The sequence below is a fragment of the Castanea sativa genome, chromosome 4 (genome assembly GCF_040712315.1).
Source record: "Castanea sativa cultivar Marrone di Chiusa Pesio chromosome 4, ASM4071231v1".
Classification (NCBI taxonomy): Eukaryota; Viridiplantae; Streptophyta; class Magnoliopsida; order Fagales; family Fagaceae; genus Castanea; species Castanea sativa.
The window spans coordinates 48,785,115-48,856,494 of NC_134016.1; the positions used below are offsets into that span (position 1 = coordinate 48,785,115).

General features: G+C 32.9%; 5 protein-coding genes, 1 long non-coding RNA gene and 1 pseudogene across 9 annotated transcripts; 5 read left to right on the forward strand and 2 right to left on the reverse strand.

Moving 5' to 3' along the window:
• The first annotated feature begins 6,026 nt into the window (after positions 1-6,026).
• On the forward strand, positions 6,027-16,807 carry LOC142631958 (uncharacterized). Of its 3 annotated transcripts, none has more exons than XM_075806337.1 (8): positions 6,027-6,618; positions 7,106-7,390; positions 8,206-8,370; positions 9,223-9,387; positions 10,244-10,408; positions 11,267-11,422; positions 12,289-12,480; positions 16,618-16,807. In XM_075806337.1, the coding sequence occupies exons 1-8, from the start codon at positions 6,484-6,486 to the stop codon at positions 16,645-16,647; spliced, it is 1,293 nt and encodes a 430-aa protein (XP_075662452.1). In that variant the 5' UTR covers positions 6,027-6,483; the 3' UTR covers positions 16,648-16,807. The 3 variants fall into 3 exon arrangements, with proteins under 3 accessions (XP_075662452.1, XP_075662451.1, XP_075662453.1); XM_075806336.1 differs by lacking the exon at positions 16,618-16,807 and adding an exon at positions 13,315-13,856; XM_075806338.1 differs by lacking the exons at positions 9,223-9,387; positions 16,618-16,807 and adding an exon at positions 13,315-13,856.
• Positions 16,808-19,972: 3,165 nt separating this feature from the next.
• Positions 19,973-29,137, reverse strand: LOC142633063 (uncharacterized; annotated as a pseudogene).
• Positions 29,138-29,147: 10 nt separating this feature from the next.
• LOC142633064 (uncharacterized) lies at positions 29,148-30,331 on the forward strand. Its single transcript, XM_075807340.1, has 3 exons — positions 29,148-29,249; positions 29,364-29,857; positions 29,959-30,331. Exons 1-3 carry the CDS (start codon positions 29,148-29,150, stop codon positions 30,329-30,331), a joined length of 969 nt encoding a protein of 322 aa, XP_075663455.1.
• Positions 30,332-31,323: 992 nt separating this feature from the next.
• LOC142630952 (uncharacterized) lies at positions 31,324-33,164 on the forward strand. The gene is made up of 3 exons (XR_012843472.1): positions 31,324-31,405; positions 32,011-32,065; positions 32,972-33,164. It is a non-coding gene; the product is annotated as an uncharacterized LOC142630952 (long non-coding RNA).
• Positions 33,165-33,550: 386 nt separating this feature from the next.
• Positions 33,551-34,655, forward strand: LOC142633065 (uncharacterized). Its single transcript, XM_075807341.1, has 4 exons — positions 33,551-33,576; positions 33,632-33,717; positions 34,030-34,494; positions 34,585-34,655. Exons 1-4 carry the CDS (start codon positions 33,551-33,553, stop codon positions 34,653-34,655), a joined length of 648 nt encoding a protein of 215 aa, XP_075663456.1.
• Positions 34,656-41,379: 6,724 nt separating this feature from the next.
• Positions 41,380-46,834, forward strand: LOC142631604 (uncharacterized). Its single transcript, XM_075805808.1, has 7 exons — positions 41,380-41,823; positions 41,927-42,113; positions 42,934-43,184; positions 43,952-44,066; positions 45,276-45,368; positions 45,626-45,769; positions 46,281-46,834. The coding sequence occupies exons 1-4, from the start codon at positions 41,489-41,491 to the stop codon at positions 44,046-44,048; spliced, it is 870 nt and encodes a 289-aa protein (XP_075661923.1). The 5' UTR covers positions 41,380-41,488; the 3' UTR covers positions 44,049-44,066; positions 45,276-45,368; positions 45,626-45,769; positions 46,281-46,834.
• A 299-nt stretch (positions 46,835-47,133) lies between these two features.
• On the reverse strand, positions 47,134-54,189 carry LOC142631605 (putative inactive purple acid phosphatase 27). Of its 2 annotated transcripts, none has more exons than XM_075805809.1 (12): positions 53,884-54,189; positions 52,892-52,983; positions 52,452-52,518; positions 52,234-52,353; positions 51,938-52,030; positions 51,606-51,732; positions 50,849-50,930; positions 50,631-50,763; positions 49,321-49,526; positions 49,094-49,219; positions 48,012-48,321; positions 47,134-47,595 (listed from the first exon to the last, which is right to left on the reverse strand). In XM_075805809.1, exons 1-12 carry the CDS (start codon positions 54,079-54,081, stop codon positions 47,290-47,292), a joined length of 1,860 nt encoding a protein of 619 aa, XP_075661924.1. In that variant the 5' UTR covers positions 54,082-54,189; the 3' UTR covers positions 47,134-47,289. The 2 variants fall into 2 exon arrangements, with proteins under 2 accessions (XP_075661924.1, XP_075661925.1); XM_075805810.1 differs by having other exon boundaries at positions 52,452-52,540; positions 53,884-54,025.
• Positions 54,190-71,380: the final 17,191 nt, after the last annotated feature.

Here is a 71,380-nt window from a genome sequence, read left to right on the forward strand (position 1 = left end):
CATTAGCCCCCCGAGCACACATAGCGCTTACGGCATGCGTATGAGTAGTTGACGTTTCTCATTGCTTGTAGATGTTGTAGTTTGGGAATTAGTATACCCAAATGATTTTTTTTTTTGAGAAGATACGGGTCAATGAAGCCCATTTGTAGAGATGTCGTGGTCACAAGTCCAAGAAAGTCGAGTTGTAACTAAGTGATAGGTCCAACCCAAAATGCTCCTTGATTTTTATGTCCACACGTAGCTTTAGAATTTTTTTTTTCATCATTAGTCTTTACTTTCATACGTGCAATGGTAACGTTAGCATTTACCATAGGAACCTTCACTTCCTTGACACCTTGGTGACTTTGGCTTTCCTCCTTTGTAGCCTTTGACTTTCATACTACATAGGTGGCTTTTGCATTACTTCTTTTAAAAGCTTGGACTTTCACACCACTTTTGCCATTTCACTTCCTTGCTTTAGTTTTGCATCAGGTTACTTTTCTTTCATTTGGGATTTAGCCAACACATCATACCATATGCTTCTTCGATGTCTCTTTTCTTCTCCTTTAGTGGCCTTCACGCCACTTTCTTCAATAGGCCCCCCTTTTTTTTATTCATGCCACTTTGTCTCCTTTGCAATATAGCTTTCATATTTTCTTCTATTCTTTGTTATTTTCTTCAAGAGTTGTGAATATTTGCTTTAACTCCATAGGAATCCCATGCCACTCTTATTTCTCATTTCAGTTATGGGATTGCTTCATCAGATCTGCCAAGGCTCCTCTCTTCTTCTTCTTCTTCTTCTTTTTTTTTTTTTTTTTTTTTTTTTTTTTTTTTTTTTTTTTTTTGGTGCTTTCACAAGCCCACCTCCAAGCCTTCATCACTCATGCTACCCAAACCCAAATAGGGATGGCAGTGTGGGGTGTGGAAGGTTTTGAAATAAATGCCCCGCCCCTCTCCGCTTTGCCCCACGCGAGTTTTCCCCACCCCGCAAAGGTGGTGGGGCGAGGATGAGTTTATACTATTTAGACCCCACTCGCCCCACCCCATCCCCGCCCCGCCCCGCCCCGCCCCATCCCCACAGGAATCCCATGCCACTCTTATTTCTCATTTCAGTTATGGGATTGCTTCATCAGATCTGCCAAGGCTCCTCTTTTTTTTCTTTTTTTTTTTGCTTTCACAAGCCCACCTCTAAGCCTTCATCACTCATGCTACCCAAACCCAAATAGGGATGGCAATTTTGCCCCACCCCTCTCCGCTTTGCCCCACGCGGGTTTTCCCCACCCTGCAAAGGTGGTGAGGCGATGATGAGTTTATACTATTTAGACCCGCCTCGCCCCATCCCCGCCCCGCCCCATCCCCGCCCCGCCTAGCATTGATAAGGGTTAAATTGTTAATTTTTCATACCCTAAAACCCTACTATTTAAACAAACATATCATTATCTTGTTTTATTCTACCCAACAAGGCTTTCTGCCTTTTTTTTTTTTTTTTTTTTTTTTTTTTTCTAGCAAGTTTGGAAATAAGGTACAAATTTTAGCATTTTCATTTGTCTTTATTATAAACAAATTTATATACTATTGAATCATTGATTTGGTATTATGAGATTTTGGTTTTTATTGTGATATTGTTTTGTTAAACACTTTAATAATATTATTCAATTTTTGCTAAAAGTTAGTTTGATTTGATAGGATAAATTTATTTGTGATTTCAAACATATTTTTATTAACAAAACAGGTTTTATTAAAAACAATTGTAATAGTTGTGGGCAAATTAACAAGAAGTAGAGTTTTACGGGGTGGGACGGGGCTTCGCGGGGACCCAAGGGGCGGGGATGGGGTAAGAAAAAAATTTTTGTCATGTGGAGCTGGGTGAGGATGGGGTAAGACAAAACCATATGGGGCAGGTGCAAAACTCCATCCTTCGGACCCGCCCCGCCCTGTTGCCATCTCTAAACCCAAGGAGGGAGATGAGATAGTGGTGGAAAAAAAGATGAGATCTCCATTGGTGAAAGGCATAAATTTGAAGAGCTCAACACCATCATCCGTTCAAAATGTCGAGTGTTAGGGGGACCAAGTGCCCTTGCTAAAAAAAAAGGAAACCCGTCGACAAGGAGTATAACCCCTCGACAATTATTTTATTTTTAAATAAATCCCTTAACTATAATATTTTTTACATTGTTCGACCGTATCTATCTATTGGTTTGTTCAATTAATACTGTAGCTACAGTTTTCTTTTTCTTTTTTTTTTTAGTCATCGGTTTGTACTTTTTTTCCTTTTAAATATTTATATGAGTTGGCATATATATTGTTGTACTGACACAACAAATTTTACAATATTTTCACAATTATTGAGATATCAATTTCTTATAGATCGAAATAAAATATGAGATTGTAACCAATCATGACTAAAAATAATTTTTTTTGAAAATGTTATAACACTTGTTGTATGAATGGGTAAAAGTTAAAGTATTTTTTAGTTTGCTCAATATGTACTGTTCATCACTTGATTTTTTTTTTTTTTTTTTCAGTCATCGGTTTGTGCCCTTTTTTTTATATATATATATATATAAAGTGCCAATGCGCGCAACTACAGTAGCTACAGTGTTTTTTGGTTTGCTCAATTAACACTGTAGCTACAGTAGCTATAGTTTTTTTTTTTTTTTCTTTCTTTTTAGTCATCAGTTTGTACTTTTTTTTCTTTTAAATATTTATATCAGTTGTTATGTATATTGTTATATTGACACAACAAATTTTAGAATATTTTCACAATTATTAAGGTATCAATTTCTTGTATGTCGAAATAAAATAATAAAATATGAGACTGTGACTAATCACGACTAAAAATAAATGTTTTGTGAAAATGTTATAACACTTGTTGTGTGAATGGATAAAAGCCACAGAATTGTTTAGTTTGCTCAACATGTACTGTTCATCACTTCATTTTTTTTTCTAGTCATTGGTTTGTGCTGTTTTTTTTTTTTTTAAGATTTATATGAGTTGGCATATATATTGTTATGTTGACATAAAATTTCATAATATTTTTACAATTATTGAGGTATCAATTTTTTATAGGTCGAAATAAAATAATAAAATATGAGATTGTGACCAACCACAACTGAAAATTTATATTTTGTAAAAATGTTGTAACACTTGTTGTTATCACAATGTTTTTACAATTGTTAACATCTTAGTTTCTTATAGATTAAATAAAAAAAATGCAAAGTCCACAACATTTTCACATTAATTTCACAACAAATCATAGGTAAGCTACTATTGATGGATGAAAAAAATGATATCAGTCGTGGGTCCATTTTAAAATCAATAACAACTTGTTATCTAGAATTTGTTATGAAAATATTATGAAGAAGACATTTTTATAAAATAAATAATAATATATTAGACCAAAACTTACCACGGTTGAAAATAAAGATATTGTGAAAATATTGTAACATTTTGTTGTGTTCCTAGATTTCTTTTTTGGTTTAGTCAAATTTGATGAGCAAAAATTCAATGTTTCACGCTTAATTTTCTTTTGTTGGTTTTCTTTGTTTGTTGTTTCCTTTAATGTCTAGTTTAAAGTGGTTGTTCCAATTGAAAATCAATAACAATTTATCACCTAAAGTTTGTTGTGAAAATGTTGTAGATGTAGCATTACTCTAAAATAAAATTATAAAAGATCATATACCAGAGCTCACCATAGGTAAAATAAAGGTATTGAAAAAATATCGTAACATTTATTGTGTTCCTAACTTTTTTTTTTTTTTTTAGCCAATTTGTTGAGCCAAAATTCATAGTTTTATGGACAATTTCTATGGTCAACTTTATTTTTATTTTTATTTTTTATTTTTAACACATTGATTAAAGTAGAAAACACATAGTTTTACTCACAAAAAAAGAATTATGGAAAAAATTAATTTCTCCCATTATATTTGAGGTAGTTTCATCCCCCAACTTTAAAGTTGAATAATTCCCTCTTTTATATTTTGTAGACAAGTATATAGTCCATATTGTTACGCTCTTAGTTAAACCTTAACAAAATCTTATGATTCCTAGAATATTTTATTGTGCAATATCTAAAATGCCTCATGAAATTTTAATGTCTCAAAAATCTTCTTTGTGTATTTTGAGTTGTATGGGTTAGTCATACTTAGAAAGTAAAAATTATGGTATTATATCTGTTATCTAGAGAATACTAATTTATTAGTGGTTTAAATCTTCTAAATTTATAATTTTATTTAATAGAAACTTTAATGACATATGTTTTTTGTTATTTTGTTCTTTTCTTATTTGTTTTCTTCCTTAAAAATGTGTTCATTAAAAATTAAGTAAGCTAAGCATCATAATTAGGCTCATAAAAATAAAATGATAAAGAATGAAATATGAATAACAAAATATTCATTACAAATTGTTGTAGATACTTAATTTGATAGAAAGTATCAATTGTAGCATATGTCATCATTTATTGCGAAAATTTAAATATTGTGACAATGTTTTTATCAAAGCTTAGTAGTTTATTATTGGAAGATGACGACATTTGTTATCATTTTTAATATAATTTTTTTTGTAAGTAGATATATATTGTCTTTAGTAAATAGATTCTATGAAATAAAGAAGTAATTTATATCAAATGATATCACGTTATTCGTATCAAAATCTAATAAACGAGAGACATGTGTGCAAAAATAACTACCCACTAACACATGTTTTTCAATTGTTAGTAGATTAGTTATTTTTTGCTAACATATATTACATTTATTTGATTTTGATACCATTGACATGGTATCATTTGATACCAAATGCCTTTTCTTAAGAAATCATCATACTAAATAGACGGTCATATGTTAAATGACTATCCTAAATTAAAATATATGGTTTGATACTATGTCAAAAAAAAAATTATCTTGAATCTTCTCACTCAAGGGGCAGTACGTGCAACCCTTGCTAGTTTTCTTAACAAATCTCGGAGAGTACTTGTGACAATGATACACTAAGTTATTGACTAATTGTATCACATAATTTTAATTTTAATGCTTATATTATTTTTTATAAGACAAAATTTAGCTGCAAAATTGGTTGTAACTTAAGGTTACAACTTTACTCAATATATTTCTATTTAAGGTAAAATTTGACAAATCCACCATTGGATTACGTTTTTTCTTCATATGTTTCGTGCTTGCAAAATTTATAACAAATTAAAAAATCAATAGACATGTCATCAATAAATTATTTAAATTGTAAGTTTTGTAATTTAAAATTATGCATAAAATATAAGCTTATAGATCATATAATCAATAATATACGATTGACACAAAATTTGACATGTGTATTAAAAGCGTAAATAATATTATTTTATTGAATAAAACCAATTTTGTAGCTAAACTTTACTCTTTTTTTATATTTGACTTTATGATAATTTGAAATTTATCAAATTTCCTTAGTGTCTGTTTGGAAATAGCTTATTTAGTTGAAATAGAATTTTTTTTGAAAGCTAAAAAGTAGCTGAAATAATACAGTAGGATTCATGAATAGTATCAAAAAGTGTGAAGAGACCTATTAATAGTAATAAAAGTAAACTAAATAGTAAAAAAAAACTAGCTTTTTAAGCCAATACCAAACACACACTTCAGTGATGTTTGGTAGAGTAGTTTGAGATGAAATTTTTATAATTTTTTGAAATACGTGAAAGTGAAAAAGTGTGTAAAAATATATGTAATGTTGTTTAAAATGTAAAAATATGAGTTTAAAATGTTAAACCAAATAGGCCTTTAATCATTTACAAGTTTTTTAAAAATTCTATATAATTGAAATTCATCTAATTTATTTTAATCTTAAAATTTATCAAAATCTTTATGATTTGTAATGAATTTAGCCCAACCCAAAAGCTTTTTTTTTTTTTTTTCCTCCCCCATACACGTACCCACTCTTCTCCTCTCTATATCTTTATTTTCTATTTTCTTTTTTCCTTCTTGGTTTTTTCTCCACCACACACGTACCCCCTCTTCTCCTCTGTATCTTCACCGTATAACCACACACATACACGCCACTCTTTCATACTTTTGTTTTTGTTGTTTTGCTTCTACCTCTTCGCCCACCAGTAAATTAAAGTCATCTCTAGTTCAGAGAGTGAGAGAGATCGCCGGCGGAGATCAATGGCTGTCGAAGAGAGTCGTTCGAAGGATGAGCCACCTACTTTCAGATTAGCGTTCTTTCTTATTTATTTGATTAGTTTTATGAGAAAGATTGGGGTTTGTCTTTGTCTTGACTGTTCATTAGCTAAATTTTTTTTTGAGTTTTAGAGAGGCCGATACTGTTGGATACTTTTTGAGTCAAGCTTTTAAAAAATGAAGTCAATTCAAATCCCATTGGATACTTTATCCTCATGGAAAATAAAACAAAGGAGGAGTCTTGTACAATCACAATTCACAACAACTCGCGGTTTTCCGGTGCCGGAAATTCCACTCATTTTTACATCAAAATCTCAGTTTTGCCACTACCGGTCGGTGACGGATGGGTGTCCTTCTCAGCGTTCTGTGGAAGAAAAAGACTCCTGGGACTGGGAGACCCGCCCAACGCCGCCCTGGAAAACGGATCCGGTTTCCGAAATTGGAACCTTGCTTTGCGCAAGCGCATTCTTCAGGCCAGGTATAAACCAATAACCCCTCAAAAAACAATCTTAGTACTATCTGTAACAACGTTTTTATTTTTTAAATCTTGAATCAAAAAAGTTTAATACAATTAAGCTTTGCGTTTTGTTCTATTCTTAATCTAAAAAAGAAAAAAGAAATTACAATTAATTTTATAATTTAATTTTCGTTGTTACACCTTTATTTCTCAACATTGCAATCTGCTCGAATAGTTGAATCATAGTTGACACTTGAGTCTCATATAATCATCCCATACTGAGTGAACCACACCCTCACAGCCTTCATCTTTGTTCATCGTCAGAGCAAAGCCATATAGGCTTGTGATCAGCTGAGGAACCTCGATAGAGCAGTCACTACCTTCACAAGTGAATGGGTCTCATCTACAATATGAAATTTTACTTTTAGAGTCACTCGTGTTTGTTCTTTTATCTTTAATTTTCTTTTTAATTGAGTCGATGCATTAGTAACTTGTAATTTGTCTTCAGGACATGAGGCCAATGCAGCCTGATGAGCAGAAGGTGCAAAAACTTGTGAAGATGGGCTTTGCTGAAGTTGATGTGAGAAGTGCTCTGCATCGTAGTGGAGGTGATGAAATCTTGGCTATTATAGAGCTTCACCTAGGGCAGCGGGTGCAAAAACTTGTGAAGATGGGCTTTGCTGAAGTTGATGTGAGAAGTGCTCTGCAAGATAGTAGAGGTGATGAAATCTTGGCTATTAAAATGCTTCGCCTTGCAGAGTGTGCATGGGGTGGAAATGTTACAAATACAAAGGTTTAGTCTAAATCTTTAAGTTACTCATCTAGCCTAGGCCTGTCTTTAAATTCTATGCGGGCTATGTTTTTGCAAGCGTATCTATCTTCTGATGTAGCTTTATCTATGTGACACTAGCTTATTATCAAGCAACTTTTTCCGTGAGGTGGAGTTGCCATAACTATCAATGCCATTGAAGTTTTCAAAATTAAGGAAGAAAGTTTTATGTTCAGCACCTTGTTTTAATCAACTAATGATTTGATAAGAAGCTAGATAACTGCTATACTGTGGGAGTTTGCCCTTAGGAGGAAAAGTTGTCTCATTCATCACGTTTATGCATCCTTTCTTTGTGTGTCGGTTCCACATATGACTGGAGCTTACGTAATAAGAGGGATGATGTTTGTAGCCGATGCATTGCAACCTTGATTGATAAAGCTAGACTCAATTACTAAGTACCATATAAGTAACCTAATAAGTTGACTTGTATTCTATGATTTGAATTCAAAATGAATGTAATTATTCCTTTCATGAGCATCACTTTAAGCCTTTCCCCATCAACGGCGAAAAGGCAAAATCAAGCAGTGGACTTTTTTTTTTTTTTTAAGAAACATTTAGATGTTTTACTTATAACTAAAGAAAAGCCATAAAGGCTTGTGATCAAAAGAGGAACCTCGGTAGAGCAGTCAGATACTTGCATATCTATCACTATCTTCACTATTGAAAAGGTCTTGTCTTCGATATGGAATTTTACTATTGGTGTCACAAGTGTTTGTACTTAATCTGTAATTTTCTTTTTAGTTGAGTCTATGCATTTGTAACTTGCAATTTGTCTTCAGCTATGGCAGCATGGTGAGCAGCAGGTGCAAAAACTTGTGGAGATGGGCTTTGCTGAAGCTGCTGTGGAAAGTGCCCTGGAAGCTGTTAATGGGGATGAAATCTTGGCTATTAAAATGCTTTGCTTTGTAGAGTTTGGACCAGCTGGAATTGATACATATAGAAAGGTTTGGTTTGAATATCTAAGTTCCTCATCTAGCCTAGGCCTGTCTTTTAATTCCTTGCGTGCTATGTTTTTGCAATCATATCTTCTAATGTAGCTTTATCCGTGTGACACTAGCTTATTATCAAGCAACTTTTTCCATGAGATGGAGTTGCCGTAACTATCAGTGCCATTGAAGTTTTTAAAATCAAAGAAGAAAGTTTTATGTTTAGCACCTTGTCTTAATCAACTAATGATTTGATAAGAAGCTAGATAATAGCTAAACTATGGGAGTTTGCCCTTAGGAGGAAAAGTTGTCTCATTCATCACATATATGCATCCTTTTCTCTGTGTCTCGGTCCAACATATGACTGGGGCTTTCATAATATAAGAGGGATGATGTTGTAGCCGATATATTGCAACCTTGATTGATAAAGTTGGACTCAATTACTAAGTAACATACAAGTAACCTAATAAGTTTACTTGTATTTTATGATTTGAATTGAAAATGAATGTAATTATTCCTTTCATGAGCATCACTTTAAGCCTTGCCCCATCAACAGCGTAAAAACAAAATCATGCAGTAGACTTTTTTTTTTTTTTGCATCTGTCATTTAGTTCTGTTTTTTTTTTTTTTTTTTGGAGAAACATTCAGATGTTTTGCTTATAACTAAATAAAAGCCATAAAGGCTTGTGATCAATAGAGGAACCTTGATAGAGTAGTCATATACTTGCATATCGGTCACTATCTTCACTATTGAAAAGGTCTTGTCTTCGATATGGAATTCTACTATTAGTGTCACATGTTTTTGTACTTTTATCTATAATTTTCTTTTTAATTGAGTCTATGCATTTGTAACTTGGAATTTGTGTTCAGCTATGGCAGCCTGATGAGCAGCAGGTGCAAAAACTCGTGGAGATAGGCTTTGCTGAAGCAGTTGTGAGAAGTGCTTTGGAAGCTGTTAATGGGGATGAAATCTTGGCTATTAAAATGCTTCGCTTTGCAAACTGTGGACCAGCTAGAATTGAAGCATATAGAATGGTTTAGTTTGAACCTCTAAGTTTGTCATCTAGCATAGGCCTGTCTTTTAATTCCTTGCATGCTATGTTTTTACAAGCATATCTATCTTCTGATGTAGCTTCATTTGTGTGACAGTAGCTGATTTTCGAGCAACTTTTTCCATGAGGTGGAGTTGCCATAACTATCAGTGCCATTGAAGTTTTCAAAATTAAAGAAGAAAGTTTTGTTTAATGCCTTGTTTTACTCGACTAATGATTTGATAAGAAGCTAGATAACTGCTAAACTGTGCGAGTTTGCCCTTAGGAGGAAAAGTTGTCTCATTCATCACATATATGCATCATTTTCTCTGTGTCTCGGTCCAACATATGATTGGGGCTTTCATAATATAAGAGGGATGATGTTGTAGCCGATATATTGCAACCTTGATTGATAAAGTTGGACTCAATTACTAAGTAACATACAAGTAACCTAATAAGTTTACTTGTATTTTATGATTTGAATTGAAAATGAATGTAATTATTCCTTTCATGAGCATCACTTTAAGCCTTGCACCATCAACGGAGTAAAAACAAAATCATGCTGTAGACTTTTTTTTTTTTTTTTTTTTTTGCATCTGTCATTTAGTTCTGTTTTTTTTTTTTGGAGAAACATTCAGATGTTTTGCTTATAACTAAATAAAAGCCATAAAGGCTTGTGATCAATAGAGGAACCTTGATAGAGTAGTCATATACTTGCATATCGGTCACTATCTTCACTATTGAAAAGGTCTTGTCTTCGATATGGAATTCTACTATTAGTGTCACATGTTTTTGTACTTTTATCTATAATTTTCTTTTTAATTGAGTCTATGCATTTGTAACTTGGAATTTGTGTTCAGCTATGGCAGCCTGATGAGCAGAAGGTGCAAAAACTTGTGGAGATGGGCTTTGCTGAAGCAGCTGTGAGAAGTGCTTTAAAAGCTGTTAATTGGGAAGAAATCTTGGCTGTTAAAATGATTCGCTTTGCAGACTGTGGACCAGCTAGAATTGAAGCATATAGAAAGGTTTAGTTTGAATGTCTAAGTTCGTCATCTAGCATAGGCTTGTCTTTTAATTCCTTGCATGCTATGTTTTTACAAGCATATCTATCTTCTAATGTAGCTTCATTTGTGTGACAGTAGCTTATTATCGAGCAACTTTTTCCATGAGGTGGAGTTGCCATAACTATTAGTGCCATTGAAGTTTTCAAAATTAAAGAAGAAAGTTTTGTTTAATGCCTTGTTTTACTCGACTAATGATTTGATAAGAAGCTAGATAACTGCTAAACTATGGGAGTTTGCCCTTAGGAGGAAAAGTTCTCATTCATCACATATATGCATCCTTTCTCTGTGTGTTGGTCCCACATATGACTGGGGCTTACATAATATAACAGGGATGATGTTTGTAGCTAATGCATTGCAACCTTGATTGATAAAGTTGGACTTAATTACTAAGTACCATACAACTAACCTAATAAGTTGACTTGTATTTTATGATTTGAATTGAAAATGAATGTAATTATTCCTTTCATGTGCATCACTTTAAGCCTTGCCCCATCAACAGTTAAAAAACAAAATCATGCAGTGGACTATTTTTTTTGCATCTATCATTCAGGAGTTTTGTTTTGTTTTTCTTTTTGAGAAACATTCAGATGTTTTGCTTACAACTAGAGAAAAGCCATAAAGGCTTGTGATCAAAAGAGGAATCTTGGTAGAGCAGTCATATACTTGCCATATCTGTCACTATCTTCAATATTGAAAAGGTCTTGTCTTCAATATGGAATTTTACTATTAGTGTCACATGTGTTTGTACTTTTATCTGTAATTTTCTTTTTAATTGAGTCTATGCATTTGTAACTTGCAATTTGTCTTCTGCCATGGCAGCCTGATGAGCAGCGGGTGCAAAAACTTGTGGAGATGGGCTTTGCTGAAGCTGCTGTGAGAAGTGCTTTGGAAGCTGTTAATGGTGTTGAAATCTGGGCTATTAAAATGCTTCGCTTTGCAGAGTGTGCACGGGCTGGAAATGTTACAAATACAAAGGTTTAGTTTGAATCTCTAAGTTCCTCACCTAGCCTAGGCCTGTCTTTTAACTCCTTGCATGCTATGTTTTTGCAAGCATATCTATCTTCTGATGTAGCTTTATCCATGTGACCCTAGCTTATTATTGAGCTACTTTTTCCATGAGGTGGAGTTGTCATAACTATTTGTGCCATTGAAGTTTTCAAAATTAAAGAAGAAAGTTTTATGTTCAGCGCCTTGTTTTAATGAACTAATGAGTTGATAAGAAGCTAGATAACTGCTAAACTGTGGGAGATTGCCCTCTAGAGGAAAAGTTGTCTCATTCATCACATATATGCATCCTTTCTTTGTGTGTTGGTCCGACATATGACTGGGGCTTACATAATATAAAAGGGATGGTGTTTGTAGCCAATGCATTGCAACCTTGATTGATAAAGCTGAACTCAATTTTTAAGTACCATAAAAGTAACCTAATAAGTTGACTTGTATTTTATGATTTGAAGAAATGAATGTAATTATTCCTTTCTTGAGCATCACTTTAAGCCCTGCCCCATCAATGGCGAAAAAACAAAATCATGCAGTGCACTTTTTTTTTTTTAGTTTTTTTTGTTTGCATCAGTCATTCAGGAGTTTTGTTTTTTTTTTTTTTTTTTTTGAGAAACATTCAGATATTTTGCTTATAACTAAAGAAAAGCCTTAAGGCTTGTGATCAAAAGAGGAACCTCGATAGAGCAATCATATACTTGCATATATGTCATTATCTTCACTATTGAAAAGGTCTCGTCTTCGATATGAAATTTTACTATTAGTGTCACGTGTTTTTACTTTTATCTGTAATTTTCTTTTTAATTGAGTCTATGCATTTATAACATGCAATTTGTCTTCAGTTATGGCAACCTGATGAGCCCAAAGTTCAAAAACTTGTGGAGATGTGCTGTGATGATGATTATGTTGGGAGAAGTGTTGTGGAAGCTCTTGTGAGAAGTGCTCTGGAAGTTGTTAATGGTGATGAAATCTTGGCTATTACAATGTTTCGTTTTGTAGCGTATGCACAGGCTTTGAACGATGAAAAGACAAAGGTTTAGTTTGAATCTCTTGAGTTCCTCATCTAGCCTAGGCCTGTCTTTTAATTCCTTGCATGCTTTGTTTTTTTAAGCATATCTATCTCCTAATGTAGCTTTATCTATGCGACTCTAGCTTATTATCGAGCAACCTTTTCCATGAGGTGGAGTTGCCATAACTATCACTGCCATTGAAGTTTTCAAAATTAAAGAAGAAAGCTTATGTTCAGCGTCTTGTTTTAATCAACTAATGATTTGATAAGAAGTTAGATAACTGCTAAACTGTGGGAGTTTACCCTTAGGAGGAAAAGTTGTTTCATTCATCACATATATGCATCCTTTCTCTGTATGTCGGTCCCATTGGTGCTTACATAATATAAGAGGGATGATGTTTATAGCCGATGCATTGCAACCTTGATTGATGAAGCTAGACTCAATTACTAAGTACCATACAAGAAGCCTAGTAAGTTGACTTGTATTTTCTGATTTGAATTCAAAATGATTGTAATTATTCTTTTCATGAGCATCACTTTAAGCCTTGCCCCATCAACGGCGAAAAAATAAAATCCTGCAGTGGACTTTTTTTTTTTCCTTCTGAGAAACATTCAGATGTTTTGCTTATAACTAAAGAAAAGCCGTAATGGTTTGTGATCAAAATAGGAACCTGGATAGAGCAGTCATATACTTGCATATCCATCACTATCTTCTCTATTGAAAATGTTTCATCTTCGATATGGAATTTTACTATTAGTGTCACATGTGTTTGTACTTTTATCTGTAATTTTCTTTTTGATTGAGTCTATGCATTTGTAACTTGCAATTTGTCTTTTGCTATGGTTGCTTAATGAGCAGGAGATGCAAAATCTTGTTGCTGAAGCTGCTGTGGAAGTGCTCTTGATGCTGTTTATTATTTGTTTATTTTTGGTTTGTTTGCTGAACTCTGAAGCTGTAGAAGCAGGTTTATTATTTCTTTTCTTAAAAGGAGTAGGAGAAATTCTATTCCTATAAATACTCTTTATAGAGAGGTTTATTTATGTTATGTGTGTTTTTTTAATAAAAGTTTGTTAGAGAGGTTTTTCCTATTATTTTGCCTACCGGCCTAGTGTTCTTGTAGAACTTAGGTTTCGTGGAAGAGTTGTAGTGATTTTGTGTTATAGATTCTGCTTCTACACGTCTACGCTGTATCAAGTTGTTAATAGAGATGAAATCTTGGCTTTCAAATTGATGAAGTGAATAATCCTCCTATGCAATAACATGAGCATGCAAATGGATATATGGCATTCATCCAAAGTCATGAACGCATTAGAGACCAAGAAATTCATTCTCAACTCCAATCGGATCTTATCAATCATTTATGGCAATTTCATGGCAAGTCGTAGGAACTTGAGTGTGAGTTGTGGCATGTGAGTTTTTATTGTAATTTCATATGCGTTATGTGAACTTTTTGTGGACTACATTGCTAGTTTAGGGTTGCTTAAAACAATTTCAAGTGGAGAAGGTGAATTTTATGTTGCATTTATAATATGTTTGCCTTTTGATATGAGTTTTTTTTTTTTTTTTTTGTGCTGAATTTGATATGAGTTTTGATAGGTTCATAGTTTAGTATATGATTTATGTAAATAGTTTACAGTGTTTTGGCAGGTTGATAGTTTAGTTCAATTGGAGTAGATATGTGATCATTGATAAATTTTCAATTGCACCCAACGTGGGGCCCACATGTCAGTGAGAAAAATGTTTCATACAAATAAGATACATTCATAGTAGTTGAAGGAAAAAAAATTTATGAATCGCATACATGGTAGTCGAAGGAAAAAAAAAATCCAAATATGGTAGTCATTACAAACATGGATTTTCAAAAATATGATTGTTCGATTAAAAAACATTTCTCAATAAAAAAGTCAAGTTTTAAAAAATATGCTTGCTACGTTCAAATGATCAAATGAAAATACAGGGAAACAAAGAATAAAGAAAACATAAAAAAAGAATATTTAAATGAAGTAGTAAAAAAAAAAAAAAATTGATGTTGGATGTATTATAAAATGAGTTATTAAAATAGGTAAAGTAACTTTTTAAGATGCTAAGTGCTGTATTTTATAACATTTTTGATTTGAATGCTCTAAATGAATGATGAACAGATATTTCTAATAAATATTATCATTTAAATATATGTAAAAAATTTTGATTACTATTGTAGTTTTTTGGGCGAAAATCACATTTTCGTCCTTATATTTTCATGCGATTCCTACTTTGGTCAATATATTTTATTTTCATTGCTTTTACTTCCTATTTAAAAAAAAACGCTATCTATTTTAGTCTTTTCTGTCAGTGTCCTAATGGCAAAGTCTTAGGTGGCGGATGGAGTGTACCGTTGGCACACTAAATGCTGACATCAGCGTTAAAATAATAATATAATATTTTATTTAGCATTTTAAAAATGCCACGTCATCTTTTAAAAAAATATATAATTTATGAATTTTAACTAAATGAAAAAAAAGGAAAAAATAGAAATAAAAACAAAAAATAGTATAAATTGAGATCTAGTTTTATTTTGAGTAAGAACATACAAGAACACAAACCCAGTCATTGTTTAGTTGGCAACCAAAAACAATATCACTTGAAAACCTAGTCATTGTTATTTATTTACTTATTTTCCCATATCTTTGTGTCTCTTCTCTCGAACTCTCTCATATCTCAAACTCACTCAAGCTGAAGACCTAAAACCTTTCTCTCTCTCAGATAAGTGTCTCTCCAAGATCAGTAGTTCTCTCTCTTAGATTGGTGGGTCTTTGCCTCAAATCAGTGGGTGCTCCGGATTAGTGGGTTGTTTTTGTCTCAAATTGGTGAGACTCCCTCTCTCTCTCTCTCTCTCTCTCTCTCTCTCTCTCTCTCTCTCTCTCTCTCTCTCTCTCTCTCTCTCTCTCAAAGGTGGAGATTTCAGTGGAGATAGGTGGTGGCACATTCTGATGGTGGGTTTGTGGCTTATGATTTTTGTTGATCTGGGTTTTCACCTTGTTCAAATCTGGGTTGGTGAGGAGGGCTTAAGGTTCGATTAAGGGGATTTTCTAATAGAAAGAGTTTGAGGTGTGTTGGGTTAATGGTTTTGTGGGTATTTTGTTAAAATTTCGGTGGGAGTTGTGTTTGATTTTTTTGGGTTTGTGCTCGTGTGTTCTAGGTTTGATTTTCTTGTGTTCTTGTGTTTGATTTTCTGGGTTTGTGCTTGAAATTTCTGGGTTTGTGTTAGTTTTCTGGGTTTGTATTCTTTGGGTTTTGAAAATTTTGGGTGCTCAATCTGGGTTTTTTCTCTCATCTCACATTAGATTTTTTAAAAATTCTTTTTTTAAACCAATCTATGGTAATTCTGGGTTTTGGCTAATTGTGTGTGTTTCTAGGACTTTTCAAGAGTGATTTGGCGCTTGTGGGTGTTCTTCTTGTTTTGCTTTGGGGCTCAACGAGAGAAGACATGGAAGTGAGAGTCAGTGGTGGTGGTGGTTTTGGGAGAGAAGAGTGAGATTAGTTCAAGATTGTTGTTTTGGATTGCTAGGGTTTAATCATTAGATGGGTTATGGGTCTTCAATCTTGTGTTCTTATTTTTTGAGTTATTTGTGATTTTTGGTTTTAATTTTGAGTTCTTAAATCTGGGTTGATATTCTTGTTCAAGATACTTTTATATCCTAATTCATGTGAATTTTGATTTTTAATTTTGTTTTGATTTTTTTTAGTTAAAATTAATAAATTAATTTTTTAAATTTATATGTTGATGTGGCATTTTTTAATGCCAAAATAAAATTTATTATTATTATTTTAATAGTTTTGTCTACCACTTAGGACTTTGCTATTAAGACACTGAGAGAAATGACTAAAATGGATGGCATTTTTTTAAATTGGGAGTAAGAGCAGTGAAATTAAAAGATATGGACCAAAATATGAATTGCGTGAAAATGTAGGGACGAAAATGTAATTTTTGCCTAGTTTTTTATTATTATTTATCTTTGTATTCATAAATATAACGTGAAAGAAGGAGATGGTAGTTTCTGTACCCATCTTTGAATGACTGTTGGTTGTAAAAATAGATAATGAAGTTTGCATAAGTATTTCTCTTGCTGTGTACGTCAGCATCAACTTATGAACTTGATTTTCTTTTGACTATTATTGCAGGATGGTGCATTGAAAATTCAAAAGCCATGAACACTATTTAGCTATTTGCTTCCTGGCATGGAAGCAAGAAGTTTCGGCTTAGGGACGCTCACTGAGAACGGTTCCAAAGTTTCAGCTTTCTTAAATCGATGAAGGAATTTGACAAAAATAAATCCCCCACAATAATACCGATATATATATATATGTGTGTGTGTGTTTTTTTTTTTTTTTAGAAGAATAATACTAATATATTTGATTCGAGATGTAAGTCAGCATCAGCATCTAACACACTACAAAACTTAGAAATTCCAAACTCCAATTCATGCTATATACATATAAGAATTGCATCGTGGTTGTCTATCATTCTTCAGGCCCTTGGAAATATGAAATGACCGTAAAGAGAGAGCCTTTCAATATGTTGTAATTTATAAATACTACTTGAAAGATGTACCAAATGGTTTTCGAGGAGTAAGTTCTCAAGTCCAATGAGATTCGCAAATGACAAAAGCAACTCACAAATACCAGTGGAGTGTAGTGCTAACTAAAGTAAACATTCCATTTCTTGAGAAAATCCGGGGAACTTCTTGAGGCTTGAGCAGCTTGTAAGTGTTAAAGATGCAAGAGATTTCATCATTAGACAACTTGGAGGAACTTGAAGTTTAGTGCAATTGCTAAGTTCCCAAACTTCAAGCTTTTCAAGATGCTTGACAGAGTCATGAACAACCATTCTATGCATGTTTCATCAAAAAAAATAAAAAATAAAAAAATAATTCAACAACAAACAGCAAAATTCCAGTAAATTCAACCTAAAAACACTGAGAACCCAATGTTGGTGTGGGAATGTGTTCCAAACACTTTATACATTGCTGTGAATCCCACATTGGTTAGGAGAGAGCTCACTTATGTGTTTATATATCGTTGTAGGCCACCATTGACGTCCTCCGATGGTGGGCTTTATCATATCACACACATGCACACTGTCCCTCTCGATCGCACAGATCTAGATTAGTTTTGTTTCGAGCTGAGGTTTTTATTTTTCCTCTTCTCTGCCTCTTTGGTTTAATGGAAAACTAGGCTCTGGCTGGTTTGCTCTTCCCTTCTGCTCTGCTTTGCTCTACCCTCTCTGTTATGGTTTGCTCCTCCTCTCCCGCATATTTTACTAGTGCAAACCACACTTCAGTTTCAACCATATATATTCATGTTTAAGGCATAATTTCAGCCAAGAGAGTGAATTACACTGAGTTTTACTCCGGGTAGACTTTAAGGACAATGCTTTCACAAAGTGATTCTCTAACATTGTAAGATCGTTCTAATCGTCTCTCTAATTTTGTTCTTGCTAATTATTTGGGATCTTATTTGTTGAATCAAACTTGTTTTTCAGTGCTATATTTCCAACACCCAACAATGACCTAGTTTATGTACCAAAATTTTGGAATTGACTAAGGATCCTCAAGAGACTATGAAAAAAAAAGTGGATTGCAATTGATGTTAAGCACTGAATAACCCGAATTCAGATTGCTTCACACTACACAAATTGTATGGAGTACTCACATGGAACAAAACCATTTTTTTTAAAGCTTTTTTAGTAGGTACATTACAATTGTCAAACAAAAAAAAAAAAACTCAAATTAACCTTTCATTGAAAGTTGTAGATTTTAGTTAGCTTAATTAATAAAATATTTTGTCATTGAACATGAAATTTAGGGTTTGAATCCCAGCCTATACAAAAATCAATTGGTATCCATATGTTGAAATTTTATTGTATATGTCACAAAAAAAAAAAAACATTACCTGAAAATTTATGGATCATAGTTAACGAACTTGACTGAAAAATGGTGACAAAAAAGTATACTCTCAATTTTAAATGAATCAATTTCATAATTAAGATTAAATATTACAAATATAAACACTAAAATATTAATCGGAAAATGAACCAAGCTAAGATTACATTTACTATGATTATAACAAAAACATTTTTAAAAAACAAACAACTATTTTACTATAGTCCTCCCATGAACTACTGCTGCAATCAATATGTTTAAAAAAACTATTTTTAAGACAAGAAAGAGGACCAACTAGAACAATTCCATTAATTATTTAGTAGTTAATATATTTGACATCTAGTTTGGTTTAGTGAAATAACTATGGTTTCTCTCGTACGGTTTGGAATATAACATGTATACCTTTGCCTATAGCAGTGAGACTAATTTTTTTTTTTTTTCCAGAACTTTTCCAAACGCAGTAATGCTTAAAGAAGAAAATGCACTATTCTAAGCATTTTAACTATTGCCTCAGTAATTAAAAAAAAAAACTATTGCTTCAGGAACAAACATTTTACATTACAATTCCTAAGGTACATTTTGTGCATATGATATTCACACTAGGCGTCCACATTTTACACATGATGAGACAAAATGCGTATGAAGAGTGTATAAAAGGAGTATAAGACAATCAAAGCCCTTTACTTTTTCATCACTTCACAACCAACCAGGGTAATTATTGGGTACTTCGGAGTACCATAAATGCGTACTTTTCCCTCTCACATTACAATGGGTCTCACTAATTAAATTTATGGTGGGACCCACAATTCATGTGAAAGAAGGAAGTATGCATTTATAGTATTCCGGAAGTATTCAATAATTTTCCAACCATGAATACCACCACCATCATTAAAATAAAAAATGCGCCTGCACGTGATTTCTTTATGGTTTTCTTTTTCACTTTTCTTTTACTCTGGCAGTACAAGCAAAATGGCCAAACAAATAGTGCATGTCATCAACGGTTAATTCTTTTTTCTTCTTTCTCCATTTAGATGTCATAGATTACAACTTCTATGAGTGAGTTCTTAGTTTCCAATATAATGTACACATGCCAAGAGCTTGTAACTCAACTGACACTTTCGGATATTTCCAATAGAGACATCCAGGGTTCAAATCCTCCCTCCCCCAACCATCAAAATATATATATGTAGGAACAAGTTTTAGTCATGAGCTTTCTAGAAAGGTTTACTACGGTGTCAGCATAAATTTGTCAGAATTCATTATCTATTATATCAAAGGTTGACTATGTTGAACTAGTCAGTCACCAGATTAAACTTCATGTTCAATCTGTAGAAGGGGTGCTTTTGGTGAATTGATAATTTGATATCCCTTACTATGAAGCAAATTCTTGGGTCATGGTTGGGTGATTGAAACTCCCCAAGAACACACACACAAACAAAGTTCATTACTTTATGTCTTTCTCAAGTAAAGTAATTTGGCCACTTTCATTCATCACACAGCATATATACTGAAATCTTATAAAATAAAAACAGATTTTGAAATCAAATCATACCACAGTATCTCACGCATATCATAAACTACACCACATTGGTTTCTTAGGATAAATGCCTGGTTGAGGTCTCATCCTGAAAGGAAGATGATAGAGCATATTTAGATAACCACATTTGCACTTCGAAAAATATTTTGGAATGAATAAACAAAAAATCAAGGATAACACTAAACATGTTAGACAACTGGTCTCTTAGAGAGTACATGGAACTCAGCATCGTTTCTAGAGTGTCTTGAGCTAATTGGAACTTCACATCCAATTCTCCCGAGTGAGACTGTGCATCATTTTGAAGCTGCAAAATGAGTAGTAACAGTAAATAGTCGCATTAGCACACTGAAAATTGAACATATTTTTTGTCTTACACTTCCAGTAAGTGTCTATCTAATGTTTATTTCTCACACTCATTCTCAAATTACAAACTAAAGGACACTCATTCTAAGTTCATTCACCACTAAAAATTCAAATATAAGAGATATTCTTCAGATACCTTCAAAGTGATAACAGCCACAGGGTCTACTGATTCAGCATCCTGATTTGCCATATCTCATGTCATTGCCTTCAACTGGGGCAAAGTAACCTAGATATTGTATATCAGAAATAAAGTCAGATTCTTGTGTGTTACCTAGTAGATCAGTGAGGTTGTGTATACCATAATCATATTTCTAACCTGATCCTTGAGTAAATCATCTCGCCTTTCTAGTTGAAACTTTTGTAGCAGAAGCGCCAGTAGTCTTTGTAGTTCAGGCAATACTTCAGTGGGAAATAGTTTATGAATGTCATCCTTGCTGACATTCTCGTAAAAAAACCTACGGATCAATATGCGAAGACACACCAAAAGCTGCAATATAGAACATTAGAATTCTAACCCACACCAGGTGGGATTCGGTAAGAAAGCCTATACCACTTAGAAAACTTGATCACCTTTTAAGACCGTTTTAAGTAGATAGTGATAATATAACAAGTAATGTAGATGAACACTTTCAAAACAGCTTCTTTATACAAAGTAACCTTGTATCATTCTACGCATGTTTAGTCAAAAGATAATTTAGTTCAACAACTGTAAGAAATAGAGACTTGCAATGGAATATAAACAATCAGTTTTTCGGCATACCTCTCTGGCCTAAACCGACGATCACACAAGAGCTTTGAGATTGTTCTACGATGTCTAGCGCCAGCTTCCACGCAAACAAGCTATTCAAACACGTTCTAAATTCTAGTTTGTATAATCCATAAACCAAAAACGTTTCTCTGACGGTGTTGCACACTACTAGAGTGATGCAAACATAACCCACAACCTAAGAGCCTCACAACACTCTGTAAACACTATGAGAAATGCAGAATTCGTTCACTGTTCAATGGGTACCACTCTTGGTGTTTATATACACACCACTCCATTAATATTGAGTGGGATAGTGGACTTAGTGGGGTAGAGTAATGGTCCAAACCATTACTCCCTAAATCTTGGATGTTACAATTATCCTGAGGTATACAGAAGGATATGCCCACTTTGGGTGTCCATCCATATTCTTTTCAGTTTCTAACATCTCCTACTCATCCACTGTGGGCATGGCCCTATTGTTCATATCTCAATGTGTTTCTCAGTGCATTCATACTGGCAAATAGGTTGTGCGACCACCGAGCACACTTGAAAAATATATTTGGGAGCACTATACTAAATCTTATACCAAGACCAGCATAGCAACATCCCTAAAGTGTCTCGTTATGCCCTAGACATATATTAACACATCGAATCAAGCATCTCTAACCCCTCTTGAGTTAAATACTCAAACTTACGCTGGATCCATCATAACTATCTAGATGTACTCACAATTATTTTGCTACCATAAGTGCTATAACCTGTCGACAGTGAGTACAAATATAAGGATGTGTTAAAAAATAGTCTTCCCTTTGCACTCATGTCCTTTAACTTTGGTCCAATCACTTTCCTAGCAATGTCCCTTTAGACCGAATCCAACATGGTCATAGGTAACATGCCAAAGTAGCAGACATCAAAACCTCAGCTTCATGACAGAGTCAAAAGTAACAAGGGCATAAGTAGGATCTTAATGAAAGATCCATGGGACTCATATGGTGAAGAAGCAGGGATATATTCTCTCACCTCCGCTTTTGGTCGAGCAAGCACATGTAGTATGAAATACATGCTATGGTGGAGTTCTCTTAAGTAAGAGCATATGTGTTAACTCAATACACCATACAAATCTTGGTCTAGTCGCTACTCAAGCGCCTAACTCGAGTCCTTTAGTCACTTGCCACCTCAAGCAAAAAATAAGGTCTCGCATCTGGCTAACCACAAGCTACATGGATCATGGGCTATCCATGTACGGTCTAATTAAGATAAATATATTATAGACCTCATCTTAGTTCCAACTAAGGTGACATCTATTTGTGTCAACCATTTATATATGCTACATAAGCATTGAATGACACAATGTCTCATCTCTGCTCACTACTTAAGCGCCAGAGGCGATCACTCGTGTGAGTGAGCCTACCTAAGCCTGTTGACATACCTTTCATACCACGGAACTCATCATATGGTATATGTGTGTGTAAACATACATATTATTAACTGAATAACATCATATGCATTATAAAAAATCCCAAAAGAGTACAATAAATGGTAACTAAAAACAACATATCATTATATTCTACGTAGCCCTAAACTCCTAACATGAGCCTGAAAGGCATCCCTTCCTATAGGCTTTGTAAGAGGATCAACAATCATGAGGCTTGTAGAAATGTGTTTTAGAAACACTTCATTGTGAGCAACCATGTCTCGAATGTAGTGATATCGTATATCAATATGTTTGGTTCTCCCGTGATACTTAGAGTCTTTAGCATAGGCAAATGCTACCATGCTATCACAATGTACCGTAATGGGATCCGAGACACCCTTAACAACCTCAAGATTCTAAAAGAACCTCCTTAACCAAACTGCTTCCTGAATAGCTGCTGAACATGCTACATACTCTGCTTCCATAGTTGATAATGCTATACAGGGTTGTTTCTTTCTACTCCAAGTGATGGCACCATTATTTAGCAAGAAAGCATATCAAGATGTAGATTTGCATTCATTTAGGTCACTACCCTAATCAGCATCACTATAGCCAATCATACGGAAATCTGAACCCTGATAACAAAGGATGTGTTCCGCTGTCCCTTTAAGATACCTTAATATCCTCTTGACAGCTTTCCAATGAGCAAGTCCTGGATTTGACTGAAATCTACTGACTAATCCAACAGCATAACATATATCAAGCCGAGTACACATCATTGCATACATCTAGCTTCCAACTGCATTAGCATAAGGAACACGAGCCATCTTTTCTTTTTCATCTTGAGTCTTAGGACACATCTATGGGCTTGCAATTATGCATTTGGAAACGCTCAAGAACTTTCTTAATGTAGGTTTATTGTGATAAACCTAAAAGTTTCTTTGAGCGATCCCTGAGGATTTTAACCCCCAAAATATAATCTGCCTCACCCATGTCCTTCATCTCAAAGTTAGAGGATAACCACCCTTTTGTGGCGGTAATCATCTCCATATAATTACCGGCCAATAATATGTCATCGACATACAATGACAAAATAATGAAACTTCCCTTGGATCGTTTTACGTAGACACAGTGATCTTCTTCGATCATCTTAAACCCATTCGATAGAACGGCTCGATGATATCTCAAATGCCATTGTCTAGATGACTGCTTTAAACCATATATGGATAGCTTAAGTTTACACACTTTGTGCTCTTGACCTTTGGTCACAAAGCCAATCAGTTAATCCATATAGATTTCTTTATCTAGTTCTCCATTGAGAAAAGCTGTCTTAACGTCCGTTTGGTATTATTCTAAATTCAAGTTTTCAACAATGGCCAGAATGAGTCGAACAGAGGCAAACCTCACAATCGAAGAAAAGGTATCCTTGTAGTCAACACCCTCCTTTTGAGTGTGTCATTTTGCCACTAATCAAGCTTTATACCTTTCTATTGATCCATCTGCCTTGTGTTTGATTTTAAGAACCCATTTGTTCCCAATTGCTTTTCGCCCTGACGGTAGGTTTACCAGATCCCAGACTTGATTAGTCTGCATAGATTCCATTTCATCATTCATTGCTTTCATCCACTCATCACTAATAGAAGATGAAAGCGCCTATTGCACAGTTTTTGGCTCATCATCATCTTATGAAGCAATCATGAAAGCTTCCCCCTCAATCTCAAAACAACGACGAGGAAAATTATCACGGTTGCTTCTACGTGGCTGAGGTTGTTGTGGATCAACTTCTAGTGGTGTGCTCCCACTAGGTTGTGAGTCGCTCCCACTGTCTTTAGGAGTTTCTGGAATTTCTTCTTTGTCCTCTACTAGTCTACTTGGGGCACCTACCTCTTGATCCATCATTTCATAAAGAGTCAAGTTCTTTTCAACCTCACCTATGTTAGGGAATTCACTTTCAATGAAATCGACATCACGTGACTCCAATTCAGTCACACTTCCATCAGGTTGTTCACTTATCAACACATAGCCTTTGGAATGCTCAGAATATCTAATAAAGATACACTTCTTTCCTCTAGGCCTTAACTTCCCATATCTATGAGAAGTATTGTGAACATAACCTATTGAACCTCATGGCCGCAAGTTATTCAAGTCAAGTTTCTTGCCAGTCCATAGTTCATAAGCTGTGGAAGATATTGATTTAGAGGGCACTCGGTTAAGTATATAGGCTGCTGTCAAAAGTGAATCCCCCCAATACGAAATCGGTAAGTTTGCTTGTGCCATCATTGACCTAACCATCTCTAGCAGTGTTTGATTTCTCCTTTCCGCCACACCATTTTGTTGCGGTGTATAAGGCATCGTTAGCTACCTTTCAATTCCCTTTTCATCACAGAGCTCCTTAAATTTCTCAGATAGATACTCACGCCCACGATTAGTTCTAAGAGCCTTAATGCTCTTGTCTAATTGATTCTCAACCAATCTCATGTATCGTCTAAAGCAATCTATAACCTCAAACTTATGAGAAATCAAATAGACATGACCGTAACGTGTATAGTCATCTATAAATGTGATGAAGTAGAAACCTCCATGCCTTGCCCTCACATTCATTGGACCATATATATCAGAGTGGATTAGTTGCAATGGAAAAGATTCCCTTATGGCTTTTCCAAACGGTTTTCTTTTTTACTTTCCCATAAGACAACGTTCACATGTGGACAAAGTGACCTTAGCGAGATTGCCCATAAGGCCTTCTCTAGCTAACCTAGTCATCCTTTCTTGCCCTATATGGCCAAGCTTAGCATGCCATATAATTGAATTATCAGAAGCATTATCAAATGAAGTCAAAAAAACTGAACTATCATTTTTATAATATTCAATATCCAAAATTAAAAATTAAAAATTAAAAAACCATTTGAAATAAAACCACAGCCATAATAAATTGTTCCCAAATGCAATAAAACATAATTATTCTAAAAAATAAACTGGAAACCAAGTCTTAAAAAAGTAACTACGAAAAGTAAGTTCCTTCGGATCTCTGGAGCATACAATACGTCATGGAGTATCAGAGTGCGACCACCTCACAACTCTAGCTTGTAGGTACCAATTCCAAGTACCTCCACGCTAGCTCCGTTTCCCACCTTGATGTCTCTACTCCTAACAAGAATCTAGCGGTACTCCAAAAATCCCACTCTATCTCTCGCTACATGTTCTACTGCTGTTGAGTCTACAGTCCACATAGGAGCAGAATTAGCAACAAGGAAATGACTAGTTACAAAAACATGGTGAGATGTAGGATTAGGTGTTACCTTTTTTGGCTTAGTGCAATCACGAGCGAAATGTCCTTTCTTTTCGCAATTATAACAAGTCAACTTAGACTTGTCCTTCTTTGCGCGCTTTCCTTTAGTATCGCGCTTGACAAACTTAGCCTTCTTAGGAGGTGGCCCATTAGGTCTCTCTTGTCCAGGAGCGTAATTAGGTTACTTGCGTTTAGGCCTAGATGCCTTACGCAAGCTAGTCTTAGCCATGTGCACGGAACTAATCGGCTTGGCTACTTCAAGGCGCTTAGCTTCAAGTTCCAAGTGACGAGCCACATCATCAAATGTTTTGATGTTCTCATTATGTGTCAAGTTTTGACACATCGTCTCCTATGAAGTTGGTTGTGAACGAATCACTGCCTGGACTTGTTGTTCGTTAGTAAGATTGTTTCCAAAAGATTTGAGCTCTCAAATCATGGAGGACATCGCCCTAAGATGTTGCTTCATCGTATGTTCAAAGCGCATCTTATATGAATCAAATTTCATTATTAAGCCACGCAGTCTAGTGGCTGATATCCCTCCATATCTTAGCTTTAGAGCTTTCCACATGTCTTGTGCAGTTGCTGCTCAAATTCACCAATCAAGTCATTGTGCATATTGCTTAGCACTGTAAAGTGCGCACACAAATCCTTCTTGTGCCAATTTTCATAGGCAGAAAGATCACGTTGGTGTTGCTCAGTGCTTCCCTCATCGGGTTTACTCAACGAATGAGTTAGAGTCTTTAGGACTTCTTGCTCATTCAGCACATATTGGATTTTGCGATGCCAAATATTGTAATTTTCACCATCCAGTTTCTCTCCTTTATTGAGATCAACAACTATACCTTTGGAAGCCATTTCACTACAAAATTTCACAAATGGGACATTACACCCACATTTCAAAAAATTTTGATGTTTGATCTAAAATAAACTTAGATAATCAATACACGTCACAAGATCAAAACTTCGCTAAGCTTCTTAATCATCTCTTGCGCCACTAGTGTTTATTACTAAGCTTAATTTTAATCTATTCGTGCAAAATTATGTATAGGAGATAACGCAACTCAACCATTCTCCCACTATTCTATATCTCATATTTACAAAAAATATGTATTAAAAACAATTCACCAATCTTATCAATTAACTATTAAGCCAAACATGCTATCACAATTTAAAATCATGAGAATAATTCATATAAGCATCTCATTATTTCACTAAGAAATAATAATGGAATTAAAAAATTTACAAAATTAAATCAATTCCATATAATTGAAGCATATACCTTTTATGTTTCATGAGAAATAAATGCTAGGCTTGTATAGTATACATTTCAATTGGATGGATTAAATACAGTTTTAATCCAAATAAATTATTGCAAATATATCACTGACCAAGATATAGAGTTGGTCATGTACTTATGTTTTTATTTTATTTTATTTTATTTAAATAATGGTGAAACAGATGCAATAGGCTTAACAGGCACAAAACAAAAAAACAAAAAAAGATTTCACAAGAAACAAGGATCCCAAAAATGGCACATGGACCCATTGTATAGTGCATGCTAAAAGTAACTGAGTAAATACAAACAATATTTAGGTAATAAACTATTGTGAGACCCTTTTTGTTTTTATTTTATTTGCTACCACTTTAGCTCTTTCGGCAAGTTAAAGACTTGTGATGTGCAGGTTGTCTACAACCTTCATCCTTTCAACTTCTTTCAACCAAAAAACGTGTTTCAGACATGAACTTCAAAGTTTTATATCTTCTTCATTTCAAGTCCATTTTTAACGTACCATATACCGATATAAAGCTTATACCATAATATGAAATCATATTTTGCAAATAGTAGTCATATAAGAGTAGTTTTGTCCTTAAAGTTTTGATGTTCTAAATTTTGTTAAACTATATCTCATGGCACACTTAGAGATTTGCTACGAAACTCAAGGTAGATATTAATACATGTAATATAGACAACATATATTAATTTCAAGGCATGAAATGCTCAGAATCAAAACTTGCCATTGAGGGCCATGTGAGGTGCATAGAAATTCATAGCATATCACAGAAGCATAAAACACATTAAGAACTAATCATATATGCCTATGACATCGAGAACAACCTATAAACCTAGCTCTTATACCAATGTAAGAAATAGAGACTTCCAGCGGAATATAAACAATTGGCTTTTCGGCATACCTCTCTTGGCCTAAACCGACGATCACACAGGAACTTTGAGATTGTTCTACACTCTCTAGAACCAGCCTCCACACAGACCAGCTATTCAAACACGTTCTGAATTCCAGTTTGTATAATCCACAAACCAAAAACGTTTCTCCGACAATGTTGCACACTACTAGAGTGATGCAAACATAACCTACAACCTGAGAGCCTCACAACACTCTGCAAACACTATGAGAAATGCAGAATTCGTTCACTATTCAATGGGTACCACTCTTGGTGTTTATATACACACCACCCCATTAATATTGAGTGGGATAGTGGACTTAGTGGGGTATAGTAACGGTTCAAACCATTACTCCATAACTCTTGGATTTTACAATTATCCTGAGGTATATAGAAGGACATGCCCACTTTGGGTGTCCATCCATATTCTTTTCAGTTTCTAACAACATCAAACAGGAAAATTCCAAATTGAACCTAAGAACACTAGGTACCCAACACCAAAATTTTGGGATCAACTATGGATCCTTAACAAACCATGAACAAAAAAGAAAAAGAAAAAGTAGATTGCAAATGAAGTTAAGCACTGAATAAGTAAATAATCATGATTGAATTCACAGTGCTTCACACAAATTGAATGAAGTACTCGCATGTAACCAATAGAAAGGATTTTTTTAATTAAGTTTAAACATTCAAAACCATTCCTTTCAAGCTTTTTCTTGTAGCTACTATACACATTTCCCACATTCAATTATCAAAAAAAAACTCAAATTAACCTTTCATTGAAATTTTAGAGTTCTTCTAAAACCACATTTTCAAGAGACTATGAATGATTGCCTATTACTTTCACAAAGACCCACCACTCACACAGTCTGCTACTGCCACATTAGTACATTGTCAATAAAATTTTAACAGTAAAATAGACCAAGCTAGGAATTTTTTTTATTACATTCACCATGACATTAACAACAACACTTAAAAAAAAAAACAACACAGAAATTACAAGACAAGATTTTAAACTAAATTGAATAGGTGTGTGTACTAGGTGATACATACAGGGTCGAGGTCAGAATCGTTCTCAAGCTGGAGCATGTCGTGGACGATGTTGCGGTCGACAGCGTCGAGATTGGTTTTGCGTGTTCTCCAAAGGGGCTTGGAGAATGTATTCTACTAACTCTTTCGAATTCAACCTCATCAATAGCAGCAAGTGACCCCACAAACTACGCTCCATTCTTTCTACTATGTCTTCCTCAACGAAACAACCCAACTCCCTATCCAAGTTCTTCACTTCAATTCAAAGTTCAAACCTTTTTGGCACTAGAAGTAGAAGTGAAAAGCTACAAGTGAGAGAGAGTTCCCTATGTTTTCACTTCCAGTTCCAGTTCCACCTATTGCGCCTCTGTGGTTTTTACCATTGAAACCGCTTGACTGACTGGAAAGCAATTACAAGGTGTCAGTTGTTTTGTTTTTGGGTTGTTGGTGGGTTGGACTTTGAGAGGAATGTTTTGTGGGACAGTTTAGTTCAGTTTTGTAGGCAAGAGAGGGGCTTTCCTTGGATCTTGGCTGGAGATTTTAATGTGATTAGAAATGCAAATGAAAAGCTTCGTGGTTTGACTATTGGTTGTTATGAAAATGTGTTTAATTCATGTTTAGATAAGCTTGAGGTGTGGGACCATGCTGCTTTGGGATGTTTCTATACATGGAATAACAGACAATCAGAGGAAGAATTCGTTGCTAAAAAACTTGATCGAGTTTTAATTAACCAAGAATGGGGTTTCTGCTTTGGTCGTAGTGTAGTTGAGTTTCTTCATTCAGGCATTTCAGATCATTTAGCTATTTTGGTTTCCATGGGTGGTAGTAAAAACTATGGGCACAAACCTTTTAAAATTTTCAACTATTGGTGTGACCATAAAAAATTTTTAGGTGGGTTGAGGAAGCTTGGGATATTGAGGTAAGTGGTACTCCTATGTTCAAACTATACCAGAAGTTAAAGGCAACTAAGGTAAACCCGAAAATGATAAATAAAGATCTTTTTGGGGGGATCATTCAAAGAGTTGAGATGGCAAGAGGAAAGCTTGTGAATTTTCAAAGGAAAATGTTGAATTCTGATAGTTGCTTGCAATCCAAAAGGTTAGAGGATGAATTGCTCCATGAGTACAATTCTATTAGTAGTGCAGAAGAGACTTTTTTCAAGCAAAAATCTAGGAATAAATGGCTTAACTTGGGGGATAATTCTTCCTATTTGCACTGCCTTATTAAGACTAGGCAAGAAAGAAATGCCATTAAAAATCGAGTAGAAGAAGTTGACCAAATTAAGGATCTTATGGTTGATTTTTATCAGAAGCTGTTGGGATCCTCAAATGATGTGGAGGAAGCTGCCATGATTCAAACCGTGTCATTTTTTATTCCAAGATCAGATTCCTAAGAATACGAAGTCATTCATGCAGAGAGAGGTCACAAAGACTGAGATAAAAAAAGTCTTATTCTCCATGGGAAGTGAGAGAGCACCTGGACCAGATGGCTTTACTGTGGAATTTTTTAAGCATGCATGGCATATTGTAAAATCAGATTTTGTTGCAGCCATTGCATCTTTCCTCAGATTAGGAAAGCTTCTTACTAAGGTAAATTCTACTCTAATTACTCTAGTACTGAAGATTCCAAATCCATCAACAATAGCTAATTTTAGACCCATTGCTTGCTGTAATGTGGTGTACAAATGCATCACCAAAGTCCTTGCCAATAGGCTTCAAGGTTGCTTAAATTTTCTAGGAAACTCTAATCAGACAGCTTTCATTAAAGGTACAAATATCTCAGAAAATGTTCTACTTGCCTATGAATTACGATCACAAAAATTTTGGTCTAGGTAGATGTGCTATTAAAGCAGACCTAAGGAAAGCTTATGACTCTATAAATTGGAATTTTATTATTATGTGCTTGATAGCTGCTGGTTGTCCAGTGAAGTTTGTAATGTGGATAAGGGAGTGCATTGCCAATCCAAGGTTTTCTATATCTTTAAATGGAAGCATGATTGGCTACTTCAAAGAAGGTAAAGGACTTAGGCAAGGTGATCCTATTTCTCCCTATCTCTTTGTTATTGCCATGGAAGCTTTCACAAGGATCATGCAAAGGAAGATTCAAGAACCTACTCAGTTTAAGTTCCATCCTTATTGCAAAGCCTTGAAGATTACCCACGAGATGCCCCAAGCTTAAAAAAAAAAAAAAGATCAGATTTTTATGGAGACCTACGTGACCCCACCTACCCCTTATTTCCTCACCACACACTCACAAATATCCCTTCTCTCAGCCGGCCACCTATCTTCCTTATTTGTTTTGTTTCTTTTTCTCACAAGCACACACACTTCTCTCTTCACTCCTTCACTCCCTCACACCCTCCCACAGTACCCACTCCACACCACCACATCCACCATCATTTTTCCGTCAAGATTACCGGAAATCTATCTAGGAACCTCTAAGGCACCTTCATCTCTTTTGATTTAAGGTAAGACTCCTAATCTTTTGGTGGGTTTATATGCTTTTGCTTGAGGTTATGTTTATCTAAGCTTTAATAATAATACCCATATGATTTATGAGCATTAGAAGTGATATTTATGTATTTTTATGTATGTGTTTTGGTCTTGGTGGATGTATTTGATGAGTGGGTTTATGATTTTTGAAATGGTGGTTAGCTAAGTGGTGAAAATTTGGGGGTTTTGGCTTTCTAATGTGAAATAGTTGGTGAATCTAATTTTTATTGTGTATTTGGAGCTAGTAGAGGATTTACATTTGGGGTTTGTAATAGTGGGTATTGTTATATATGTTGTCTTCTTATGGGTCTCTTGAAAATGAAATGTATATTGAGGAAGAAATTCATAAAGTGTTAGGATCTCTTATGGTAAAGGTGAAGCTTGGAATTACATGATGATAAGTTGGAATCTATGCCTTGTAATGAAATTGTTGAGAAACTTTGGGAGTGGAATGTATTATTGATGAGGTTAAATATTAGGCTTGCCTAATCAAAGTGCTTATTTGGCAATTCCTAATTTGTAACTAGATACAATTTCAAGCTTTATGCTTATTGTGATAGGTTTGCTTGATATTGTTTAGGTTCTAGCTAATCTCCTTTGGAGCTTGGAGAGTTAAGCTTTTTGCAGGTTGCAAGGTAAGTAGCTTTTTAATGGGATATTTTTGGAAAATAACCATGTTGCATAAAGCATTATTTTTAGGTTAAACACATTTTAGGAAATTGTTTATGGAAACTATATTTTCCTAGAAAGCTTTATGTTGTAACTTTAATATATGTGATTATTTGTGAAAATGGCATCGTATATGGCAATGCATATGAGGAAATGCATGATTTGTTAGCATGGAAAAGATTAGCATCTTTCATTAAATTCTTGAGAATGAATTTTATTTCTTATTGCATTATTTGCAAAATTAAAGATGCTTTGATATTTGGGAAAATTGATACAAAATCTTCTTGACAAGAAATGAGTTTGAAGGCTTTGTGAATATTGTGTATATTTCAAAGGTTTTTGTGAAACTACTTAAAATTGAACTGTGTTTTGATTTCATGTAAACTATGAGCTCTTCATGTTTTTACCCTTGGGCTGTGACATTTGATTACCTAGCTAGATACTATAGTCTCTGTGACATTGGTATCTCAACACCCGTCTTTGTGATGGTTGTGAGTTCCGACTTCATGTCAGGAGATAAGTTTCGGCTTTGTGTTGGCGATTGTCATGTGGCCTTGAGTTAAATTTTCTAGTTTGGAATGGTGTTGTTATTGCTCACAGAGTATAGTACGTAGTTTCATGTTGAGATATTTTAAGGAATATATAGTATGTAATTTCATGAGAACATCTTGAGAAGCTTTGTGCTGTGTCAATTTATTCATTCTTGTCATATCATTTTTGGAAATGGTTTCATAGAATTTACCTGGAATTTCCCAAATTATAACATGCTTTGTAAACTATTCATCGTTATGAAACTTGCATTTCCCCCACCCCCATTAATTATGCTACTTATTGGGCTCTGTCTCATTCCATTATTTTACAAACTTTTTCAGAGTAGGCAACTATTGTTTTGAGACAGTTTTTTGGTGGCTAGCAGTAGTTAGACTAACTGCTGACGGAGGCTAACTTTTGTGATGGAGATAAATGATGATGTATAACTTAGAGTAGGCTTGACTCAATTCTTTTGTATCTAATAGTGGTTATGACTTTATTTCCATTAATGAGACAAGTTATTGATATGTAATTGTATTTATTCAAACCTCCATTCTTTTGTGGCTAACGGTCGCTGTAATTGTTACATAGAGCTTTGACTTACTTTGGGGGTATATCTAATGGAATTATTATGATAATTCTTGATGTTGGTACTTGATATAATTTATTTGGATTGAATTGTTCAAAAGGAAAAATCTCCAGGTACATTTGAGATGTTTCTCATGCTTTGGACCCTTTCGGGTTTTGGGTGTGACAACCCACTTGAGTTTTGCTGATGACCACCTCATATTTACTGCTGTTAATTTTCCCACAATAAATCTAGTAAAAAAGGGCCTTGAAGAATTTAAGATAGCCTCTGGTTTGGATATAAATCCAAGTAAGAGTGAAGTTTTCTTCTCAGCTATGCCTTAAGATGTAAAATGGAAAATTCTGGATGTGTTGCAATGTAAGGAGGGTACTCTTCTAGTTAGACACTTGGGATTACCTCTTATCTCTGGCAGATTAAGGTTGAAGGACTGTCAGCCACTTATTGATAAAATTCAAGGCGGAATCAAATCATGGTCATTAAGGAAACTATCTTTTGCTGGTAGGTTACAACTTCTTCCATTTGTTTTATATAGTATTCAACGATTTTGGTCAAGTAACTTTATCCTCCCTAAGAAGGTCATCAATACTCTAGAGCATAATTTTAATCATTTCTTGTGGGAAGGGCAGGGTATTGACAAAGGGAAAACTAAAGTAGCATGGGAAAAAGTTTGTTTACCCAAAAGAGAGGGAGGGCTAGGATTGCAAAAAGTTGCTAGTTGGAATAGAGCTGCTATAATGAAACACATTTAGAGCTTGTTTACTAAGGCTGGATCTCTTTGGGTGGCTTGGATTCATGCAAATCTTTTTAAAGGTAAGTGTTTTTGTACTCTAAAAATTCCTCAAGAACGTACCTGGAGTTGGAGAGCAATTCTTAAATTGAGGGATGAAGTAAGGAAGTTTATCAGGTTTGAGGTAGGGGATGGGAAATCTATATTTCTTTGGCATGACCTTTGGCATCCTGCTGGGGTATTGATTCAAAGATTTGGTTCCCGTGTCATTTATGATGTTGCAAGTAATCCTGAAGCTAAAGTGGATTTTGTGTTGAACGATAAGCCATGGATTTGGAGGCTTGCTAGATCTGATGCTCTTGTAAGTATTCAGTGTCAACTATTCATTGTTGAGCTTAAAGATGAGCATAAAGCCCTTTGGCAAGTTACTAAATCTGGGAAGTTTTCTTATGCTGCAACATATGTTGAAATTAGAGATAAATCTAGCGAAGCTAAGTGGTGGAAGCTAATTTGGTTCCATTTAACTATCCCCAAGCATTCGTTTATTGGTTGGTTAGCTATAATCAACAAGTTGTCCACGTGAGATAGAATGGCCAAGTGGGGGTACTTGGGTGATAGCTTATGTGTTTTTTTTGTAGAAATTGCCTTGAAAGTAGAGATCATATCTTCTTTGAATGTTCTTTCACTAGAAGAATTTGGGATGACATGATGAAGTTGTGTCTAGTTTCAAATGCTCAATTTGTGTGGAAGGACTTGATTGCTTGGGGGGGTTAGAGAGTTAAAAGGGAAGGGGCTGAGAGTAATAGCTTGCAAACTTGCTTGGTGGGCAACGGTCTACCATATTTGGCTGCAAAGAAATGCCATAGGTCATGAAGAAAGAATTTGGATAGAAGAACAGCTAAAGAGAAGCATCATTAAGGATGTCAAAGCTAGGTTGGGGTTTAAAACCAAGTTCAAGAAGTCAGTTTTGAATGCTACCATTTGTTGTAACTAGTCGATATCCCGCACGATGCGCGGTGCATTTTGAAATATTTAAAAAAAAAAAAAAAAATTTAACCCCTTGTGTTCATTAATACAATTATTGTTAGTCATGATTAATTTACAAAGTTTAATAGTAAAACTAAATTCAAACCAAACCCTAGTTCCTAACCATAATCAAATCCTATTAAAGCTCAATATTAAAATTAAAAATTCTATTGAGTTTAGTTAGTCCCAAATCTGCCAAATTTAGATTTTTGGCAACATTCTTTGTTATTTTTTGTAAGTATCGTAAACTAATATCAACATGACAATTTGCAATATGTAGTCATTTGAGTCACAAACGACAATGGTTAAAAAGTAATTCCAAGAACATTTATATTCGGTTGCCCCTTTAAAGCTTTCAAATATGAAATTCCCCATCATATGTAGAAAACTTCATAAATTTACAAAGCAAATTGTCAAATATAAGCATTTGCATACCTTAGAACTATAAATTATTATTAGATAAAAAAAAAAGTTTCTTATAGTTGGAAAACATTAACGGAATTTACATTCTTTAATGTGTTATTTTGTCATTGTGTGAATGGTCCCCTTCCGATAGAAGATTGCATAAAGTTCATCTCATGCACATGTAAACTCAAACCTTTTAATTCACCTTCTTGCACAAAGTACATTAAGCAACAAATAAACTAACATGAGGTACATCCAAATAGCACTCAAAATTGATCAAGAATGTAAACATTAATATCCAAATGTTTTATAGAATCAAAAGCATTTCATTAATTAACAACAAAGAATGAACATTGATAAAGAGCAAGTTAAATTCAAAAAAGAAAGAAGACTAAATTAAAATGTGCACGAAAGATGAAATTTGTGCTGTGTTGGTATCTAGCAATAATATATAGTTAAACCAAAAATTCCCTATAGGGCCTTTGAGCACTGTAGCACCAATAGTTGGCAAATGCATAGCAGCAGTTGAAATGAGATTTTAATCAAGGATAGTATTTAACCCCATATAGTTTCAGTTACATGAATGGAAATCGGAAAGTAAGAAAATGACGTATACTAATAGTTGTGATAAGATGCTCTAGATTTTAACATTTGCATATGATGATTATTGTCCCCAAAAAATAAAAATAAACCCAGTTGATTACTGAAATTAAAAATAATATCCCAAAGAAAATAACTTTAAAAATAAAATTGACCTCAAAGGGACATTCCAATTATGATGAAATGTTTGTGGTATTTGCATAGGTGTGGAGAGAAAGCAATTGGATTCCTTGCCATTGCCCTTGTCATGGGATCTCATAAGCCACTTCTTTTTATTTGTCAGTAATAATTCCAACAAAATGCCCAACACGTCGAAATTGCAAACTCGAATATGAATTGATAACAACACAATTAAAACTTAACCCTCTATTGCAAACTCTAATATTAGATTGATATTAACAAACAAAAATTAATTTAGTTTATAATAGTTAAAGCAAAGTATTTGTGTTTCCTCTTACTTAGCCAAGAACGCGATTACTTTTCTAGAATAAAATTTCAAAAGGAGAAAAAGAATAAAATTTCAAACTCTTACTCACCATGTTTGAACTTTACAGATTTCGGAATGCAAAACCACGATTTTGCCATAGGATTTACTCATTTCAAGCATAATCTGTCCTACAATACATCAAGAATTTGAGTTATAAAAACTTGATCTCTAAAAAACGTGTAGCTAAAGATTTTAGAAAGATTAAACAAAAAAAGAAAAAAAGAAAAAGAAAAAGAAAAAGAAAAGAGAAACATTAAAAGAAAAGGAGAAGTAATTGTAAAATGAGACTCATGGCTAGAAGGAAGTGTTCTAATATATAACTTAGATAATTGAAAGAGGAGGGCAACTAAAGGGTTAGATATAGAGGAGCTATATAACTTAGCAATTGCAACAGGCGGGCAATTGAAGGGTTAGATGTAAAAGAGTTTAATTAATGGTATTATTTTTCTTTGTTAAACAATTAATGGTATACAGTATTCTTGAAAGTTTAAAAGTTATTTTAGTCAATTGACACGTGAGAGAGGAGTGATGAGGGGTAATAAGTAATAGATGAGTTGTAAGTTGAACAAAAAAAAAAAAAAACTAAATGGCTATTATAGAAGGCGCCACATGGTAGGACCTCATGCTTTCCTGCATGAGGTCTCTGCTTTTATATATATATATATATATATATATTGATTGGCGGATTGATCCAAGTAGTATTTTAATTTGATCCTTGAAATCTTGTGCTGCTGTGTTTTGCCAAAGTGCTAGTCTATATGCTACTGTGCTAAAGGTACTGGTTGTGATGCCTTAGATGTTTTGGTTTAGATTGTTAGGGCAGTTGTTAGTGTGTTTTGCTTTGCCATCTGTTTTGGCTTGCTTTGGTTTTATGATTAGTTTGTTTTGGTTGCTGTAGTAGGTAGGTTTCCCTTTGCTAGTTTATTTTGGGTCTTCCTTTGTAATTTGTGTTTTGTTTCTATAAATAAAAGCTAAATTACCCCAAAAAAAAAGACTTTGAGTTGGGGTTCAATTGGGCTCAAGATGATTCTTTAAATTTGCTAAGCTTGGATTGGGATGGACTTGGCTAATGATATGGATCCAGGGAGGATTAGTTTGGTAAAGATTTGATGGGGTTGATTCTTGATTACTAATTTATTTGGAAAAAAGAGTGTAGCTTTTAAATATATCTGGGGCTATCATGCTCCAATCTACTATGTGGTAATTAAAGAGATTATTCACCTGTAATTTTAGTAATATAACTTTTTTTAATGAATTATGTGACTTGTTTAAATAATACATATGGATAGTTTTATAAATTGCCATATAGTGAGTTGTAGGAGATTCCTCCAAATTGATTTGGAGCTAATATTTGTAAAAATTGATGAACAATATCGGTGAAAATTTAGATAAATTCAAATAAAATATCAAAATGATTAGTATGGGTGTAGACAAACATCGTTGAACCTAATTCATTGGTTCTTCAAGAACACAGCCAAAGCCTTGGCTCGACATTTCCCAACAAGTCGTCAACACTACCTTATGGCATCTTTTGGCCACAAAATCACTCTTCGCATTAAGCTCACGCTCCTCGTGGTTGACTAGGAACACTTCCACAACTATTTGATCATTGTTAATTGCATTGGATAAGAAGAGTTTTTTAATATGTTTTATGTTAAGTTTTTTTTTTTTTTTTGAGAAACACACACACACATACATATATATAAGGAAGAGGATGAGATAAGAGAATGCACTCAAACACCAATATCAAAACTGCTTTATATGATGCTCTTGTAACTATTCAGTGTCAACTATTCCTTGTTGAACTTAAAGATGAGGATAAAGCTCTTTGGCAAGTTACTAAATCTAGGAAGTTTTCTTGTGCTGCAAAATATGCTGAGATTAGAGATAAATCTAGTGAAGCTGAGTGGTGGAAGCTGGTTTGGTTCCATTTAACTATCTTGAAGCATTCATTTATTGGTTAGTTAGCTATAATCAACAAGTTGTCCGCGCGAGATAGAATGGCCAAGTGGGGGTACTTGGGTGATAGCTTATGTGTTTTTTGTAGAAATTTCCTTGAAAGTAGAAATCATATCTTCTTTGAATGTTCTTTCGCTAGAAGAATTTGGGATGACATGATAAAGTTGTGTCTAGTTTCAAATGCTTAATTTGTGTGGGAGGACTTGATTGCTTGGGGGGTTAGAGAGTTAAAAGGGAAGGGGCTGAGAGTAATAGCTTGCAAACTTGCTTGGTGGGCAACGGTCTACCATATTTGGCTGCAAAGAAATGCCATAGGTCATGAAGAAAGAATTTGGACAGAAGAACAGCTAAAGAGAAGCATCGTTAAAGATGTCAAAGCTAGGTTGAGGTTTAAAACCAAGTTCAAGAAGTCAATTTTGAATGCTACCATTTGTTGTAATTGACGGATTGATCCAAGTAGTATTTTAATTTGATCTTTGAAATCTTGTGCTGCTGTGTTTTGCCAAAGTGCTAGTCTATGTGCTACTGTGCTAAAGGTACTGGTTGTGATGCCTTATAGATGTTTTTGTTTAGATTGTTAGGGCAGTAGTTAGTGTGTTTTGCTTTACCATCTGTTTTGGCTTGCTTTGGTTTTATGGTTAGTTTGTTTTGATTGTTGTAGTAGGGAGGTTTCCCTTTGCCAGTTTATTTTGGGTCTTCCTTTGTAATTTGTGTTTTGTTTCTATAAATAAAAGTTGAATTACCCACACAAAAAAAAAAAGACTTTGAGTTGGGGTTCAATCGGGCTCAAGATGATTCTTTAAATTTGCTAAGCTTGGATTGGGATGGACTTGGCTAATGATATGGATCCAGTGAAGATTGGTTTGGTAAAGATCTGATGGGGTTGATTCTTGATTACTAATTTATTTGGAAAAAAGAGTTTAGCTTTTAAATATATTTAGGGCTATCATGCTCCAATCTACTATGTGGTAATTAAAGAGATTATTCACCTGTAATTTTAGTTATATAACTTTTTTTAATGAATTATATGACTTGTTTAAATAATACATATGGATAGTTTTATAAATTGTCATATAGTGAGTTGTAAGAGATTCCTCCAAATTGATTTGGGGCTAATCTTTGTAAAAATTGATGAACAATATCGGTGAAAATTTAAATTAATTCAAATAAAATATCAAAATGATTAGTATGGGTGTAAACAAACATCGTTGAACCTAATTCATTGGTTCTTCAAGAACACAGCCAAAGCCTTGGCTCGACATTTCCCAACAAGTCATCAACACTACCTTGGGGCATCTTTTGGCCACAAAATCACTCTTCACATTAAGCTCACGCTCCTCGTGGTTGACTAGGAACACTTCCACCACTATTTGATCATTGTTAATTGCATTGGATAAGAAGAGTTTTTTAATATGTTTTATGTTAAGTTTTTTTTTTTTTTTATGAGAAACACACACACATACATATATATAGGGGAAGGGGATAAGATAAGGGAATGCACTCACACGCCAACACCAAAACTGCTCTATATATATATATATCTACACACACACATACACACACACACACACATATACATATATATATATATATAGAGGAAGATGATGAGATAAGGGAATACACTCACACGTCAACACCAAAACTGCGGAGCAAGTAATAAACCCCTTCTTAATATCACACCTTACCGATGTAGAACTACTTAACAACACTGAATATATATATTTTTTTTTAGAAACACACACACACACACACACACACACACACACACACATATATATATAGGGGAAGGGGATGTTCTTTTACCTAAAAATAGTGAAGTATGTAACATCTACATAATAGAACCAACTTCCAAAAAGTAAAGTGACAAATTTTTAGTTAGGGATAAGAGCATCCACATCAGTGTATCTAAAATCATGTATAATGCAAATTTTTTTCAATTTTACACATTTTGAGTTACATCAGTGTATCTAAAACTGGGTAAAAACGTGGAAACTCATCCCTGAGCTACAGTACCGTGTAAATATACACGGTTACTGTAGCTCGTTTATAGCATTATGTTATCATTTTCGTTCCCTCCTTTTTTTTCTCTCTCCTTTTCGTTCTCAACCAACCCAACTAAAACTCAACACAGACACTTGCTCAAAAAAAAAAAAAACATAGATACACAAATACAGATCGGCGCTTGATCGGAGCGGTCGGAGCTTGGATTGGAGTGGATCAGAACTCGGATCGGTGCTCGGAGCGACTGGATCGGAGCGTATCGGAGTGGATCGGTGCTCGGAGCGACTGGATTGGAGTGGATCGGAGATCGGATCGTGCTCGGAACGACTGGATCGGAGCTCGGGTCGCGCTCGGAGCGCTGGATCGGAGCTCGGAGCTCGGATCGCGCTCGGAGCGCTGGATCGGAGCTTGGATCGCGCTCGAAGCGCTGGATCGGAGCTCAGATCAAGAAGAGAGATGATCTGGGTAGAGATGATCGGAGCTCTGGGTAGAGAGAGATTGAGAGAGATGCTCTGGGTAGAGAAGAGAGATGATCTGGGTAGAGAGAGAGTGAGAGAGAGAGAGAAATGAAGAGAAGGAGAGAGAGAGAGAGAGAGAGAGAGAAATTAATCAGAACTGAAGAAGAGAAGAAATGAATAGGCGCGTAGGTTAGTTGAGAGAATTAATAAAAAAGTGAGAAAATTATTATTTAATTAATAGATGGAGTAGGATAGATGAACTGATGTGGGTAATTTGTAAAAATAAATGTGTAAAATTTTAAAAGGAGGTATTTTGTGTAAAATAGAGGAAATTTTTACATGATCTGGTATGATTGCTCTAAGCCAGGTGAAATTTGGGCCTAATATCGTGTGGTTAATCGTAATTTTTCAACCAAAAAAGAAAAAAAAAAAATTATTACAGCGATACTAAAAGGGATTTTGAAATCGACACTCTGTTGACATGACAACATAACATCGCCGGTACAATTACTAGTACTAGTAGAACAACGGTTTCCTTTTCCTTTCCAAATTAACAAAAAGAAGAGAAGAGAAGAGGTTCACGGACGAAGGTGGAAGCAGAACAAAATGGCACCACACGATCTCCGCCGTCCGTTCAAGCGAGCAGCGATCTCCGATCAACAGAGGCGCAGGGAACTCTCCCTACAGCGCCAAGCACAGCACCGCCGCGACGCCCAACACCAAGCTCTCTGTTTAGCCTCTTTCCTCAACCCCCACTCCGACCCCGAACCCGAACCCGAAACCACACCCGAACCCGAACCCGAACCCACAGACTCACCGAAAGAGCTCGACGTTCGCCACGCCTCGAAACTGAAAGGCGCCGAAGCTCGTAAATGGTTCGCCCGACAACTCATGCTCCCCGAGTGGATGATCGACGTCCCTGATCAACTCCCCCAAGACTGGTCTCTCTCTCTCTCTCTCTCACAGTTTTCGATGTACACATAAATGTCCACATTTAAATTCAAGTTTTGTTTTTCGTTTTTTTTTTTTATTTTTTATATGTAGGTATGTGTTTGCGAGGCCAGCAGGGAAGCGATGTTTTGTGGTGTCGAGCAATGGAACGACAGTGAGTAGATTGAGAAATGGTTCGATGCTGCACCATTTTCCTTCTGCGTTGCCTAGTGGAGCTAGGACTAAAGATTCCTCAGGCTCTGCTCAGTCTTATTCTATACTTGACTGCATTTTTCATGAGGTATGTATATATATATACATATGGATTAGCAAAGTCTTTTACTTAGTAATTGTTCAATTATGAATTGTAATGCACTTTTTCCTCTTACTTTTAAAACTTGTTAAACTCAAGTTTGTTTATTTTTGCTCTTATCTTAACTCGTTATTAAGTACAAATACTTCATTTAGGGTGCTGTACCTGTGTTTACACTTGACACGCGTGTCCCAGCTGTGTGTAAAAAATAATATGTAAGACACGGCTGGGACACAAGAACAAGAGGTGTCAAATACCCTTTTACAAAACAAAGAGATTGTTCATGGTCTGAATAGTAATAGTGCATTTGAAAATTAAATATTTACTTTTTAATTTGATACATATATTTAAATAAAAATATATTTAATGGGCATGTCTTGCCGTATTTGTGTCCTATTTTTTCAAAAATTTCCGTGTCTCATTGTGGTACCTGTACCCCATGTCCATGCTTCTTAGCTCATTAATGAGTGCCTTAAGGGCACATGTTAAGGAATATTAAATGATCTTGATAAATTAGCAATTGTATCAAAAACTTAAGATGATAATATATTTATTCTTTATTGTAACACTCTCTCTCATGTGTGGGTCCAAACTAAACATGGAATACAATTTCTAAATAGGGAGGTAGAGTAGAGATAGGATTCAACTTTAGGACCATTTGCTCTGATACCACGATAATATCATGTCTCCCAAATGCTTAAGTTGATAGGGCATGGGTGAATTTAATTCTTTAAAATTATTCTCAAAATGAATCTGCTGTGGCATTTGTGGTTTGATTTTGTGATAATTGGGTTTTGTGACTTTGCAGTCGGATCAGACTTACTATGTGATTGACATGGTGTGCTGGCGGGAGTACTCACTCTATGACTGCACGGCTGAGTTTAGGTTCTTTTGGTTGAGCTCCAAGCTTGCAGAGACTGGTCTGTGTGACCCGCCTTCGCAGTATCATAGATACAGATTTAGTCTGGTTCCGGTGTACAATTGTGACCAGGCTGGCCTATCTGCAGCTTATACTGGTGAAGTCCCTTATGTGAAGGATGGTTTGTTATTTTATAACAAGTATGCCCTTTTTTCTATAGCGTGGACAATGTTAAATGCTTTGAATGTTTATTGTTAGATTGGCTGGGTTATTTTTATGAATGTGATTATAGGTTAATTTCAATTAAAAAAAAAGGGGGAAAAAATAAATAAAATCATAGGTTGATAGTGCCTGTATGAACTGTTTACTATTGTGAAATTGGTGAGTTACTTGCTTGACTAGGATTAGGAAGTTCTAGGGCATTGGTTGGATATGTATGCTATTTTGTGGTGCCATTAGGGTTTTATTACATGTGGGGTTTGTTGACTTGGGCTGGGATTGATAGGTAAGATGATGTTTTTTCTCTGGTTTATTGTGGATGCATGCACATTGTTGAACCATGCCCCTCATTGTGTTCTTCATGGGTATATGATCATTTTTCTTCATTTTCTGCTTTCTTGTTTGATCATGTGACTTGGGCACAAATATGTGCAAGTGAGCACATTTTTATCATCATGAATGTCCAATCACTCATAGCATGTGTCTCATTGTTGTTGCTCATTTTAATTTTGAACAATTTTTAAATCTGTGGTTGCCATATCATTGTACCTACTATATGTTGTATTTGATTCGTTATGACTTATAGGTTTCCTTTGGGCCCTATGGTACTTCCAAACTCCATAAGTATGGGGTGGTGGGTAAGGCCGTGGGTTCATATCTTGTTGGGTATGTTAGTTAATTACCAAGCGAAAAAATTCCTTTTTTATTTATTAATTCCTAATGCCATTTGCATTTTTTTCTTTCTTAGGCATGCCCATTATCAGACTGGAAATACACCACTAGCATTAGTTTGGAAGGATGAGAATTGTAGTCAATATGTCATTGACACGGATAGCAAAGGATAGGTTCCAAGCCAACAACAGGTATCTTGTCACTGAGTTCTGTCCGATTGCATTGCAGTCTCTAAAACTTAAGAAGTTTGGACATGGACCATTGCGTTGTGTTATGCAAAGCATCAGATGTTTAAAATGTGTTCTGAACAGATATTTTCATGACAACTTTTGGGGTTGTCCTCGTAACACTGCATTCACTTTGTTTATTGCAATAATTTTTTCCTTTAGGATTAAAATCGTCATATTGCTTTTTCTGTTGTTTTCTATTGCATGGTTCATGTTATATAATGGGCATTATTTTTCCACAAAACAAAACAGGGTACGCCACATGGCCTAGTGGTATGTCTGGCTTCTTATGGTGTGAACCTGGGTTTGAAACCCCTGCGGCTCAAACTACCTATTGCTTCATGCAAAAAAAAAAAAGTCACAACCAAACAGGACATGATAGACATTAAAGTCAATACTATTCTCATATGCATATAATGTTGAACTAATATTGTTTAGATATCAATATTTTTTGTTATAAAAAGAGGTGAGATATGCGTACATTGAAATACAAAATCCTTGATGTCCTTCTCACAGCATTCCATTATCAGATGATTGGATACATAAAAATGTCATATATTGAACATTAATTAAGAGTTGGTCACATTGAAATTTGAACAGCTAAATTCATGGTGTGGCTCAAAGGTATTGTTTGGACAGGCTGCCTAGGGAGTTTGAAATTTAGCCACATGTTAATCTCAACCATTTAGTTTATACCTTTTTCTGCCCTGCTATGTTGCTTCATGCTAAAATGGGAATCATTGATACCATCCTTTCGCTGGTGATATATATATAAAGTTGACTTGGGATTAGTTCTTTTATCATTCATCTTTAAGTCCATGCTTTGCGATAAAAGATTAATTTTTACCAGCAGTCTGGTGAATGAACTCTGATAAACAGTTTTTGAAATTGGAATATGCATCATGCTAGGTGATGACCATCAATGTTCTTTTGAAAGTTTGATCTTGTGGACTAGGTTGAAGAAAATGCCATACAGAAATGTAGACTTTGAGGTCAAAAAGATCTTTACATGTCTCCATAAAGCTTGTTCCTATGTAAAATGTCTCTAGAGATGTTTGCTTATATTATAAAATATATATAAAAAAAAGGTCTCTAGAGATGTATTGTAGTTATTTGTAAAAAAGATAGTTATAAATTGTAAGTGGCTGATTATTTATTTATTCTTTGGATCAGGTAGTTTTGGAGCTACAAGATAATGGGAACTTGTCTACATCAGATGATCCTCCTGTAGTATTTGGCTGCTCAGATCGTGCCTTTATAGAACAGGTTTGTTTATTGTAGGCTTCATAATAATGATTAACCGTGCTTTATAACGTGATGAGTGTTGGTGTCAACTGATTCAAATGATTGTTGGTATGTACTAAGCTACTGTGATGCATCCTATAAATAGACTAGAAAATTTTATGCATATTTACACGAGTGAATTGCTTTATTTTGTTAAGTGGCGTTTTTCTTTTGGTGGGTTTAGCAAGCCAATTCCTTACTATGCAGTATATACATATTAAATTTCTCCAATTTTCCAGACAAAGTCACGTTCAGGGAATCTTCTGTGATTTGCTATCGGTGATGGAGGATTGAATTTTGTGGATGGGAAGCTTGAGAAGGCTGATTTACGTTATCTTGGCAAGTCCAATTGAGCACATGCTTTTGCAGATAGTTACTCTAAGGTTAATAGAATTTATACATTTATCTATGTTCTTAACTGGTTAAAGTAGATACATGCAAAGAGAATGCCATAATTTGTTAATGGAGTTGCGATAGTTTCATGACTGACCTGTGTAAGGTAGGTTAAGGGTGCCTGCATTGCTGGATGCAAGGGGAAGGTCCATTTTGCTGTTGTCCTGTTAAGCTTACCTATGCCCTTGTCATGTCATAGAATTTGGTTTCAATTAAAAGAAAAGAAAATAACAGAAGATTATTTCCTTATTGTATACTGATTAAAAGACTAGAGGGAATTAGTTGCTTTCCCTCCTGTGTGATTTGAAGTTGGAACTCATTCCTCCTGTTGGGGTTGTGGATGCCATTATATGTGCAAAGTTAGCGTCTATGTTTTTTACAAGTTAGTTTCCTGTGCTCTGTCCCCTTGCCTTCACATTTTTGACAATCCGTCCATATTCATGTGAAGCGGTTTCTTAAAAAGGCTTTATCTTTTGATCTTTTTGTTGTTTACACTTGCAGGTTATGTTCCAGTATATGACCCATCATTCTCCTCTAAGAATTGATGATCTGCTTGCATCTATTAACTCATTAAGTGATCAAGAAAACAAACCTTCTGATGTGGAGATGGTTGGTTGATGGTGATTGTCAATGATAGTGATACGAGATTTATTCCTTGGCCTTAGCCTATTATATAGCAAGCTATATATTATTTATGGGATCATTTAGTTGCTTCGTTCTCCCAAGGGCCTCTTTATTAATTGTTGTTCAATACAGAAGCTGGCTCCTATGCATCAGATGTTTGTTGTGGCAGTCGTGGCTAGAGAATTTTGGTTGGATCTAGGCTAGTTATGTACTTGTATTTCTTTGTGAGCCACTTACCGCAGGAATCATGCGTGTATGGAAATGTGAAGAATTTTGCCAATTTAAAGGAACTGTATTTTGGCGGTGTAAAAAAACTTATGAACAGAGGGGATATTAGAGGTTTATTTCCCATTGAATAATTCATAGGTCAAATGGGTGTGTGAACCAAAAATGAAAAAGAAAGGAGAAAAAAAATTGTCCTTTTTGTTAAAGAGTTTTGGATACAACAATTGCTTTCTGATTAGAATCAGCATCAGCATCCTCTTCCTGGGATTTTATTGGTATTATATTCTAATTAATAAAAGGTGATTTGACAACAATATTAATTTTGGAAAGGAACACAATCAACGGGACAAGGAGGTATCACTGATGATTTTTCTGTCACTTTTTTCTTCTTTTGAACTTTTCAATATTGGTCCAGTGTCAGTTCCAGCCATTTCTTTGAGTTATGTGTCTTGGCACAGCAGCCAGTATGATAAAAAGCTACTGAGTCCCTAATAACAACAAAATAAAAAATCATAATTTCTATAGCTTTAACAATTCTTGCTGACAACGTTACATCAATGGAAGGATTGACACTTTTGGCATAAGTTTCCTAAAAAATAATTTAAAAAAAAAGATTTTTTTTTAAAATTACAAAAAGAGAGAAGAGTTTATAAGATACAATTCAAGAGGCCGAAGTGGTTGGTTCCCAACTGTCATGAACACAGGCCAAGACATCTTTGTATTCCCTTGAAATGGTTAAGGAATCATACACCCTCCCATCACGACTTTTCTTGTACTCGAGGAGGAGAGAACAATGATTAAATGCCGTTAGTTTGACAAAGCCCCAGTCATAGTCTCTGTAAATACTCCAATTAGGTATTGCTGTGGTGAATTCTGATAAGTGGCTACCTCCCCCTCCAACAACAACATGGATTGTTCCCTTCACGGTGCCTGAGTAATGTGATTTGTCTGAATTAACGCATTGATTCTGCATCACCAGCATTGACGAAAAATAATTAGAAAAATGGCATGGAAGTGATCTCAAACTCGGTATTGCTTAATGGTGAAGTATGATTGGCTTAACATATTTAACAGTGCAGTTGGGAATTGCTTGAAGTGTAATTTGGAAAGGAGTAAAGTATCCTCAAAAAGACCAGTTATAGCTAGTACATTAAGAACTTCTCTAATGCAGCTAAGACATTAATAGTTCAAGATGGAATGCAGCCTTGAATGATGGTATGGCATGAGTTCCATATATTGCTAAATAACTCATAGTGAAATTTCTGAATTGCATATATGCGTGCTTGACAAAAAAAGCTACACATACATGGATGAAGCCACAGACTGTAATCATGTTTGCATGGAATTCTTAGAACCTCTGTGTATATATTTTACTAGCCATACCTGGTAAATGGGGCATGTTCTTTCATAGTTATGGACATGGCCATAAAATGCAATGTCTACCCTGTACTTCTGCCATAGCTTTTGCAAGCTTTCCCTTCCCATTGGCTCTTCAAATGATCCTTCCTGGGCATACCAACTATTTGAGGAATATCCAAGAACCCGATGAGCAGCAAAGATTAACCACGGTTGTTTCCTTCTATCTGCGGATGCAAGGCAATGCTCAATGAACTTGTACTGTTCTGTTCCCTCTCTCCAGTCATGCTCACTGTCAGCTATACAGAAGTGAAACATGCCATAATCTGTTGAATACCTGCACATTTAATTAAAATTTTGATATCTCAAATTAAAATTATCTGCTCTATAGAGAACAAAGGAATGGTGGATAAAATGAACCAAACTGATGTGTGGGACAAGGTATGACAGGAATTCAACTCCCCTCCTTATCAGTCTAACCAAACACACCTACCATTCTCGTAGGAACTGGCTATATAAAAATAGAAAATAACAAAGCTTTGCAAATTTAAATGTCTCAGGAGAATTTGTATGTGCTGGCACATCTCAATTCTCACACATATCAATATGCCATAAAGGAAGATATGGCTTTGCTCCAAAACATGTGAACCTTAACTTGAGGAAACCAACTGTTGTTAGCTGCTAAGGGTGTGTTCTAAAGCACCAAGTAATGCATATATATATATATATATATATATATATATATATATGTGAACCTTAACTTGAGGAAACCAACTGTTGTTAGCTGCTAAGGGTGTGTTCTAAAGCACCAAGTAATGCATATATATATATATAGCACCAAGTAATATTGTCAGTGAGTCACCAAAAGCTTAGTGGATAAGCGCAATGGCAAGGTAATTAGGTGGAGTGACCTTCTTCTGATGAACCATCTGTACTTAATCTACCTTCTTTTGTGTACTAGTTCCAAAGGATGCTCTACATGCATTCTTGAGAATGGAGGTTATCCATGTATGTGTGTGTGTGCCATCCTACATTGTTGAGCCTCATCCTAATATTTCAACATTCTTAGAAATGCATAAGATAACTTGAAAAACTCATATTCAATTTACCAGAACTTGGCTCTGTTCTCAGCAGGAAAGTAGAACATGGTCTCAGCAAGCACACCGCATTCCCCACCTGAATCCATATTTTCATAGAAGGATCCGCTATTTGGCCAATCACGTTCATGATTACCACTGCGAGATCAAATACAAGTTATGTTAACCAATATCATCAAGTAATAAAAAAAATTTAGGTGTCAATATATGGACACAAATAATGAACATTCTGTACAAACCTTGCAACCATATATGGGACAGTTGATGCAATGGGTTCCACCTGTGATGTGAATTGGTCCCATTGTGAGATGTATCCATTTGCATAAGAAAGATCTCCTATATGAAAAACTATGTCAATGTTTTTCAAGTCCTTGATGAGTTGGTCGGTAGTATTCAGTGCACCTGGCTGATAATCACTGTACTCATTTGAACCATCACGCTCAGCCTGAAAGATACAAGAACAGATGAACTTTACTTTTTTCCATCTGTAATGTGCAAGAAACTCAATTTAGCTAACGACACAGACACACATAATTGCAAGGGAAGGGCTTGCATTTGAGTCTTAAACTCCAAACATGGGTTCTTAAGCACCCTCCTTAGAGTGAGTTAGTTCAAAAACCAGCAAATGACATCTTTCAGAAACTTCTTTTCCACCCATTTTGCAAATTGTCAATATATCATCTGGTGTCCATCTATTTTTTTTTTTTAATATAAAAATTTCTGATCTATTGATTCTATTTGCAAAATGTACAATGAATGTAGAGCTAGCAAGGTTGGCAGATTGATTCAAGGTGTAAGCTTAATCTACTATGTCTTGATATATTAATAGTTAAAAGCACATTTAGTCATTCTGTATTAGCTGTAGTCTAAATGGGAATCAAGAGTTTTTCTATAGATTTTGGAAGCACAGAATGAATATATGTATACAGATTCATTGGAATCTGTAGCAAATATCATGGCTTTTAATCTACCTGGTACCCTGGTCCTAGTACTCGAAGCTAGAACACTAATGAGTCAGGGAGTAGAGCATATGTTTGCATTTTATTGAAGCTTCCTTAAGTAAATCCCAATAGTAACCAACTTTCAAAATCAAGTAAAAGAATGATAATGCACAGAAGAAGAAGCAGCATGACCATGTGATTTCAATCCTAAAACCCAGATGATAAGACGATCCTCCAATTAGGTCAATTCAGGGCATATAATGATATTTGTTGCCTATGGCCTCAAGAATTTATTATGTGGGATATAATGAAATATAGAGTGTCTCAAGGCAGTAAAGAATAATCTAATCAAATCAATAACCCAAAGATAGTTATATGCACTAGGAAATTACTATGGTTGAAAGTATGAGCTCATATCTCATCACTTTTGCCTACATTTCTTGTGAGAAGCAAAGATCTTAGTAGATGTTTACATTAACAGATGTCTTGACATTGTAGTTGTAATTTTTGATGCAATGAATTTCTCCTTAGAAAAGGTGACTATTTCGTTCAATGTTTTTTTCCTTGGATAATACTTAAAAATTCATGCCATCAATACTCAATACTACCTTCCCCATGTCGCCAAATACTATTACACGTTGTAGGGAGTCCTGTCCAGGATATGGGGATGATTTGAAAGAATAGGATTTGCTCCAGATATATGAACCATTAGATAAGACATGGCCCATCCTATAAGTGTACCTGTAATACCGTCATAACAATCATTAGCAGATATTATCACCACTTAAGGACACTTCAATTTCAGGGAAATGAATTATGTACATACACAGAGTTTGGCCACAAATTTAATAAGAAACTTGTGTGTATGAAACCAGGATCACGCCAGCCTACTGTCCGTGCAGGTGAACCTACAGAATAACAAGGAATTTTGGTTATGCAACACTTCATACCCCCTTAATTGAACTATCATAGTGCAATGAAGTCTATGTTTCAACAGTTTGTCCTTAAAGAGTGATAAGAACTCATGCACAACCTATATTTCAAGTGGTTGAAAATAAAAACAAATTCAGTTGGGATGAAGAAATAAGCAATTCTGACGATATATATTTTCATGAATTGGCAGGGTTTTGAAGCATAAACATACTGTTATATTCTAATAAGGCATAGAAATGGGTACAATGACGTAATATTTATTGAGAAGACTCTGTTGGCTTTTCTTTGAAGGCAAAAGGAGAAATCAGAGGACTTGATTTGTCCTGAAATATTATAAGTTCCTCAAGAAACATGGTTCGTTACTTTAAATATGGAAGAATCTTGAAATATTAAGGACTAAGAGTAAAATTTTTCAGAATCTGTCAAATCCTTCACTGAATTTCATTCTCAAATGCCACTAAAAACTGATGATTGAGTTGCGATAGTTCAGTAATTTAAATGTTAAGTAATTAATCATGGACTTTTGTCATAAATAGAAGCTTTCTCTAAAAATAATGAACTAAATGGATAAAGCACTGTATGATCGAAATGCAATTTGTAGTAAAACTATGCAGTGTTGTGCAATCATGCATAGATTAAATGAATCATACCACACATGCTGTTCTGATCAATTGTCAATGTTCCAGCTGGGGATTGAGTTTGAGTTTCTCCCTTGCCCCATTCAACAAATGGAACAGCTTCATCAATGCTATAGCCACTTGTCCAAGTTACTGTCATCTGCATATCATAAAAAAATGAGTACAAATTTCTGCTAGTACATGTCCCAACAAGGCCAAAATATACTAAAAAGAGAATACCAAAAAAATAAAGGAACAAAAATAACAATTTTTGTTTTTGGTAAACATATTGTGCAGGAGTTGGGACCCAGAATTCAACATTCAACAGAAGAATTTACAGAATCCTTTAATTGGAATAAACTTACTTCATTCCAAGACTTCCCTTGAGCAAGCCGTGGATATAAAGGTGCTTTAGGATTGGCAAATGATATGAAATTTGATTCTGCCACCAGTTTAGGCTGTAATTTCAATAACATAATTACTTATTAGTCCACATGAATGAAAATTCGTTAATCTGGAAAGTAAGAGGCTGTAAGTAACATTGAAAAAGTATGCACCTTCACAAAGATTTAAGGTGAGAAAGATAGAAGACAAACAATAACATTCTGAAGATAAGAAAAAAAAAATTATGAAGCACAAGAACATCAAAATTATTACACACATTTGACAAACCGCCTGAAAACAATGCAAATGAGAAATCGGCTCGCTGATTGATCAACTGGAACTTCAAAGAAGCTTTGCCAGTTTTTGTGTATGTTCTGGAGGAATTTGCATACTTGTACTGTAAAGATACCAAATATCACATAGGTTAGATAAGCAAAAATCAAACTTTTTTACATTCTACATCAATCCCAATTCTACAATCCCCATGGTACACACCTTTATTGGGCTTGAACATAAATATGGAGTCTGGTCTTCATCATTCACTGGTGAACAGGTTGATGCACTGCCATTCCAATACAAAACTCCTTTAATTTATGCATTACAACAATAACAACCAAGTCTTAGTTCCAACATTTGGGGTTGGCTATGGCTCCTCAACAAACTAGTGATCACAAGTATTCTTTTTCTGCTATTCAATTCTATCCAAAGTCATACTTTCAATTATGCATTAACGAACCCAAAAAAAAAAAGCACAGTTTTTGGCATTATTCCTTTGGACACAACTTCGGTCCAACTACCATAATCTGCATCTTGGTGAAAATCTTTAAAAAAATTCACTTCTTGAAAATCCCAGTTAATAAGTTCTATTCTATTCAATCTAGAACTAACTAGAGTGCTAGACTGTTCATACTGATATATAGAGAGATGCACATTACTTGAAGTTTGCTGGAGAAAAAACTGCAACCCAATCATCCTCAGATGGATCTGGGTTTACAACATTCACAGTCACCCATTCAGTATCCTCACCCTGTAATCATACAAAGAAAAACACACATCATACCTCTATTTTTAAAAATAAAAGCTTGAACATGACCAATCTAAGTTCTATGAGATTCACATGATGAATGGTTCATAATGTTAACAATTTAAATCCAAAATTATATGGCTACCTCATCAATGGTTATGGATGAACTGTCTTGTTTCAAAACGCTACATAATGTTAAGGTTCCAAATTCAAAATTTTTAATGTTAGGGAGCAAAACAAAATGACCCAAAAGTCTAAGGGTGCAATTTTCAATTTAGTCAAAAAATTTATACCCTATCAAATGAAATCTATGGATCATCAATATATATAAACCATATAACAGGGAAACTAGAAATCACTTTTACATATGATTGGTATAATCATGGTGCCACTTAAATTGGACACTGTGGTTGAGATTCATTATGCCTATTAATGAGCTATGGAAATCAACATCTTCAATTGAAAAATTGGGGGTTAAGGTTATCTACCAATCACCTCTTCTAAACCGAGCAAACGTGAGAGTTTTGTGCATTAAGGACAACATAAGCCTATTAATGAGCTAAAGCAAATTACTTAAAATCCACCCCCCACAACACTTTCAATCTAATAAAGCTCATCTCGTTCTTATATCAAGCAAAACATGATAACATTTGGTCTGACTCTTTGCTACAAAATGATTGGCAAGTGCAAGAAGAGCTAGCTTTTTTGGTCTTTCGGAATTTATTTTAATGTCCCACACTAAAAAAAAAAACATTTTCCCATCTTTTTATACAGCACTTTTAGCAAATAAACAATTAGTAATTAAAGCCAATACAAATGCACGTGATTAACATATATTATCATATGATTATCTTCTATAATCTTTAATTTGCTGTATGACTATGAAATGAAATTTGTAAGTACCTGTAACCCAAGAACAACTGGGCTAGCTCTAATGGTCACAGACTCACGGAGACCAAGAGTGACCTTGTGCATTGCTATCTTGGACAGTGGCTGCTCGTCAGTCGACCCAACATCGCAAAGAGCTGAGCTAGTTCTCAACCCCAAAAGAAAAAGAACCACAACCCTGAAGAACTTTAGGTAACTAGACCTCTCTTCCATGTCTGTAATTAGAGTCTAAAAATATTATGCAGACCAAAGTACCTTAATATATGTATATAGCTTGGGTTGGACATATAATCTATCATATGCTATTGTAGATTCCTAGAATTATTCCTGGGCCTTAATTATCTTTCCGTGTTTGACTTTTTTTTTTTTTTTTAATTTTTTCTTTTTCTACTCCAAAATTTCATTTGGTGTTAAGAAATAAGAAGCAGAGAAAGGTAGGTTGAAGTTTAAGAAAGCAAGAAAGGTTTTTTGGAGTTTAAAGGAAAAACGTTACAAATTGCAAGTGTTACGTAACTTACTTTACGTGGGAATGTTTCTTATTTCCCAGTATTGGTTTTCTTGTCCGACAATGATTTCCTATTTTCTTTGTTATATATATTTGAAAGGTTTTATGTATATAATTTAAATCAATGATTAAAAAAAAAAGTTAAGAGAGTTTAGGAACACAACCAATGATGGGCTTACATCTCAATTTTTTTGAGAAAATATTGTGAAATTTTTAAAAAATAGGATCTTGATAGGATTTTTGTATATATTTACTATATAAATATGAAATTTACTTGAACAGAGAATGATAGGTGTCCCATTGATAGTTGAAACACAGTGTAGAAAATAGATAACACATCATCTAAACAAGGTATTAAATAATGGGATACAAAAAAAGAAAAGAAAAAGAACAACCAGTCAATAGAGGGATAAAGGGAGACAACTACTTTGAAGGGCAATTAAAAAGGCAAGTGTCATTTTAATAACCACCGTCACGGTGTGATAACCATCAACAACTTCGGGTCCGTTTGGATATAGCTGAAAACTGAAAACTGAAATTAAAAACTGAAAAACACTATAACAAAATAATTTTTTAATGTATGAAAAATACTGTTTACGCCTAAAATCACTGTTCATTGACCTAAATTCATTGTTCATGGCCAATAAATAGTGAACGGTGCGCGTCCCAGCAAAAAACAAAAAAGGGCTAAAACGCAGACGTGTGCGTTTCAGCCTAATCTAAACCCTCTCGAAGTATACAAAGGTCAAATACTTTGAAGAAAATTAGAATACAACTATGACACAACCAGACCAATCTTTGATTATCTCTCTTTTATTTATTTATTTAATTATTTTTCTTTTTGTATTATACTTTACTTTTAAGAAATAAAGTAGAGGGTAATTTATTTATTTATTTTTACATTTTTTTCTTTTGTAAATTTTATATTATTAAGTTGACTATAAATATTTAAGATAGTAATCAGTATTTAGAGTGTGGGTAGTAGAGTGATTTATCTTTATATTTTTTTTTCTTTTTGTATGGTACTTTAATTTCAAGAAATCAAGTATTGAGTAAATTTTTTTAACTTTTTATTCTTTTATAAATTTTATATTATTAAGAAGATTATAAATATTTTAAGATAGTAATTAGTATTTAGAATGTGGACTATGAAACGTGGAGTCATTTATCTTCTTCTTTTTTCTTTTTGTATAATACTTTACTTTCAAGACTATGGAGTTATTTATCTTTATATTTTTTTTTCTTTTTATATGGTACTTTACTTTAAAGAAAAAAAAGCACTGGGAATTTTTTTTTCTTTTGAAAATTTTATATTATTAAGTTAATTATAAATATTTAAGATAGTTATTACTAGTATTTAGAGTGTGGATTGTAGAATAATATCTTTATCTTCTTTTTTTCATTTTCTTTTTGTATAGTACTTTACTTGGTAAAAAAAAATACACTTTTATTTTTTTGTAAATTTTATATTATTAAGTGGATTATAAATATTTAAAACAGTTATTAGTATTTACAGTGTGAATTGTGGAATGATTTATCTGTATATTCTTTTTCTTTTTCTTTTTGTATGGTACTTTATTTCAAGAAATCAAGTACTAGGTAAATTGTTTATTCACTTTTTCTTTCGTATGTAAATTTTATATTATTAAGTGTATTATAAATATTTGAGATAATAATTAGTATTTAAAGTGTGGATTGTAGAGTGATTTTTCTTTCTTTTTTTTCTTTTTCCATGGTACTTTACTTTGAAGAAATCAAGTGTTGAGTAAATTTTTTTTTTTAACTTTTATTTTCCTTTGTAAATTTTATTTTATTAAGTGGATTATAAATATTTAAGATAGTAATTAGTTTTTAGAGGGTGGACTGTGGAGTGATTTATCTTTTTTTTTTCAATTATTTCCTTTTTGTATGGTACTTTACTTTGAACAAATAAAGTACTGGGTAAATTTTTTTTTTCCACTTTTTTTATCTTTTGTAAATTTTATTTTATTAAGTGGATTATAAATAGTCAAGATAGTCATTAGTTTTTAAAAGTGTGGGACGTGGAGTGATTTATCTTTATCTTTTTGTTTTCTTTTTCTATATGTATAATACTTTACTTTCAAGAAATCAAGTATTGGATAAATTATTTTTTCTTTTGTAAATTTTATATTATTAACTGAATTATAAATATTTAAAATAGTAATTAATATTTAAAATATGGATTGTGGAGTGATTTTTCTTTATTTTTTTTTTCTTTTTCCTTTTATATGGTACTTTACTATTAAGAAATCAAGTACTAAGTAAATTTCTTTTTTTCCACTATTTTTCATTTGTAAATTTTATATTATTAATTGCATTAGAAATATTTAAGATAGTAATTAGTATTTAGACTGTGGACTGTGAACTTTGGAGAGATTTATTTTTATCTTTTTGTTTTCTTTTTCTTTTTATATAGTACTTTACTTCCAAGAAATTAAGTATTGGGTAAATTTTACTTTTCATTTTTTTTTTCTTTTGTAAATTGAATATTATTAACTAGATTATAAATATTTAAGATAGTAATTAATATTTAGAATGTGGACAGTGGAATGATTTATCTTTATCTTTTTATCTTTATCTTTTTATATGGTACTTTACTTTTAAGAAATTAAGTACTGAGTAAATTCCTTTTTTCCACTATTTTTGTCTTTTGTAAATTTTATATTATTAAGTGGATTACAAATATTTAAGATAGTTTTTAGGGTGTGGACCATGGAGTAATTTATCTTTTTCTTTTTGTATGGTACTTTACTTTGAAGAAATCAGGCACTGGGTAAAAAAAAAATTTCAATTATTTTATTTTGTAAATTTTATTTTATTAAGTGGATTATAAATATTTAAGATAGTTATGAGTTCTTAGAGTGCGAACCGAAGAGTGATTTATCTTTATCTCTTTATTTTCTTTTTCTTTTTGTATGGTATTTCACTTTCAAGAAACGAAGTATAGGGTAAATTTTTTTTTTTTTTTACTTTTATTTTTCTTTTATAAATTTTATTTTACAAACTGGATTATAAATATTTACGATAATAATTAATATTTAGAATATGGACTGTGGAGTGATTTATCTTTATATATATATATATATATATATATATATATATATATAGTATTTTACTTTTAAGAAATCAAGTACTGGGTAAATTTCTTTTTGCACAGTTTTTTTCATTTGTACATTTTATATTATTAAGTGGATTATAAATATTTAAGATAGTAATTAGTTTTTAGAGGGTGGATCATGGAGTGATTTATCTTTTTTTTTTTTTTAATCTTTTCCTTTTTGTATGGTACTTTACTTTGAATAAATCAAGTACTTGGTAAATTTTTTTTTCACTTTTTTTTTCTTTAGTAAATTTTATTTTATTAAGTGGATTATAAATATTAAAGATAATTATTATTTTTAAAAAGCGTGGGCCCTGAAGTGATTTATCTTAATATTTTTGTTTTATTTTTCTGTTTGTATAGTACTTTACTTTCAAGAAATCAAGTACTGGGTAAATTTTTTTTTTCCTTTTGTAAATTCTATATTATTAACTGGATTATAAATATTTAAGATAGTAATTAAAATTTAGAATGTGGACTGTGAAGTGATTTCTCTTTATCTTTTAAAAAAAATATATATATATGGTACTTTACTTTCAAAAAATCAAGTACTTGGAAAATTTCTTTTTTCCACTATTTTTTCATTTGTAAATTTTATATTATTAAGAGGATTAAAAATATTTAAGATATTAATTAGTATTTAGACTGTAAACCATGGAGAGATTTATCTTTATCTTTTTGTTTTCTTTTTCTTTTTGTATAGTACTTTACTTTCGAGAAATCAACTACAAGGTAAATTTTATTTTTCATTATTTTTCTTTTGTAAATTTTATATTATTAACTGGATTATAAATACTTAAGATAGTAATTAATATTTAAAATGTGGACTGTGGAGTGATTTATCTTTATCTTTTTCTTTTTATATGGTCCTTTAATTTTAAAAAATCAAGTACAAAGTAAATTTCTTTTTTTTTCACTATTTTTTTCTTTTGTAAATTTTATATTATTAAGTGGATTACATATATTTAAGATAGTAATAAGTTTCTAGAGTGTTGACCATGGGGTGATTTACCTTTTTTTTTTAATCCTTTTTTTTTTTTTTTGTGTGGTATGTTATTTTGAAGAAATCAAGTACTAGGTAATTTTTTTTTAAACTTTTTTTTTCTTTTGTAAATTTTATTTCATTAATTGGATAAAAAATATTTAAGATAGTTATTAGTTCTTAGAGTGTGGACCATGGATTGATTTATTTTTATATTATTAACTGGATTATAAATATTTAAGATAGTAATTAATATTTAGAATGTGGATTGTGGTGTGATTTATCTTTATCTTTTTTTTTTCTTTTTGTTGGTACTTTACTTTTAAAAAATCAAGTACTAGGTAAATTATTTTTTCACTTTTTTTTCGTTTGTAAATTTTATATTCTTCAGTTGATTATAAATATTTAACATAGTAATTAGTATTTAAAGTGTGGATTGTAGAGTGATTTATCTTCTTTTTTTCTTTTTGCATGGTACTTTAGTTTGAAGAAATCAAGTAGTGAGTAAATTTTTTTTTTTACTTTTATTTTTCTTTTGTAAATTTTTTTTTTAAGTTGATTATAAATATTTAAGATAGTAACTAGTTTTTAGAGGGTAGACCATGGAGTGATTTATATATATATATATATATACACACACACACATTTTAATATTTTCCTTTTTGTATAGTACTTTACTTTGAACAAATAAAATACTGGGTAAATTTTTTTTTCACTTTTTTTTTCTTTCGTAAATTTTATTTTATTAAGTGGATTATAAATATTTAAGATAGTTATTATTTTTTAAAAGTGTGGGCCGTGGAGTGATTTATCTTTATCTTTTTGTTTTCTTTTTCTATTTGTATAGTACTTTACTTTCAAGAAATCAAGTACTGGGTAAATTTCTTTTTTTTTTGTTGTAAATTTTATATTATTAACTGGATTATAAATATTTAAAATAGTAATTAATATTTAGAACGTGGACTGTGGAGCGATTTTTCTTTATCATTTTTTTCTTTTTCTTTTTATATAGTACTTTACTTTTAAGAAATCAAGTACTAGGTAAATTTCTTCTTCTTTTTTCGCTGTTTTTCATTTGTAAATTTTATATTATTAAGTGCATTAGAAATATTTAAGATAATAATTCGTATTTAGACTATGGACTGTGGAGAGATTTATCTTTATCTTTTTGTTTTATTTTTCTTTTTGTATTGTCCTTTATTTTTAAGAAATCAAGTACTGGGTAAATTTTCTTTTTCCTTTTTTTTTTTTTGTAAATTTTATATTATTAACCGGATTATAAATATTTAAGATAGTAATTAATATTTATAATGTGGGCAGTGGAGTGATTTATCTTTATCTTTTTATATGATATCTTACTTTTAAGAAAACAAGTACTCAGTAAATTCTTTTTCTCCACTATTTTTTTCTTTTGTAAATTTCATTTTTTTAAGTGGATTTATAAATATTTAAGATAGTAAATAGTTTCTAGAGTGTGAACCATGGTGTGATTTATCTTTATCTTTTTGTATTTAAGTACTAGGTGAGTTTTTTTTTTTTACTTTGTTTTTTCTTTTGTAAATTTTATTTTATTAATTAAAAAAATATTTAAGATAATTATTAGTTCTTAGAGTGTGGACCATGGATTGATTTATCTTTATATTATTAACTGAATTATTAATATTTAAGATAATAATTATTATTTAGAATGTGGACTGTGAAGTGATTTATCATTATTGTGGGGAGTAAAAAGACCCTGATGGGGATGTGGGCCTTTGGGCCATGCTAAGGAAGGCCGACCTGCTCTTGGGTTTAGAACTTGTTAGTACTACGGGTCGGCCCATACGCCGAGGATCCGAGGATCCAGCCGAGGGTGAATTTCCCTTCGGACAGACACCGGAGAACCCGAGACTTCATGGTAAAGGTTAAGGAATGACACGGTCAAGACCAATGGTTAAAGGGGGTAAACCCTTGAATGTCCTAGAAGCACCGATGTTAGAGAAATACCAAAGATAAAGGCTGCCACCTCCACATTAAAGACCCTGCACCTACCACCCTGGCCGCATTAATGGGGAAGTGACACCTGAACAGTGGAAGGGAAACTTCTGGTTACTATTCAAAGGCACTGAGAAAAGAAATATCTAGGCTAAGGGGGAGTTACGGCAACACGTGTACAAAGTATCAAAAAGATGAGTATTTAAGGAGCAACCTAGAACAGGAATGGAGGGCTCCCTTTTTTGTAATCTAAAAGAAAAAGAAAAAAGAGAAAGAGATAATATAAGAACAGCTCTCGGCTTACGTCCGAGCAGGTTGATTTACGATATTCCTTGTTGTTTTCAAGTGTTTGCAATCATTGGCTTGTCATTCAATCCTCAGACACTTCTAACCTGGGTTTCAAGCCCACACTCTACAAATTCATATTGTTTAAGGCTCATTGGGCCTGAGCCCGTAACTGTTCTTGGGGCCAGGTGCAATTGTGCACTTACAATTATGTTTTTTTTTTGTACAGTACTTTATTTTTATGAAAGCTAGTACTAGGTAAATTTCTTTTTTCCACTATTTTTTTTTTTGTAAATTTTATATTATTAAGTGGATTACAAATATTTAAGATAGTAATTAGTATTTAGAGTGTAGACTGTGGAGTGATTTATCTTTATCTTTTTGTTTTCTTTTTCTTTTTATATAGTACTTTACTTAGGGGAAAACCTTTCCGAAAAGCAATTCACTATAGTAAAGAGAAATTTTAAATCTAATACAAAACCTTTGTCCCTAAACTCTACAATCACCGTAGATGAACTCACAATAGAAACCTTCTACCGCTTCAGAATCTCTAGACTCTTCAATATATGAACGCCACCCTTTGATGCACGAATCTTAGTACGTGACTAACCAATTGTGTGGATCCCAGTACGCGACTTCAATCATCAACTAGAGAAGAAGATGTTGGTTGCAAAGTTTTTCACTTCATCAATAATGAAGATCAAGAAACACTTGGTTACAAAACCCTAAGGCGCAAAGACGCAGTAGTTTCTTTTAAAGAGAATAAGGCTTCAGTCACCTTTTACATATGTTCTTCTTGTATTCTCTTATGTGACGGCCTATAAAATAAGCTTTATATATGTCTAAGGTTGTGAGAAAATAAACCCTACACAAATACAAAAGCCTGGCCCAAAAATCAAATCTAAAAATTCTGATTTCCGTAACCTCGATAAATACCTCGATAGATAGCATCTGTCGAGCCTCATTAAACCTCGATAGATACCTATCTGTCGAGCAGCTATCAAGCAGATGTCCAGCAGGTGTCTAGCTATCTGTCCAGCTTTAGTAAACACCTTTTCTTCACTTGTTTCTTGGTCTAATCTTCATAGCTGTAATTCTAAACTTGAACAACATGTTCTTTGAGTATTAAACACATCCTAGATCTATCTAAATATAAGTAAAGTGCGTTTTGTCAAAGGATAAGCCAACTACATAAAATATGTCCTTAACAATCTCCCCATTTGGCAATCTGTGACAAAATCACAACAAACAAATGAACATATGAGAGAAGTCATAAATCACTCAACTTATACTCACTTGTTGAATACAATAAAATCTACCCTAACACAAACTCTTGAAAAACTTTGCAAGAAGAGAGTTCATGGCATGGAAGACTTTGATAATCTGTATTTCTAAAACACTTGAAACAAAACTCATCAAGGCATCTTTGTGTGAAACAGAAATAATAGATTGCATACAAATAAAGAAACATGTGTATAAAGATAGAAAAGAAACAACACATGTAAAGATAAGTGAAGAAAACATACATCATCACATATATATCAAAGATACGCACAATGTATGTAAACATGATCACAAGACCTAAGGTACAAGAAGAAGAAGCTAAAAGTAGCTCCTGCAACAACAAGGAGGTAAACACTCCCCCTAACAAGATGAAACACAACTCTCCCTTACAAGGATACGTATTTCTCCCCCTAACTTGTAGAATCTTTAAAAAGAAATCACAAATTCTCCAATTTCTCCCCCTTTTTGTCACAATTGACAAAGGGTACATGAAGCTATAAAGTTTCACCCGAGAAACATAAAGATGATCGAGGGGGCACAAAGAATCCATAAAAATGTATGAATGCAATGAAGCAAAATGTTATGAATAACAAGACAAAAGAAACATACAAAACATGTGAAAAACAATGCATGCAGAGGATCTCAATGGATCGAGAGGTGTCGAGAAGCTATTGAGCATACCTCGATGGACCAAACAGCTATCGAAAAGCTATCAAGGGGACAAAAACTTTCTCGATTGATCCATCTAACTATCGAGAGGTGTCGAGATTGCAATAAGATGCAACAGAAGAACTCAACAGATAAGCTAGGTATCGAGAGGTGTCGAGTAGGTGTCGAGATGGCTTAAAAACAGTTTTTCAAGAAGGGAAAAACACAGATATGAATGCAATTAAACATGCAACTCAACCAATGACCCAACCAACATTTTAACCTCTCAAAACATCACTCAATCAATAAAGAGTTAAGCAATTAGCTCCCATAAACACACACACACTAAACAAGTCTAACCAATTTTATATTTAAAAAACAAGTTAAGACAGTTTAGTGAGCATACATCAACACATGTAAACCTTGTGATGGCCAAATCACATTGTACCTGCACATGTATCATAAGTAGCAAAGAATATTGTGTGTTGTGTATAAAAACATCGCAAGAATGCATAAGTGTCTCAAAGTTATGACGATTTGAGATATGAGAAAATCGCTTTAACTCACACACAATCATAACTGTTTGATGGGGACTATCACCTTTGAGGTACATCCTATAACTCCTACATCTCCTAGAAAACATGTTTGCAATCATATTTAAAGCATTTTTGAACTTTTTGCCTTTATTTTCTTTGCATATTTTCTTTTTATTAAGCAAATCATGCATGAGTATATAAAAGAGAAAGAAGAGATATCTAATTATGTTGAGTTTTTGACATTGCATTTTTGTTATGCCGAAGCATACAAATGTCATTGACGTTGCACTTTTGCTACGTCGAAGCATACAAATGTCATATCATGATTGCGAGTAACAATGGTGAGATGGTTATTTATGCTTTTCTCTTAGGATTTTCTAGTCCTACCCGTCAAAAAAAGTGATACGAGTGTTAAGTTCAAGAGATCACTTAACCTTACTCATCACAAACAAAGAGCCACAAAACTCACTTGCTTAGTTGTGCATAGAGATGCTCATTTAAGTTACAAGAGATACAAAGTTTAGAAAACTCTATTTCAAATTCCATTTTAAGGTTCACAAGAACCGATGTACACAAACACACACTGTTTTTGTATTTTCTGATTTTTTTTTAATTTTGAAAATAAAACTAAATAAAAACTAAAAAACCAAACAAAAATAAACAAACAATCATGAAGGCATGAAATAAAGATGCATATACATTAAAGTATGATAGAAAGATACAGATGCATGAAAGCATGATTCCAAAAGCAAATAAGAAATCAAGCGAAGAAAGTCCTATTTTAGCTAAAAAGAATTCAAGCATGAGTCTTAGGATCCTTTCTCATCCACACAGCATGAGTCTTTAGCCGTGAAGATGAAAAGGCACGTGTCCTAGTATGACTACTAAAGGACATAGAGGAATTAGAATTCCCCTGAAATTGAGTTAAAAATCTCAAAACTTTTAATAACTCACCAAGAATAGGTACAGAGCCTTTAGACAAAGGATGAGACCTATTGGACACTCGCTTATGAGGAAACAACTTGAAACAATTAGGACGAGTGTGATCGGAAACACCACAATGGTGACAAACATAAGCAGTTTTAGAACTACTCGGCATCCTAGAAGGAGGTTTAACTTTAGGGGTTGATAAAGACCTCAACTTTGAACAATTTGGCCTAATATGACCAACAATATGACAATGATGACAAGTGAGGACAAATTTAGAATTTTTATTCAGCCTAGGAGGAGTTTTAGACATAGGTTTAGAAACTTCAGCGTTAACATCAGATTGTTTACCTTTGTCTATCCTAGCAATATTAGCCTTCAAATCTTCACTATTCCTTTTAAATGGGAGAATATAAAAATCTTTTTCTTTTGAGTTAAGCTCAACAACAAGTTTGACACTAGTTAAATTTTCAACTTTAGTTTTAAATTCAACAAGTTGCTCTTCCAAACTCTTAATTTTGTCCACTTGAGATGAAATTTGATTTTTGAAATTCTCATTCAAATTATTGGCTTTATTCAATTTTGCAATCAAATCATCTTTTTCAAGCTTGACCTTTTTAAATTTAGCTTTTAATTTTGAAGAACATTCAAGAGATTTCATACGAAAATTATAAAGCTTACAATAGGCATCATGAATATCATCATCATCATTCAACACAAGATCATGCATATCAAAACAATCAAGAGTTTCCATGACAATAGGGGTCAATGGATCACACTCAGGAAATTAATCCAATCAAAGTGTACCCGCTCTGATACCAATTGTTGGAAAATTTAGACCCCGGTTGATAGAATTAACAAGTTTTAAACCCAAGTTGTTAATTAGATTTATTATGCATAAAACTTGTTAAAACAAACAAACATCATTATCATGTCAAAATATAAGTGCAGCAGAAAAGTAAATAAGACAAGATATCATGACCCAGAAAAACCAATGAAACCAACTAGTTTCACAGTAAAAAACCTAGGGGGAAACCTTCCCGAAAAGCAATTCACTATAGTAAAGAAAAGTTTCAGATCTAGTACAAAACCTTTGTCCCTAGACTCTACAATCCCCATAGATGAACTCACAGTAGAAACCTTCTATTGTTTCAGAACCTCTGAACTCTTCAATATATGAACGCCACCCTTTGATGCACGAATCCTAGTACTTGACTAACCAATTGCGTGGATCCCAGTACGCGACTTTAATCACTAACTAGAAAAGAAGATGTTAGTTGCAAAGTTCTTCACTTCATCAACAATGAAGATCAAAAAATACTTGGTTACAAAACCCTAAAGCGCAAAGACGCAATAGCTTCTTTTAAAGATAATAAGGTTTCGGTCACCTTTTGCATATGTTCTCCTTATATTCTCTTATGTGACAGCCTCTAAAATAAGTCTTATATATGTCTAGGGTTGTGAGAAAAGAAACCCTACACAAATACAAAAGCCTTACCCAAAAATTAGATCTGAAAATTCTGATTTCCGTAACCTCGATAGATACCTCGATAGATAGCATCTGTCGAGCCTCATTAAATCTCGATAAATACATATCTGTCGAGCAGCTATCGAGTAGGTGTTCAGCAGGTGTCCAGCTATCTGTCCAGCTTTAGTAAACACCTTTTCTTCACTTGTTTCTTGGTCCAATCTTCATGACTTTAATACTAAACTTGAATAACATATTATTTAAGTATTAAACACATCCTAGATCTATCTAAATACAAGTAAAGTGCGTTTTGTCAAAGGACTAACCAACTACATAAAATATGTCCTTAACATAAGAAATCAAGTACTATGTAAATTTCTTTTTTCCACTATTTTTTTTCTTTTGTAAATTTTATATTATTAAGTGGATTATAAATATTTAAGATAGTAATTAGTTTTTAAAGGGTGGACCGTGGAGTGATTTATCTTTTTATTTTTTTTTAATCTTTTCATTTTTGTATGGTAATTTACTTTAAAAAATCAAGTACTGCGTAAATTTTTTTTTTCAATTTTTTTTCTTTTGTAAATTTTATTTTATTAAGTAGATGATAAATATTTAAGATAGTTATTAGCTTTTAAAAGTGTGAGCCGTGGAGTGATTTATCTTTATATTTTTTTTTTCTTTTTCTATTTGTATGGTATTTTACTTTCAAGAAATAAAGTACTGGGTTTTTTTTTTGTAAATTTAATATTATTAACTTGATTATAAATATTTAAGATAGTAATTAAAATTTAGAATGTGGACTGTGAAGTGATTTCTCTTTATCTTTTTTTTATCTTTTTATATGGTACTTTACTTTTAAGAAATCAAGTACTGGGTAAATTTTTTTTTTCCACTATTTTTTCATTTGTAAATTTTATATTATTAAGAGAATTATAAATATTTAAGATAGTAATTAGTATTTAGATTGTGGACCGTGGTGAGATTTATCTTTATCTTTTTGTTTTTTTTTTCTTTTCGTATAGTACTTTACTTTCAAGAAATCAAGTACAAGGTAAATTTTCTTTTTCATTATTTTTCTTTTGTAAATTTTATATTATTAATCGGATTATAAATACTTAAGATTGTAATTAATATTTAGAATATGGACTGTGGAGTGATTTATCTTTTTCTTTTTCTTTTTATATGTTGCTTTACTTTTAAGAAATAAAGTACTGGGTAAATTTCTTTTTCCACTATTTTTTTTCTTTTGTAAATTTTATATTATTAAGTGTGTAAGTGCACGATTTGTATTCAGACCCACGACCACGTAGTGGGTTCAAGCCCAAAAAACCTTATACAATTAAATTCGTAGAGCATAGGCTAGAAACCTAGGTTTTATGGATATTGGATAACAGATATGGTGAGCTAGATTGTCATTACCTACACAATAAATGGACAGTATAACAAAAACTCTCCTCGGATGTAAACCGAGGATGACTTGTATTGCCTTTCCTTTTCTAAACAATAGGTTAAAAATGAAGGTGATGTGTATAGTGTTTCTTTCTTTCTTTTTTCTCCCTCCCTTCTACAATGTCTCTCTTTTCCTTTTATATCATCTTCCTTCTTCCCTCCATTTTTCACGTATGGATCAAATCAATGATTTAAATACTTATCCCATCCACCGTCCTCTAGAAGTCTTCAAACAACAGCTGTAAGGCTGATTTATACTGTTCAGATGTCATTTCCCCATTAATGCGGCTAGAAAGGTAGGTGCAAAGTTTTTAATGTGGCGGTAACAGCTTTTTTCTCTCTATAGCTGTGTGGAACATATCTTTACCCAACAGACCTTCCGAAATTCTCTTCCAAACACTATGACGAGTCATACAATCTTCACTTGACTTGGCCGAGGATGTGCCCCTCCTTGGACAATCCCATCAACCTCTCTAGTAAGGGCTTGCTTATGGACTTCAAGGCTCTACTCGGACAGATTAATACCTCTAAGTCAGGCCAAAGGCCCAAAAGCGTATCTTTACCATTCTGGCCCCACAAAGTGGATTACATATATTTAATATAGTAATTAATTTCTATAGTGTGGACCATGGAGTGATTTATTTATTAATTTTTTTAATCTTTTTCTTTTGTATGGAACGTTACTTTCAAGAAATTAATTACTAGGTAATTTTTTTTTCTTTTGTAATTTTCATTTTATTAACTGGATTATAAATATTTAAGAAAGCTATTAGTTCTTAGAGTGTGAACCGTGGAGTGATTTATTTTATCTCTTTGTTTTCTTTTTCTTTTTGTATGGTACTTTACATTCAAGAAATGAAGTACTGGGTAAATTTTTTTTTTCACATTTTTTTTTCTTTTGTTAGTTTTATTTTATTAACCAGATTATAAATATTTAAGATAGAAATTAATATCTAAAATATGGACTGTGGAGTGATTTATCATTATCTTTTTTTTTTTCTTTTCCTTTCCTTTCCTTTTTATATGGTACTTTACTTTTAAGAAATAAAGTACTAATAAATTTCTTTTTTCCACTATTTTTTTCTTTTATAAATTTTATATTAGTAAGTGGAATGTAAATATTTAAGATAGTAATTAGTTTTTAGAGGGTGGACCGTGGAGTGGTTTATCTTTTTTTTTAATATTTTCCATTTGGTATGGTACTTTGATGAAATCAAGCATTGGGTAAAAAAAAAATTCACTTTTTTTTTTTTGTAAATTTTATTTTATTAAGGGGATTATAAATATTTAAGATAGTAATTAGTATTTAAACGGTGGGCCGTGGAAAGATTTATCTTCATCTTTATCTTTTTTTTTTTTTTTTCTTTTTGTATAGTACTTTACTTTCAAGAAATCAAGTATTAGGTAAATATTATTTTTCACTTTTTTTTTTCTTTTGTAAATTCTATATTATTGGGTTAATGGAGTGGTTTCTCTTTATATCTTTCTTTTCATTTTCTATTTGTATAGTACTTTACTTTCAAGAAATCAAGTACTGGGTATATTTTTTTTTTCTTTTGTAAATTTTATATTATTAACCGGATTATAAATATTTAAGATAGTAATTAATATTTAGAATGTGAATAGTGGAGTGATTTCCTTTTTTTTTTTCTTTTCCTTTTTATATGGTACTTTACTTTTAAGAAATCAATTATTGGGTTAATTTCTTTCTTTACTAATTTTTTTCTTTTATAAATTTTATATTATTAAGTGGATTGTAAATATTTAAGATAGTAATTAGTTTTTAGAGGGTGGACCGTGGAGTGGTTTATCTTTTTTTTTTTTAATCTTTTCCATTTGGTATGGTACTTTGATGAAATCAAGCATTGGGTAAAAAAAAATTTCACTTTTTTTTTTCTTTTGTAAATTTTATTTTATTAAGGGAATTATAAATATTTAAGATAGTTATTAGTTTTTAAAAGTGTGGGCTGTGGAGTGATTTATCTTTATCTTTTTTTTTTTCTTTTTCTTTTTGTATAGTACTTTACTTTCAAGAAATCAAGTACTGGGTAAAATTTTTTTTCTTTTGTTTTATATTATTAACTGGATTATAAATATTTAAGATAGTAATTAATATTTAAAATGTGGACTTTGGAGTGATTTCTCTGTTTTTTTTATTTTTATTTTTTTACATGGTATTTCACTCTTAAGAAATCAAGTACAAGGTAAAATTTTTTTTTTCCACTATTTTTTTATTTGTAAATTTTATATTATTAAGTGGATTAGAAATATTGGAGATAGTAATTAGTATTTAGACTGTGGACCGTGGAGAGATTTATCTTTACCTTTTTGGTTTTTTTTTTTTTTTATAGTACTTTACTTTCAAGAAATCAAGTACAAGGTAAATTTTCTTTTTCATATTTTTTTCTTTTGTAAATTTTATATTATTAACCAGATTATAAATATTTAAAATAGTAATTAATATTTAGAATGTCGACTGTGGAGTGATTTATCTTTTTTTTTTCTTTTTATATGGTACTTTACTTTAAGAAATCCAGTACTGGGTAAATTTCTTTTCTCTTCTATTTTTTTCTTTTGTAAATTTTATATTATTAAGTGGAATATAAATATTTAAGATAGTAATTAATTTTTAGAGGGTGAACCGTGGAGTGATTTATCTTTCTTTTTTTTAATCTTTTCCATTTTGTATGGTACTTTACTTTGATGAAATCAAGTATTGGGTAAAAAAAATTTCACTTTTTTTTTCTTTTGTAAATTTTATTTTACTAAGGGGATTATAAATATTTAAGATAGTTATTAGTTTTAAAAGTGTGGGCCGTGGAGTGATTAATCTTTATATTTTTTTTTTCTTTTTCTATTTGTATAGTACTTTGCTTTCAAGAAATCAAATACTGGATAATTTTTTTTTTTGTAAATTTTATATTATTATCTGGATTATAAATATTTAAGATAGTAATTAATATTTAGAATTTGGACTGTGAAATGATTTTTCTTTATCTTTGATTTTTATTTTTCTTTTTGAATGGTACCTTACTTTTAAGCAATTAAGTATTGGGTAAATTTTTTTTTCAACTATTTTTTTATTTGTAAATTTTATTTTATTAAGTGAATTAGAAATATTTAAAATAGTAATTAGTATTTAGACTGTGGACCATGGAGAGATTTATCTTTATCTTTTATTTTTTTCATTTTGTATAGAAATCAAGTACAAGGTAAATTTTCTTTTTCATTTTTTTTTCTATTGTAAATTTTATATTATTAACTGGATTATAAATATTTAAGATAGTAATTAATATTTAGAATGTCGACTGTGGAGTGATTTATCTTTTTTTTTTCTTTTTATATGGTACTTTACTTTAAGAAATCAAGTAATGGGTAAATTTCTTTTCTCTTCTATTTTTTTCTTTTGTAAATTTTATATTATTAAGTGGAATATAAATATTTAAGATAGTAATTAATTTTTAGAGGGTGAACCGTGGAGTAATTTATCTTTGTTTTTTTTTAATCTTTTCCATTTTGTATGGTACTTTACTTTGATGAAATCAAGTATTGGGTAAAAAAAATTTCACTTTTTTTTCTTTTGTAAATTTTATTTTACTAAGGGGATTATAAATATTTAAGATAGTTATTAATTTTAAAAGTGTGGGCCGTGGAGTGATTAATCTTTATATTTTTGTTTTCTTTTTCTATTTGTATAGTACTTTACTTTCAAGAAATCAAGTACTGGGTAAATTTTTTTTCTTTTGTAAATTTTATATTATTATCTAGATTATAAATATTTAAGATAGTAATTAATATTTAGAATTTGGACTGTGAAGTGATTTCTCTTTATCTTTTATTTTTATTTTTATTTTTGTATGGTACCTTACTTTTAAGCAATCAAGTATTGGGTAAATTTTTTTTTTTTCACTATTTTTTTATTTGTAAATTTTATTTTATTAAGTGAATTAGAAAGATTTAAGATAATAATTAGTATTAAGACTGTGGACTGTAGAGAGATTTATCTTTATCTTTTATTTTTTCCTTTTGTATAATATTTTACTTTCAAGAATTCAAGTACAAGGTAAATTTTCTTTTTTCTTTTTTATTTTTTTTGTAAATTTTATATTATTAACTGGATTATAAATATTTAAGATAGTAATTAATATTTAGAATGTCGACTGTGGAGTGATTTATCTTTATCTTTTTTTTTTCCTTTTTATATGGTACAATACTTTTAAGAAATAAAGTGTTGGGCAAATTACTTTTTTCCACTATTTTTTTCTTTTTTAAATTTTGTATTATTAAGCGGATTATAAATGTTTAAGATAGAAATTAGTTTTTAGTGTGT

Coding starts and splice junctions, on each gene's coding strand:
- LOC142631958 (XM_075806336.1), top strand. CDS start 6,484: ATGGGTGTCCTTCTCAGCGTTCTGTGGAAGAAAAAGACTCCTGGGACT. Junction 6,619..7,105: donor AAGCGCATTCTTCAGGCCAG/GTATAAACCAAT, acceptor ATTTGTCTTCAG/GACATGAGGCCAATGCAGCC. Junction 11,423..12,288: donor GAAATGTTACAAATACAAAG/GTTTAGTTTGAA, acceptor ATTTGTCTTCAG/TTATGGCAACCTGATGAGCC.
- LOC142633064 (XM_075807340.1), top strand. CDS start 29,148: ATGTCTTCCTCAACGAAACAACCCAACTCCCTATCCAAGTTCTTCACT. Junction 29,250..29,363: donor GTAGAAGTGAAAAGCTACAA/GTGAGAGAGAGT, acceptor ACAAGGTGTCAG/TTGTTTTGTTTTTGGGTTGT. Junction 29,858..29,958: donor AGGAAGCTTGGGATATTGAG/GTAAGTGGTACT, acceptor GATCATTCAAAG/AGTTGAGATGGCAAGAGGAA.
- LOC142633065 (XM_075807341.1), top strand. CDS start 33,551: ATGGAAAATTCTGGATGTGTTGCAAT. Junction 33,718..34,029: donor AAGGAAACTATCTTTTGCTG/GTAGGTTACAAC, acceptor ATCTTTTTAAAG/GTAAGTGTTTTTGTACTCTA. Junction 34,495..34,584: donor CCCCAAGCATTCGTTTATTG/GTTGGTTAGCTA, acceptor TTTTTTTTGTAG/AAATTGCCTTGAAAGTAGAG.
- LOC142631604 (XM_075805808.1), top strand. CDS start 41,489: ATGGCACCACACGATCTCCGCCGTCCGTTCAAGCGAGCAGCGATCTCC. Junction 41,824..41,926: donor GATCAACTCCCCCAAGACTG/GTCTCTCTCTCT, acceptor TTTTATATGTAG/GTATGTGTTTGCGAGGCCAG. Junction 42,114..42,933: donor TTGACTGCATTTTTCATGAG/GTATGTATATAT, acceptor GTGACTTTGCAG/TCGGATCAGACTTACTATGT.
- LOC142631605 (XM_075805809.1), bottom strand. CDS start 54,081: ATGGAAGAGAGGTCTAGTTACCTAAAGTTCTTCAGGGTTGTGGTTCTT. Junction 49,527..50,630: donor TATTTGGCGACATGGGGAAG/GTAGTATTGAGT, acceptor TGTATCTTTCAG/GCTGAGCGTGATGGTTCAAA. Junction 49,220..49,320: donor GTCCCATATATGGTTGCAAG/GTTTGTACAGAA, acceptor TTGATCTCGCAG/TGGTAATCATGAACGTGATT.